Source organism: Eucyclogobius newberryi, unplaced genomic scaffold (assembly GCF_026437365.1).
Source record: "Eucyclogobius newberryi isolate DKJ021-1_F unplaced genomic scaffold, fEucNew1.0.hap1 SCAF_2, whole genome shotgun sequence".
Classification (NCBI taxonomy): domain Eukaryota; kingdom Metazoa; phylum Chordata; class Actinopteri; order Gobiiformes; family Gobiidae; genus Eucyclogobius; species Eucyclogobius newberryi.
The window spans coordinates 1704328-1773308 of record NW_027315834.1 but is presented as its reverse complement, the minus strand read 5'-3'; the positions used below and the strand labels follow the sequence as shown (position 1 = coordinate 1773308).

The following is a 68981-nucleotide window of genomic DNA, read 5'->3' as shown; positions in this document are numbered from 1 at the left end:
GCGCTCTGTGTGTGTGAGGCGCTCTGTGTGAGGCGCTCTGTGTGTGTGAGGCGCTCTGTGTGGAGGCCGCTCTGTGTGTGTGAGCGCTCTGTGTGAGGCGCTCTGTGTGGCTCTGTGAGGCGCTCTGTGTGTGTGAGGCGCTCTGTGTGAGGCGCTCTGTGTGTGTGAGGCGCTCTGTGTGTGTGAGGCGCTCTGGTGTGAGGCGCTCTGTGTGTGTGAGGGCGCTCTGTGTGAGGCGCTCTCTGTGTGAGGCGCTCTGTGTGTGTGAGGCGCTCTGTGTGAGGCACTCTGTGTGTGTGAGGCGCTCTGTGTGTGTGAGGCGCTCTGTGTGAGGCGCTCTGTGTGTGTGAGGCGCTCTGTGTGAGGCGCTCTGTGTGTGTGAGGCGCTCTGGTGTGTGTGAGGCGCTCTGTGTGTGTGAGGCGCTCTGTGTGTGAGGGCGCTCTGGGCTGTGTGTGAGGCGCTCTGTGTGAGGCGCTCTGTGTGTGTGAGGCGCTCGTGTGAGGCGCTCTGTGGTGAGGCGCTCTGTGTGTGTGAGGCGCTCTGTGTGAGGCGCTCTGTGTGTGTGAGGCGCTCTGTGTGTGAGGCGCTCTGTGTGAGGCGCTCTGTGTGTGTGAGGCTGGCGCTCTGTGTGTGTGAGGCGCTCTGTGTGTGTGAGGCGCTCTGTGTGAAGGCGCTCTGTGTGTGTGAGGCGCTCTGTGTGAGGCGCTCTGTGTGTGTGAGGCGCTCTGTGTGTGTGAGGCGCTCTGTGTGTGTGAGGCGCTCTGTGTGAGGCGCTCTGTGTGTGTGAGGCGCTCTGGTGTGAGGCGCTCTGTGTGTGTGAGGCGCTCTGTGTGAGGCGCTCTGTGTGTGTGAGGCGCTCTGTGTGTGAGGCGCTCTGTGTGTGTGAGGCGCTCTGTGGAGGCGCTCTGTGTGTGTGAGGCGCTCTGTGTGTGAGGCGCTCTGTGTGTGTGAGGCGCTCTGTGTGAGGCGCTCTGTGTGTGTGAGGCGCTCTGTGTGTGTGAGGCGCTCTGTGTGAGGCGCTCTGTGTGTGTGAGGCGCTCTGTGTGTGTGAGGCGCTCTGTGTGAGGCGCTCTGTGTGTGTGAGGCGCTCTGTGTGAGGCGCTCTGTGTGTGTGAGGCGCTCTGTGTGTGTGAGGCGCTCTGTGTGTGTGAGGCGCTCTGTGTGTGTGAGGCGCTCTGTGTGAGGCGCTCTGTGTGTGTGAGGCGCTCTGTGTGAGGCGCTCTGTGTGTGTGAGGCGCTCTGTGTGTGTGAGGCGCTCTGTGTGTGAGGCCTCTGTGTGAGGCGCTCTGTGTGTGTGAGGCGCTCTGTGTGAGGCGCTCTGTGTGTGTGAGGCGCTCTGTGTGTGTGAGGCGCTCTGTGTGAGGCGCTCTGTGGTGTGAGGCGCTCTGTGTGTGTGAGGCGCTCTGTGTGTGTGAGGCGCTCTGTGTGAGGCGCTCTGTGTGTGTGAGGCGCTCTGTGTGAGGCGCTCTGTGTGTGTGAGGCGCTCTGTGGTGTGAGGCGCTCTGTGTGTGTGAGGCGCTCTGTGTGAGGCGCTCTGTGTGTGTGAGGCGCTCTGTGTGTGTGAGGCCGCCTCTGTGTGAGGCGCTCTGTGTGTGTGAGGCGCTCTGTGTGTGTGAGGCGCTCTGTGTGAGGCGCTCTGTGTGTGTGAGGCGCTCTGTGTGAGGCGCTCTGTGTGTGTGAGGCGCTCTGTGTGTGTGAGGCGCTCTGTGTGAGGCGCTCTGTGTGTGTGAGGCGCTCTGTGTGAGGCGCTCTGTGTGTGTGAGGCGCTCTGTGTGTGTGAGGCGCTCTGTGTGAGGCGCTCTGTGTGTGAGCTGGTGAGGCGCTCTGTGTGTGTGAGGCGCTCTGTGTGAGGCGCTCTGTGTGTGAGGCGCTCTGTGTGAGGCGCTCTGTGTGTGTGAGGCGCTCTGTGTTGAGGCGCTCTGTGTGTGTGAGGCGCTCTGTGTGTGTGAGGCGCTCTGTGCTGTGTGAGGCGCTCTGTGTGAGGCGCTCTGTGTGTGTGAGGCGCTCTGTGTGTGTGAGGCGCTCTGTGTGTGTGAGGCGCTCTGTGTGAGGCGCTCTGTGTGTGTGAGGCGCTCTGTGTGAGGCGCTCTGTGTGTGTGAGGCGCTCTGTGTGTGTGAGGCGCTCTGTGTGTGAGGCGCTCTGTGTGAGGCGCTCTGTGTGTGTGAGGCGCTCTGTGTGTGAGGCGCTCTGTGTGTGTGAGGCGCTCTGTGTGTGTGAGGCGCTCTGTGTGTGTGAGGCGCTCTGTGTGAGGCGCTCTGTGTGTGTGAGGCGCTCTGTGTGTGTGAGGCGCTCTGTGGTGAGGCGCTCTGTGTGAGGCGCTCTGTGTGTGTGAGGCGCTCTGTGTGTGAGCGCGCTCTGTGTGTGTGAGGCGCTCTGTGTGAGGCGCTCTGTGTGTGTGAGGCGCTCTGTGTGAGGCGCTCTGTGTGTGTGAGGCGCTCTGTGTGGAGGCGCTCTGTGTGAGGGCGCTCTGTGTGAGGCGCTCTGTGTGTGTGAGGCGCTCTGTGTGTGTGAGGCGCTCTGTGTGTGTGAGGCGCTCTGTGTGAGGCGCTCTGTGTGTGTGAGGCGCTCTGTGTGTGTGAGGCGCTCTGTGTGAGGCGCTCTGTGTGTGTGAGGCGCTCTGTGTGTGTGAGGCGCTCTGTGTGAGGCGCTCTGTGTGTGTGAGGCGCTCTGTGTGAGGCGCTCTGTGTGTGTGAGGCGCTCTGTGTGAGGCGCTCTGTGTGTGTGAGGCGCTCTGTGTGTGTGAGGCGCTCTGTGTGTGTGAGGCGCTCTGTGTGTGTGAGGCGCTCTGTGTGAGGCGCTCTGTGTGGGTGAGGCGCTCTGTGTGAGGCGCTCTGTGTGTGTGAGGCGCTCTGTGTGAGGCGCTCTGTGTGTGTGAGGCGCTCTGTGTGAGGCGCTCTGTGTGTGTGAGGCGCTCTGTGTGAGGCGCTCTGTGTGTGAGGCGCTCTGTGTGAGGCGCTCTGTGTGTGTGAGGCGCTCTGTGTGTGTGAGGCGCTCTGTGTGAGGCGCTCTGTGTGAGGCGCTCTGTGTGTGTGAGGCGCTCTGTGTGTGTGAGGCGCTCTGTGAGCCTCTGTGTGTGTGAGGCGCTCTGTGTGAGGCGCTCTGTGTGTGTGAGGCGCTCTGTGTGAGGCGCTCGTGTGTGTGAGGCGCTCTGTGTGAGGCGCTCTGTGTGTGTGAGGCGCTCTGTGTGAGGCGCTCTGTGTGTGTGAGGCGCTCTGTGTGTGAGGCGCTCTGTGTGTGTGAGGCGCTCTGTGTGTGTGAGGCGCTCTGTGTGAGGCGCTCTGTGGGCTGTGTGAGGCGCTCTGTGTGTGTGAGGCGCTCTGTGTGAGGCGCTCTGTGTGTGTGAGGCGCTCTGTGTGAGGCGCTCTGTGTGTGTGAGGCGCTCTGTGCTGTGTGAGGCGCTCTGTGTGAGGCGCTCTGTGTGTGTGAGCGCTCTGTGTGAGGCGCTCTGTGTGTGTGAGGCGCTCTGTGTGTGTGAGGCGCTCTGTGTGAGGCGCTCTGTGTGTGTGAGGCGCTCTGTGTGTGTGAGGCGCTCTGTGTGAGGCGCTCTGTGTGTGTGAGGCGCTCTGTGTGAGGCGCTCTGTGTGTGTGAGGCGCTCTGTGTGAGGCGCTCTGTGTGTGTGAGGCGCTCTGTGTGAGGCGCTCTGTGTGTGTGAGGCGCTCTGTGTGTGTGAGGCGCTCTGTGTGTGTGAGGCGCTCTGTGTGTGAGGCGCTCTGTGTGAGGCGCTCTGTGTGTGTGAGGCGCTCTGTGTGAGGCGCTCTGTGTGAGGCGCTCTGTGTGTGAGGCGCTCTGTGTGTGTGAGGCGCTCTGTGTGAGGCGCTCTGTGTGTGTGAGGCGCTCTGTGTGTGTGAGGCGCTCTGTGTGTGTGAGGCGCTCTGTGTGGTGAGGCGCTCTGTGTGAGGCGCTCTGTGTGTGTGAGGCGCTCTGTGTGAGGCGCTCTGTGTGTGTGAGGCGCTCTGTGTGTGTGAGGCGCTCTGTGTGAGGCCTCTGTGTGAGGCGCTCTGTGTGTGTGAGGCGCTCTGTGTGAGGCGCTCTGTGTGTGTGAGGCGCTCTGTGTGAGGGCTCTGTGTGAGGCGCTCTGTGTGTGTGAGGCGCTCTGTGTGTGTGAGGCGCTCTGTGTGTGTGAGGCGCTCTGTGTGTGTGAGGCGCTCTGTGTGAGGCGCTCTGTGTGAGGCGCTCTGTGTGTGTGAGGCGCTCTGTGTGTGAGGCGCTCTGTGTGTGTGAGGCGCTCTGTGTGAGGCGCTCTGTGTGAGGCGCTCTGTGTGTGTGAGGCGCTCTGTGTGTGTGAGGCGCTCTGTGTGTGTGAGGCGCTCTGTGTGTGTGAGGCGCTCTGTGTGTGAGGCGCTCTGTGTGTGAGGCGCTCTGTGTGTGTGAGGCGCTCTGTGTGTGTGAGGCGCTCTGTGTGTGTGAGGCGCTCTGGTGTGTGAGGCGCTCTGTGTGTGTGAGGCGCTCTGTGTGTGAGGCGCTCTGTGTGTGTGAGGCGCTCTGTGTGTGTGAGGCGCTCTGTGTGTGTGAGGCGCTCTGTGTGAGGCGCTCTGTGTGTGTGAGGCGCTCTGTGTGTGTGAGGCGCTCTGTGTGTGTGGAGGCGCTCTGTGTGAGGCGCTCTGTGTGTGTGAGGCGCTCTGTGTGAGGCGCTCTGTGTGTGTGAGGCGCTCTGTGTGTGTGAGGCGCTCTGTGGGCTCTGTGTGAGGCGCTCTGTGTGAGGCGCTCTGTGTGTGTGAGGCGCTCTGTGTGTGTGAGGCGCTCTGTGTGTGTGAGGCGCTCTGTGTGAGGCGCTCGTGTGTGAGGCGCTCTGTGTGTGTGAGGCGCTCTGTGTGTGTGAGGCGCTCTGTGTGAGGCGCTCTGTGTGTGTGAGGCGCTCTGTGTGTGTGAGGCGCTCTGTGTGAGGCGCTCTGTGTGTGTGAGGCGCTCTGTGTGAGGCGCTCTGTGTGTGTGAGGCGCTCTGTGTGAGGCGACTCTGTGTGTGTGAGGCGCTCTGTGTGTGTGAGGCGCTCTGTGTGTGTGAGGCGCTCTGTGTGTGAGGCGCTCTGTGTGAGGCGCTCTGTGTGTGTGAGGCGCTCTGTGTGAGGCGCTCTGTGTGTGTGAGGCGCTCTGTGTGAGGCGCTCTGTGTGTGTGAGGCGCTCTGTGTGAGGCGCTCTGTGTGTGTGAGGCGCTCTGTGTGAGGCGCTCTGTGTGTGTGAGGCGCTCTGTGTGTGTGAGGCGCTCTGTGTGGGGCTCTGTGTGAGGCGCTCTGTGTGTGTGAGGCGCTCTGTGTGAGGCGCTCTGTGTGTGTGAGGCGCTCTGTGTGTGTGAGGCGCTCTGTGTGAGGCGCTCTGTGTGTGTGAGGCGCTCTGTGTGAGGCGCTCTGTGTGTGTGAGGCGCTCTGTGTGTGTGAGGCGCTCTGTGTGTGAGGCGCTCTGTGTGTGTGAGGCGCTCTGTGTGAGGCGCTCTGTGTGTGTGAGGCGCTCTGTGTGAGGCGCTCTGTGTGTGTGAGGCGCTCTGTGTGTGTGAGGCTCTCTGTGTGAGGCGCTCTGTGTGTGTGAGGCGCTCTGTGTGAGGCGCTCTGTGTGTGTGAGGCGCTCTGTGTGAGGCGCTCTGTGTGTGTGAGGCGCTCTGTGTGTGTGAGGCGCTCTGTGTGAGGCGCTCTGTGTGTGTGAGGCGCTCTGTGTGAGGCGCTCTGTGTGTGTGAGGCGCTCTGTGTGTGAGGCGCTCTGTGTGTGTGAGGCGCTCTGTGTGTGTGAGGCCTCTGTGTGAGGCTCTCTGTGTGTGTGAGGCGCTCTGTGTGAGGCGCTCTGTGTGTGTGAGGCGCTCTGTGTGAGGCGCTCTGTGTGTGTGAGGCGCTCTGTGTGTGTGAGGCGCTCTGTGTGAGGCGCTCTGTGTGTGTGAGGCGCTCTGTGTGAGGCGCTCTGTGTGTGTGAGGCGCTCTGTGTGTGAGGCGCTCTGTGGTGAGGCGCTCTGTGTGTGAGGCCTCTTGTGAGGCGCTCTGTGTGTGTGAGGCGCTCTGTGTGTGTGAGGCGCTCTGTGTGAGGCGCTCTGTGTGTGTGAGGCGCTCTGTGTGTGAGGCGCTCTGTGTGTGTGAGGCGCTCTGTGTGAGGCGCTCTGTGTGTGGGCTCTGTGTGAGGCGCTCTGTGTGTGTGAGGCGCTCTGTGTGGGCGCTCTGTGTGTGTGAGGCGCTCTGTGTGAGGCGCTCTGTGTGTGTGAGGCGCTCTGTGTGTGTGAGGCGCTCTGTGTGTGTGAGGCGCTCTGTGTGAGGCGCTCTGTGTGTGTGAGGCGCTCTGTGTGTGTGAGGCGCTCTGTGTGAGGCGCTCTGTGTGTGTGAGGCGCTCTGTGTGAGGCTCTGTGTGAGGCGCTCTGTGTGTGAGGCGCTCTTGGCCTCTGTGTGTGTGAGGCGCTCTGTGTGTGAGGCGCTCTGTGTGTGTGAGGCGCTTCTGTGTGTGAGGCGCTCTGTGTGAGGCGCTCTGTGTGTGTGAGGCGCTCTGTGTGAGGCGCTCTGTGTGTGTGAGGCGCTCTGTGTGTGTGAGGCGCTCTGTGTGTGAGGCGCTCTGTGTGTGTGAGGCGCTCTGTGTGTGTGAGGCGCTCTGTGTGTGTGAGGCGCTCTGTGTGTGTGAGGCGCTCTGTGTGAGGCGCTCTGTGTGTGTGAGGCGCTCTGTGTGTGTGAGGCGCTCTGTGTGAGGCGCTCTGTGTGTGTGAGGCGCTCTGTGTGAGGCGCTCTGTGTGAGGCGCTCTGTGTGTGTGAGGCGCTCTGTGTGTGTGAGGCGCTCTGTGTGTGTGAGGCGCTCTGTGTGTGTGAGGCGCTCTGTGTGAGGCGCTCTGTGTGTGTGAGGCGCTCTGTGTGAGGCGCTCTGTGTGTGTGAGGCGCTCTGTGTGTGTGAGGCGCTCTGTGTGAGGCGCTCTGTGTGTGTGAGGCGCTCTGTGTGGAGGCGCTCTGTGTGTGTGAGGCGCTCTGTGTGAGGCGCTCTGTGTGTGTGAGGCGCTCTGTGTGAGGCGCTCTGTGTGTGTGAGGCGCTCTGTGTGAGGCGCTCTGTGTGTGTGAGGCGCTCTGTGTGTGTGAGGCGCTCTGTGTGTGTGAGGCGCTCTGTGTGAGGCGCTCTGTGTGTGTGAGGCGCTCTGTGTGTGTGAGGCGCTCTGTTTGTGTGAGGCGCTCTGTGTGAGGCGCTCTGTGTGTGTGAGGCGCTCTGTGTGAGGCGCTCTGTGTGTGTGAGGCGCTCTGTGTGTGTGAGGCGCTCTGTGGCGCTCTGTGTGAGGCGCTCTGTGTGTGTGAGGCGCTCTGTGTGTGTGAGGCGCTCTGTGTGTGTGAGGCGCTCTGTGTGTGTGAGGCGCTCTGTGTGTGTGAGGCGCTCTGTGTGAGGCGCTCTGTGTGAGGCGCTCTGTGTCGTGTGAGGCGCTCTGTGGTGTGAGGCGCTCTGTGTGTGTGAGGCGCTCTGTGTGTGTGAGGCGCTCTGTGGTGAGGCGCTCTGTGTGTGTGAGGCGCTCTGTGTGTGTGAGGCGCTCTGTGTGAGGCGCTCTGTGTGTGTGAGGCGCTCTGTGTGTGTGAGGCGCTCTGTGTGTGTGAGGCGCTCTGTGTGTGTGAGGCGCTCTGTGTGTGTGAGGCGCTCTGTGTGAGGCGCTCTGTGTGTGTGAGGCGCTCTGTGTGTGTGAGGCGCTCTGTGTGTGAGGCGCTCTGTGTGAGGCGCTCTGTGTGTGTGAGGCGCTCTGTGTGTGTGAGGCGCTCTGTGTGTGTGAGGCGCTCTGTGTGTGTGAGGCGCTCTGTGTGTGTGAGGCGCTCTGTGTGAGGCGCTCTGTGTGTGTGAGGCGCTCTGTGTGTGTGAGGCGCTCTGTGTGTGTGAGGCGCTCTGTGTGTGTGAGGCGCTCTGTGTGAGGCGCTCTGTGTGAGGCGCTCTGTGTGTGTGAGGCGCTCTGTGTGTGTGAGGCGCTCTGTGTGAGGCGCTCTGTGTGAGGCGCTCTGTGTGTGTGAGGCGCTCTGTGTGTGTGAGGCGCTCTGTGTGTGTGAGGCGCTCTGTGTGTGTGAGGCGCTCTGTGTGAGGCGCTCTGTGTGTGTGGGCGCTCTGTGTGTGTGAGGCGCTCTGTGTGTGTGAGGCTCTCTGTGTGAGGCCTCTGTGTGTGTGAGGCGCTCTGTGTGTGTGAGGCGCTCTGTGTGTGTGAGGCGCTCTGTGTGTGAGGGCGCTCTGTGTGTGTGAGGCGCTCTGTGTGAGGCGCTCTGTGTGTGTGAGGCGCTCTGTGTGAGGCGCTCTGTGTGTGTGAGGCGCTCTGTGTGAGGCGCTCTGTGTGTGTGAGGCGCTCTGTGTGTGTGAGGCGCTCTGTGTGTGTGAGGCGCTCTGTGTGAGGCGCTCTGTGTGTGTGAGGCGCTCTGTGTGTGTGAGGCGCTCTGTGTGTGTGAGGCGCTCTGTGGTGTGAGGCGCTCTGTGTGTGTGAGGCGCTCTGTGTGAGGCGCTCTGTGTGTGTGAGGCGCTCTGTGTGTGTGAGGCGCTCTGTGTGTGGAGGCGCTCTGTGTGAGGCGCTCTGTGTGTGTGAGGCGCTCTGGTGTGTGAGCGCTCTGTGTGTGTGAGGCGCTCTGGTTGTGAGGCGCTCTGTGTGTGTGAGGCGCTCTGTGTGAGGCGCTCTGTGTGTGTGAGGCGCTCTGTGTGTGTGAGGCGCTCTGTGTGTGTGAGGCGCTCTGTGTGAGGCGCTCTGGTGTGTGAGGCGCTCTGTGTGTGTGAGGCGCTCTGTGTGTGTGTGAGGCGCTCTGTGTGAGGCGCTCTGTGTGTGTGAGGCGCTCTGTGTGAGGCGCTCTGTGTGTGTGAGGCGCTCTGTGTGTGTGAGGCGCTCTGTGTGAGGCGCTCTGTGTGAGGCGCTCTGTGTGTGTGAGGCGCTCTGTGTGTGTGAGGCGCTCTGTGTGTGTGAGGCGCTCTGTGTGTGTGAGGCGCTCTGTGTGTGTGAGGCGCTCTGTGTGTGTGAGGCGCTCTGTGTGAGGCGCTCTGTGTGTGTGAGGCGCTCTGTGTGTGTGAGGCGCTCTGTGTGTGTGAGGCGCTCTGTGTGAGGCGCTCTGTGTGTGTGAGGCGCTCTGTGTGTGTGAGGCGCTCTGTGTGAGGCGCTCTGTGTGTGTGAGGCGCTCTGTGTGAGGCGCTCTGTGTGTGTGAGGCGCTCTGTCGTGAGGCAGCTCTGTGTGTGTGAGGCGCTCTGTGTGTGTGAGGCGCTCTGTGTGTGTGAGGCGCTCTGTGTGTGTGAGGCGCTCTGTGTGAGGCGCTCTGTGTGTGTGAGGCGCTCTGTGTGAGGCGCTCTGTGTGTGTGAGGCGCTCTGTGTGAGGCGCTCTGTGTGTGGAGGCGCTCTGTGTGAGGCGCTCTGTGTGTGTGAGGCGCTCTGTGTGAGGCGCTCTGTGTGTGTGAGGCGCTCTGTGTGTGTGAGGCGCTCTGTGTGAGGCTCTCTGTGTGAGGCGCTCTGTGTGTGTGAGGCGCTCTGTGTGAGGCGCTCTGTGTGTGTGAGGCGCTCTGTGTGTGTGAGGCTCTCTGTGTGAGGCACTCTGTGTGTGTGAGGCGCTCTGTGTGAGGCGCTCTGTGTGTGTGAGGCGCTCTGTGTGTGTGAGGCTCTCTGTGTGAGGCACTCTGTGTGTGTGAGGCGCTCTGTGTGAGGCGCTCTGTGTGTGTGAGGCGCTCTGTGTGTGTGAGGCGCTCTGTGTGTGTGAGGCGCTCTGTGTGTGTGAGGCTCTCTGTGTGAGGCACTCTGTGTGTGTGAGGCGCTCTGTGTGAGGCGCTCTGTGTGTGTGAGGCGCTCTGTGTGAGGCGCTCTGTGTGTGTGAGGCGCTCTGTGTGTGTGAGGCGCTCTGTGTGAGGCGCTCTGTGTGTGTGAGGCGCTCTGTGTGAGGCGCTCTGTGTGTGTGAGGCGCTCTGTGTGTGTGAGGCGCTCTGTGTGTGTGAGGCGCTCTGTGTGTGTGAGGCTCTCTGTGTGAGGCACTCTGTGTGTGTGAGGCGCTCTGTGTGAGGCGCTCTGTGTGTGTGAGGCGCTCTGTGTGAGGCGCTCTGTGTGTGTGAGGCGCTCTGTGTGTGTGAGGCGCTCTGTGTGAGGCACTCTGTGTGTGTGAGGCGCTCTGTGTGAGGCGCTCTGTGTGTGTGAGGCGCTCTGTGTGTGTGAGGCGCTCTGTGTGAGGCGCTCTGTGTGTGTGAGGCGCTCTGTGTGAGGCGCTCTGTGTGTGTGAGGCGCTCTGTGTGTGTGAGGCGCTCTGTGTGAGGCGCTCTGTGTGTGTGAGGCGCTCTGTGTGAGGCGCTCTGTGTGTGTGAGGCGCTCTGTGTGAGGCGCTCTGTGTGTGTGAGGCGCTCTGTGTGAGGCGCTCTGTGTGTGTGAGGCGCTCTGTGTGAGGCGCTCTGTGTGTGTGAGGCGCTCTGTGTGAGGCGCTCTGTGTGTGTGAGGCGCTCTGTGTGTGTGAGGCGCTCTGTGTGTGTGAGGCGCTCTGTGTGAGGCGCTCTGTGTGTGTGAGGCGCTCTGTGTGTGTGAGGCTCTCTGTGTGAGGCACTCTGTGTGTGTGAGGCGCTCTGTGTGAGGCGCTCTGTGTGTGTGAGGCGCTCTGTGTGAGGCGCTCTGTGTGTGTGAGGCGCTCTGTGTGAGGCGCTCTGTGTGTGTGAGGCGCTCTGTGTGTGTGAGGCGCTCTGTGTGAGGCTCTCTGTGTGAGGCGCTCTGTGTGTGTGAGGCGCTCTGTGTGAGGCGCTCTGTGTGTGTGAGGCGCTCTGTGTGTGTGAGGCGCTCTGTGTGTGTGAGGCGCTCTGTGTGTGTGAGGCGCTCTGTGTGTGTGAGGCGCTCTGTGTGTGTGAGGCTCTCTGTGTGAGGCACTCTGTGTGTGTGAGGCGCTCTGTGTGAGGCGCTCTGTGTGTGTGAGGCGCTCTGTGTGTGTGAGGCGCTCTGTGTGAGGCGCTCTGTGTGTGTGAGGCGCTCTGTGTGTGTGAGGCGCTCTGTGTGAGGCACTCTGTGTGTGTGAGGCGCTCTGTGTGTGTGAGGCGCTCTGTGTGTGTGAGGCGCTCTGTGTGTGTGAGGATCTCTGTGTGAGGCGCTCTGTGTGTGTGAGGTGCTCTGTGTGAGGCGCTCTGTGTGTGTGAGGCGCTCTGTGTGTGTGAGGCGCTCTGTGTGAGGCGCTCTGTGTGTGTGAGGCGCTCTGTGTGAGGCGCTCTGTGTGTGTGAGGCGCTCTGTGTGAGGCGCTCTGTGTGTGTGAGGCGCTCTGTGTGAGGCGCTCTGTGTGTGTGAGGCGCTCTGTGTGAGGCGCTCTGTGTGTGTGAGGCGCTCTGTGTGTGTGAGGCGCTCTGTGTGAGGCGCTCTGTGTGAGGCGCTCTGTGTGTGTGAGGCGCTCTGTGTGTGTGAGGCGCTCTGTGTGTGTGAGGCGCTCTGTGTGTGTGAGGCGCTCTGTGTGTGTGAGGCGCTCTGTGTGTGTGAGGCGCTCTGTGTGAGGCGCTCTGTGTGAGGCGCTCTGTGTGTGTGAGGCGCTCTGTGTGTGTGAGGCGCTCTGTGTGTGTGAGGCGCTCTGTGTGAGGCGCTCTGTGTGTGTGAGGCGCTCTGTGTGTGTGAGGCGCTCTGTGTGAGGCGCTCTGTGTGTGTGAGGCGCTCTGTGTGTGTGAGGCGCTCTGTGTGTGTGAGGCGCTCTGTGTGTGTGAGGCGCTCTGTGTGTGTGAGGCGCTCTGTGTGAGGCGCTCTGTGTGTGTGAGGCGCTCTGTGTGTGTGAGGCGCTCTGTGTGAGGCGCTCTGTGTGAGGCGCTCTGTGTGTGTGAGGCGCTCTGTGTGTGTGAGGCGCTCTGTGTGTGTGAGGCGCTCTGTGTGTGTGAGGCGCTCTGTGTGAGGCGCTCTGTGTGAGGCGCTCTGTGTGTGTGAGGCGCTCTGTGTGTGTGAGGCGCTCTGTGTGTGTGAGGCGCTCTGTGTGAGGCGCTCTGTGTGAGGCGCTCTGTGTGTGTGAGGCGCTCTGTGTGTGTGAGGCGCTCTGTGTGTGTGAGGCGCTCTGTGTGTGTGAGGCGCTCTGTGTGAGGCGCTCTGTGTGAGGCGCTCTGTGTGTGTGAGGCGCTCTGTGTGTGTGAGGCGCTCTGTGTGAGGCGCTCTGTGTGTGTGAGGCGCTCTGTGTGTGTGAGGCGCTCTGTGTGAGGCGCTCTGTGTGAGGCGCTCTGTGTGTGTCATACGGAGGTGAGAGACGCTGATCACACTAATAAGAGTCACATGGGGACGTCCTCGTCTGTGTAAATTTCCTGTGAATTGTTGTGTTTGTTTTGCTCTTTATTATTCATTAGAAAAATGTCACTTTGTAAAAGATTTATATTTATTAAAGAAAATGAACATTAACTTTAAAAATAACACATTCTTCAGTTTGATCTGTCGTCATCTTATACATTATTATTATTATATATATATATATATATATATATATATATATATATATATATATATATATATATATATATATATATATATATATATATATATATATATATATATATATATATATATATATATATATATATTTAATTATATATAGATATTATAAAGTTTATGCAAATGACACTTCATAAAACACATTCCTTCTTTACCAATATTTCACCATATTTTCATGGCACATTTCATGCATGATCAAGGGCCCATTAAGGGTCTGATCTGATTGGGGCCTGTTGCCATAGCGATCTGCATGATAGTGATACTACAAACACAAGTGATTCAGACCCTGGTCCAAAATAAAACTCATCATTGTTTTTAGAAATAGTATTTGCTTCAAAAGTTCTTTTCCTTTTCCGTCCTAAAATCCCATCCGAGACTTCTTCTTGAGCTGAGAGGACAGGGACAGGGACTGGGACAGCGACTGTGACAGGGACGGGGACCGGGACTGGCCCTGTGAGGACCAGCTGAAGGCTTCTCTCGTGGACTCGACAGGTTTGGGCCCCGGGGTCTGAAACACACAAAACACAGCATTTCAAATATTTATTTATTTCGTTTAATCTTTGGGTTTAAAGGTCCCACATCAAGACAAATGGACTTTTCAGAGCGTTTCACTTCTTACAGAGCTGCTGGTGCCCCATATTTAGGCAGTGCGCCTGGCACACTTCCTTCCAGTGCTTCCGGTTCCCTCCGACAACACCACGGTGGTTCCTCACATCAACCACTTGGGGGCCCCAGGTTGGTGAGACTGATGGATTTGACTCGACAGTTCCTTGTGTGGGCTCCTCTCCACTTTCTCACTTTGAGAGCGTCCAACATTTCCAGTCCACGGAATGTGGTGGCGGATTTTCTATCCCGCCAGTGTCCACTGCCCGGGGAGTGGACACTGGCAGAGGTCCAGAGCGTCCAGAGACTCACTGTCCCCTCTGGTTTCCCCTGATGGACGGTGCCGGCCCTCTGGGCCCAGAACTCTACTTCATGCATTTCCACCTCTCCCTCGGATTTCCCCGACCCTCTTGAGGGTCCATCAAGGGGGCACAGCCTTCTCCTGGTGGCCAGGGTTTGGTTTCCGCTGCTGCACAGCCTCTGCTGCGGCTCCCGAGACCCCGCCCCCTGGATCCAGGGCATCTTCAGCTCTGGGTGTGGCCGCTTTGGGGCCCGGCAGGGCCCGCTGAGGAGATAGAACACAACCTCCAGTGCACGGGCTCCATCTACACGCCGGTTGTACACAAATCGATGGAAGCTTTTTAATGGTTGGTGCCAGAGGCGGGGTCTGGATCCACTGCAGGTTCCACCATCCTGGAGTTCTTGTAGGAACTCCTGAAACTGGGACAGTCTCCATCGACCCTCGAGTTTATGTGGCTGCAATATCTTGTTGGCCTGACCGTGTTGATGGTGCCTCAGTGGGAAGTGACGGGAACATTTCACTTTTCTTGACGGGGGCGCGCGGCCTCACCCTCATAGACGCCGTGTGGCCCCGCCCCCGTCTTAGGGTTTGTCCCTGGTGTTGGACGCACTACAAACCCCTCTCACCCATCTACATTCTATAGACTCAATGTGGCAGTCCCCAATCCACTAGAGGGGGTCCTGAGACCACACCCCTCCTCCTCGTAAGGTAGGCGTGTCTTATCTCACATTTTGTATTGTCCTATGGGATCCCTCGGGACATTGTTGATATTTGTCATCCACTACTTAGGGCCCCGCCTCTGGAGGTCAGGAGGGATGAAATAGAACAAAAGTTACGGATGTAACTACGGTTCTATGAATACTGGATGACCGCCAGAGCGATCAGTTCCTCAGAATCCATGTTGCTCGCGAGAAGAAAAGGGGCGGGGCTCTCTGTGTCACGTGACTATATAGCTTCACGTGGGTCAGAGAGGTCACAGCGAGGTCACAGCGAGGTCACAGCGAGGTCACAGCGAGGTCACAGCGAGGTCACAGCGAGGTCACAGGTGACTTTGTTGTCATTAGTTTCTCGACCTGTGCATGCGCAAAAGATGATCATTCAGTGCTTAAGCTCCGCCTCTGGCAGTCATCCAGGATTCATAGAACCGTAGTTACATCCGTAACTTTCGTTTTATATCCTACTCTGGGTAAGCCCCGCCCACAGGGCGGGAACTCCTGATAAAGGGCTCTCTACATCCTATTGTAACCCGACTTTGGCTCCCTCCTCACCGAGTGCCCTGGGGTTTCAACACATGATTATAAACGAGCGGAAGGTTGAATATGAAACTGTTTAAAGTTAAAGTTAAAGTTCCTTTAATGAGACGGCCTCAGGGGGCGGGGCTAACTCAAGGACTCGATTCACAGATTGAGAACGACCCTGAGAGTCTCATCTGGCCCTAAGGGACGTGTCAGAGACATGTAGAGGAGGAGGTGCAGTTCAAGAGGAGCACACGTGCAGGGGGTGGAGCACACGCGCAGGAGGTGGAGCAGACGCGCAGGAGGTGGAGCACACGCGCAGGGGGTGGAGCACACTCGCAGGGGGTGGAGCACACTCGCAGGGGGTGGAGCACACTCGCAGGGGGTGGAGCACACTCGCAGGGGGTGGAGCACACTCGCAGGAGGTGGAGCAGACGCGCAGGAGGTGGAGCAGACGCGCAGGAGGTGGAGCACACGCGCAGGGGGTGGAGCACACTCGCAGGGGGTGGAGCACACTCGCAGGAGGTGGAGCAGACGCGCAGGAGGTGGAGCAGACGCGCAGGAGGTGGAGCACACGTGCAGGGGGTGGAGCACACTCGCAGGGGGTGGAGCACACTCGCAGGGGGTGGAGCACACTCGCAGGGGGTGGAGCACACTCGCAGGGGGTGGAGCACACTCGCAGGAGGTGGAGCAGACGCGCAGGAGGTGGAGCAGACGCGCAGGAGGTGGAGCACACGTGCAGGGGGTGGAGCACGCGTGCAGGGGGTGGAGCACACGCGCAGGGGGTGGAGCACACGTGCAGGGGGTGGAGCACACGCGCAGGGGGTGGAGCACACGCGCAGGGGGTGGAGCACACGTGCAGGGGGTGTGGTTTTGAAGATATGCAACAAATGAATATCGACTATTGTTTATTGCAAAACATTGTTTTACAAAAAAGAGCAGATTCTAATTAAAAAGAGTGATTATTATATATTATAATTTGACTTAAAACCTTTAAACCGGCTGCAGTACATGTGAGTGTCCAGCAGGAGGCGCATGGAGCAGTGAACTGTACCTGAAACTGAAGGTGCTGAGGTCTTCTTTCAACGCTGGGGGCCTCTACCAGGGGCCGTGCCAGGACCTCCGTCTCCTCCGAGGCCGCGGGCACCGGGGTGAGCCTCCGCCTCTCTGGAGTGTCTTCAGAGTGTAGCCCCGCCCCTCCTGAGTCTGACCACGCCCAGTCGCTCAGCTCGCTCAGGTCGGACTGGTAGCTGACGGAGGAGGTGAAACTGCCGGACATGGCCAGCAGAGTGAGTCCGCTGGCCCTCTTCACCTCCTTCTCCTTCCTGCGCCTCCTCCTCAGCGCCTGCATCTTCTCCGCTCGGTTGACGCCCAGACGCTCGCTCCACCAGGCGTGCCAGCCCTCCTCGTTGTCCCAGGACGCCGTCAGTCTGCTGCTCAGGTCGTCGCCCCACTCTTTGGGCAGCACATCTTCAGTCAGTGGCACCACCTCCTCGGTGAGGCCGGGCGGAGCGGAGCGCGGGTGCTGGGACGTCCCCGGGTGCTGGGACGTCCCCGGGTGCTGGGACGTCCCCGGGTGCTGGGACGTCCCCGGGTGCTGGGACGTCCCCGGGTGCTGCTGCCGTCTCCTTCTGCTTTTGGGTTGGGACATTTGAAGGTGACATTTCACCATGGCGTGACCAGGTTTCTTCTCGTTGCCGTGGTGATTCCTCGCCAGTCTCTGGAGCCACTGTCTCCAGACGGACAGTGAGTCTGAGCTGAGTGGGGGGCCCCTCTGGCCGCAGACTGAAGGGCCCGTCCCTGCTGACTCCTCCTTCTCCAGGATTTGATAGAAAATGTCTCCAGTTTGTAGAAGTTGGAAAACACAGAAACGTTCTTCAGACGCGACGTTCCTCAAAGAGGCGGCGGCCAAACCTGCAACAGAGTTCATTAATGTCCTCATGTCCACACGAGGGGTTCTGTGTCCACACGAGGGGCTCTGTGTCCACACGAGGGGCTCTGTGTCCACACAAGGGGTTCTATGGTCACACGAGGGGTTCTATGTCCACACGAGGGGCTCTGTGTCCACACGAGGGGTTCTATGTCCACACGAGGGGTTCTATGTCCACACGAGGGGCTCTGTGTCCACACGAGGGGTTCTGTGTCCACACGAGGGGTTCTATGTCCACACGAGGGGCTCTGTGTCCACACGAGGGGTTCTATGTCCACACGAGGGGTTCTATGTCCACACGAGGGGCTCTGTGTCCACACGAGGGGTTCTGTGTCCACACGAGGGGCTCTGTGTCTACACGAGGGGTTCTATGTCCACAAGAGGGGTTCTATGTCCACAAGAGGGGTTCTATGTCCACAAGAGGGGTTCTGTGTCCACACGAGGGGTTCTGTGTCCACACGAGGGGCTCTGTGTCCACACAAGGGGTTCTATGGTCACACGAGGGGTTCTGTGTCCACACGAGGGGTTCTATGGTCACACGAGGGGTTCTGTGTCCACACGAGGGGTTCTATGTCCACACGAGGGGCTCTGTGTCCACACGAGGGGTTCTATGGTCACACGAGGGGTTCTGTGTCCACACGAGGGGTTCTATGGTCACACGAGGGGTTCTGTGTCCACACGAGGGGTTCTATGTCCACAAGAGGGGTTCTATGTCCACAAGAGGGGTTCTATGTCCACAAGAGGGGTTCTATGTCCACAAGAGGGGTTCTGTGTCCACAAGAGGGGTTCTGTGTCCACACGAGGGGCTCTGTGTCCACACGAGGGGCTCTGTGTCCACACGAGGGGCTCTGTGTCCACACGAGGGGTTCTATGGTCACACGAGGGGTTCTGTGTCCACACGAGGGGTTCTATGGTCACACGAGGGGTTCTGTGTCCACACGAGGGGTTCTATGTCCACACGAGGGGTTCTATGTCCACACAAGGGGTTCTATGGTCACACAAGGGGTTCTGTGTCCACACGAGGGGTTCTGTGTCCACACGAGGGGTTCTATGGTCACACGAGGGGTTCTGTGTCCACACGAGGGGTTCTATGTCCACACGAGGGGTTCTGTGTCCACACGAGGGGCTCTGTGTCCACACGAGGGGCTCTGTGTCCACACGAGGGGCTCTGTGTCCACACAAGGGGTTCTATGGTCACACGAGGGGTTCTGTGTCCACACGAGGGGTTCTGTGTCCACACGAGGGGTTCTATGGTCACACGAGGGGTTCTGTGTCCACACGAGGGGTTCTGTGTCCACACGAGGGGTTCTGTGTCCACACGAGGGGTTCTATGTCCACACGAGGGGTTCTGCGTCCACACGAGGGGTTCTGTGTCCACACGAGATGCTTAGATTGAAATTGCTTTAGATTTCAGTAAATATGAGCCGCTAATGCTTCTAATTTAATAAATGATCATCTTCAGTTCTTTACAACAATAACATGGTTTGAAACTGTTGTGCAAATCATTTGGAACGGTGCAATTTAAGTTTTTATTTTTTAATAAAATACTGCAATAACGTAACACTTAACTACTAAATATGATAACTGTCATTTATATTGACGTTCAGACAAAATCAGAGAAAAATGGCATTTACATCATCATTTGAAACGCAGTGTAATTGCATTTGTGAATAATAATATCTGAAGGCCTCATGTGCACCAAATATTCTATATATTTATGCACACTTGTGGTATTAGTATTGGTATTGACTGAAATGTCCCTTGTAAAGTACTTGTAATATACTTGTAAAATACTTGTAAAGTAATTGTAATATACTTGTAATATACTTGTAAGATACTTGTAAAATACTTGTAAAATACAAAGTACTTTACAAGTACTTTACAAGTACTTTGTAATACACTTGTAATACACTTGTAATACACTTGTAATACACTTGTAATATACTTGTAAAATACTTGTAAAATACTTGTAATATACTTGTATGGATACTAAAATGTGTGGCCCCGCCCCTCCCGATACTAAAATGTGTGGCCCCGCCCCTCCCGACACTGTCTGGTCCCCTCGAGTCACATGACTTTATTTCAGTGATGCATGTGAAACATTTATAGTTTATGATAAGCTGCCATGTTGGTTTTGATCCAGACGGATCGTTCAGGTTCCTGACTGGCTAATCCACCTGTCAATCATCTCCATCTGAATTAGTGGAGATGAAATTTTGACCATTCTATACTAGTTTTATACAAGTTTATATACTTTAGTTTCTCTGTGTGGAAGTGTAGTGACCCGAGTGTCACGTGTGGTTAGTCGTACCTGTGGCAAGGTGGGCCAGCCTGTCCTGGGACGCCTTTGTCCTGTGGGGCAGCTGAGTGGACAGGTGCTGTAGACTGTCCCTGGGCCTCAGCAGGGCCTGGACGGGGCCTCGACTCACACAGGCCTCTGCCCTTCCTCCTGAAAACACAACAGACAGTCTCTGTGTGGGAACGCCTCAGGACCCCTTAGAGGACGCACCTGAGTACTACAGTAGAGGACGCACCTGAGTACTACAGTAGAGGACGCACCTGAGTACTACAGTAGAGGACGCACCTGAGTACTACAGTAGAGGACGCACCTGAGTACTACAGTAGAGGACGCACCTGAGTACTACAGTAGAGGACGCACCAGAGTACTACAGTAGAGGACGCACCAGAGTACTACAGTAGAGGACGCACCTGAGTACTACAGTAGAGGACGCACCTGAGTACTACAGTAGAGGACGCACCTGAGTACTACAGTAGAGGACGCACCTGAGTACTACAGTAGAGGACGCACCTGAGTACTACAGTAGAGGACGCACCTGAGTACTACAGTAGAGGACGCACCTGAGTACTACAGTAGAGGACGCACCTGAGTACTACAGTAGAGGACGCACCTGAGTACTACAGTAGAGGACGCACCTGATTACTACAGTAGAGGACGCACCTGAGTACTACAGTAGAGGACGCACCAGAGTACTACAGTAGAGGACGCACCAGAGTACTACAGTAGAGGACGCACCTGAGTACTACAGTAGAGGACGCACCTGAGTACTACAGTAGAGGACGCACCTGATTACTACAGTAGAGGACGCACCAGAGTACTACAGTAGAGGACGCACCTGAGTACTACAGTAGAGGACGCACCTGAGTACTACAGTAGAGGACGCACCTGAGTACTACAGTAGAGGACGCACCTGAGTACTACAGTAGAGGACGCACCTGAGTACTACAGTAGAGGACGCACCTGAGTACTACAGTAGAGGACGCACCTGAGTACTAGAGTAGAGGACGCACCTGAGTACTACAGTAGAGGACGCACCTGAGTACTACAGTAGAGGACGCACCAGAGTACTACAGTAGAGGACGCACCTGAGTACTACAGTAGAGGACGCACCAGAGTACTACAGTAGAGGACGCACCAGAGTACTACAGTAGAGGACGCACCTGAGTACTACAGTAGAGGACGCACCTGAGTACTACAGTAGAGGACGCACCTGAGTACTACAGTAGAGGACGCACCTGAGTACTACAGTAGAGGACGCACCTGAGTACTACAGTAGAGGACGCACCTGAGTACTAGAGTAGAGGACGCACCCGAGTACTACAGTAGAGGACGCACCTGAGTACTACAGTAGAGGACGCACCTGAGTACTACAGTAGAGGACGCACCCGAGTACTACAGTAGAGGACGCACCCGAGTACTGCAGTAGGGGACGCACCTGAGTACTGCAGTAGGGGACGCACCTGAGTACTGCAGTAGGGTCACCTCCTGGGACCTCTGCGAGCCCAGCAGGATCTTGGCGGTTCCTCCAGAGTGAGGAGCAGAGCTGGGCAGGGCGTGGCAGAACACGGGCGGGGCCTCCATCATGTGGTCACACTTGAGCATGGGCACGCAGGGGACGCGCTCATCCATGATGTATGCAGAGTACTGACAGAGCAGAGGTCAAAGGTTACAGACAGAGGTCACACACTGTTATCACAGACACGCCCGACACGCCGTTATCCTGAACCAATCAGAAGCCGCAACGCTGCCCTAAAGTATCTGACTGTGTGTCGAAGTCTAATTAGAGACAAAGCTTCTGCTGATTCTGAGGACATGGAGGGAGACATAATGAGGCTCTCAAACAGCAGGTCCTATTGTCCGCCTAGTGGTGGAGTAAACAACAACAGAACTATCACAATGAAGCCACCAGGAGGCGCAAATATAGCATGTACATAAATACATTGTTGTTGATAAAGTTATATTATTTTTTGTTTGTTTGTGCCTCTTTTATGGAGTAACGATGTGCTCTTTTTTAAATACACTTCTGAAATCCTGGTGGAAACACTGCTGGGGATTGAACACTTTTATTGAGGCCAAAAACAGGTCTTTGTGAGGTCAATCTGACCTTTAAAGTGCATTTAAAGTGCATTTAAAGTGCATTTAATGTTCATTTAAAGTGCATTTAAAGTGCATTTAAAGTTCATTTAAAGTGCATTTAAAGTTAATTTAAAGTTCATTTAAAGTGCATTTAAAGTTAATTTAAAGTTAATTTAAAGTGCATTTAAAGTGCATTTAAAGTTCATTTAAAGTGCATTTAAAGTTAATTTAAAGTTAATTTAAAGTGCATTTAAAGTTCATTTGAAGTGCATTTAAAGTGCATTTAAAGTGCATTTAAAGTTCATTTAAAGTGCATTTAAAGTTAATTTAAAGTTAATTTAAAGTGCATTTAAAGTTCATTTGAAGTGCATTTAAAGTGCATTCAAGGTTAATTCAAAGTGCACATGAGTCATTTCCTCTCACCTTTGAGTTGAAAAACACCTGAACAGGACTTTAAACGCTCGGATTGATCACTGAAAATGTGTGAATTGTGTAACCGTGGTAACCGTGGAAATGTCCTCTATAGAAACACATGCAGCTCCGCCCCAGTGTGATGCAGCTCCGCCCAGTGTGATGCAGCTCCGCCCCAGTGTGATGCAGCTCCGCCCAGTGTGATGCAGCTCCGCCCCAGTGTGATGCGGCTCCGCCCCAGTGTGATGCGGCTCCGCCCCAGTGTGATGCTGCGGCTCCGCCCCAGTGTGATGCGGCTCCGCCCCAGTGTGATGCGGCTCCGCCCCAGTGTGATGCTGCGGCTCCGCCCCAGTGTGATGCAGCTCCGCCCCAGTGTGATGCAGCTCCGCCCCAGTGTGATGCTGCGGCTCCGCCCCAGTGTGATGCGGCTCCGCCCCAGTGTGATGCGGCTCCGCCCCAGTGTGATGCTGCGGCTCCGCCCCAGTGTGATGCTGCGGCTCCGCCCCAGTGTGATGCAGCTCCGCCCAGTGTGATGCAGCTCCGCCCCAGTGTGATGCAGCTCCGCCCAGTGTGATGCAGCTCCGCCCCAGTGTGATGCGGCTCCGCCCCAGTGTGATGCTGCGGCTCCGCCCCAGTGTGATGCTGCGGCTCCGCCCCAGTGTGATGCGGCTCCGCCCCAGTGTGATGCTGCGGCTCCGCCCCAGTGTGATGCTGCGGCTCCGCCCCAGTGTGATGCGGCTCCGCCCCAGTGTGATGCTGCGGCTCCGCCCCAGTGTGATGCTGCGGCTCCGCCCCAGTGTGCTGCGGCTCCGCCCCAGTGTGATGCTGCGGCTCCGCCCCAGTGTGATGCTGCGGCTCCGCCCCAGTGTGATGCAGCTCCGCCCAGTGTGATGCAGCTCCGCCCCAGTGTGATGACATTGTTGATTCATTTCTCCCTGTGGCCCTCAGAGGCAACTGTTGTTGTGATTTTGGGCCTTACAAAAATAAATTGATTTGATTTGATTTGATTTGATGCGGCTCCGCCCCAGTGTGATGCGGCTCCGCCCCAGTGTGATGCGGCTCCGCCCCAGTGTGATGCGGCTCCGCCCCAGTGTGATGTCACAGTAAATCAGTGGATCTCCTGGAGACGCTCGAGGTTTAGATCAGGCTCCAGGAGATGAATGACAGATAATGTAACGTCTTCACACGTGTGGGAGCCTACCTGAGCGCAGACGAGCTGTGCGAGAGCCTACCTGAGCGCAGACGAGCCTACCTGAGCGCAGACGAGCCTACCTGAGCGCAGACGAGCTGTGCGAGAGCCTACCTGAGCGCAGATGAGCCTACCTGAGCGCAGATGAGCCTACCTGAGCGCAGACGAGCCGTGCGAGAGCCTACCTGGGCGCAGACCGTGCGCACGAGCCTACCCAAGTACAGACGAGGCGCGCGTGCGGGCCTACCTGAGTGCAGACGAGGGCGTGCGCGCGAGCCTACCCGAGTGCAGACGAGGGCGTGTGCGCGAGCCTACCCGGGTGCAGACGAGGCGCGCGTGCAGGTCTACCTGAGTGCAGACGAGGGCGTGCGCGCGAGCCTACCTGAGTGCAGACGAGGTGGTGGAAGGTGTGCACTGGGCTCAGGTAGTGGCAGAGCAGAAGGCGCTCTCCGCTGCGACACTCTGCAGCGCGGCTGATGCGGAACAGGGTGTGGCAGGACGAGGACGGCTGCACCTGCAAAAACACCACACGGGATGCAAACTGTCCCATCAAACTGTCCCATCAAACTGTCCCATCAAACTGTCCCATCAAACTGTCCCATCAAACAGTCCCATCAAGCTGTCCCATCAACTGTCCCATCAAACTGTCCCATCAACTGTCCCATCAAACTGTCCCATCAAACTGTCCCATCAACTGTCCCATCAAACTGTCCCATCAGCTGTCCCATCAAACTGTCCCATCAAACTGTCCCATCAACTGTCCCATCAACTGTCCCATCAAACTGTCCCATCAAACAGTCCCATCAAGCTGTCCCATCAACTGTCCCATCAAACTGTCCCATCAACTGTCCCATCAAACTGTCCCATCAACTGTCCCATCAAACTGTCCCATCAGCTGTCCCATCAAACTGTCCCATCAACTGTCCCATCAAACTGTCCCATCAACTGTCCCATCAAACTGTCCTAGCAACTGTCCCATCAACTGTACCATCAAACTGTCCCATCAAACTGTCCCTTCAACTGTCCCATCAACTGTCCCATCAACCTGTCCCATCAAACTGTCCCATCAACTGTCCCATCAAACTGTCCTAGCAACTGTCCCATCAACTGTACCATCAAACTGTACCATCAAACTGTCCTAGCAACTGTCCCATCAAACTGTCCCATCAAACTGTCCCATCAAACTGTCCCATCAACTGTCCCATCAACTGTCCCATCAAACTGTCCCATCAAACTGTCCCATCAAGCTGTCCCATCAACTGTCCCATCAAACTGTCCCATCAACTGTCCCATCAACTGTCCCATCAAACTGTCCCATCAACTGTCCCATCAAACTGTCCCATCAGCTGTCCCATCAAACTGTCCCATCAACTGTCCCATCAAACTGTCCCATCAACTGTCCCATCAAACTGTCCTAGCAACTGTCCCATCAACTGTACCATCAAACTGTCCCATCAAACTGTCCCTTCAACTGTCCCTTCAACTGTCCCATCAAACTGTCCCATCAACCTGTCCCATCAAACTGTCCCATCAACTGTCCCATCAACTGTCCCATCAAACTGTCCTAGCAACTGTCCCATCAACTGTACCATCAAACTGTACCATCAAACTGTCCTAGCAACTGTCCCATCAAACTGTCCCATCAAACTGTCCCATCAAACTGTCCCATCAACTGTCCCATCAACTGTCCCATCAAACTGTCCCATCAAACTGTCCCATCAAGCTGTCCCATCAAACTGTCCCATCAAACTGTCCCATCAACTGTCCCATCAACTGTCCCATCAAACTGTCCCATCAACTGTCCCATCAAACTGTCCCATCAGCTGTCCCATCAAACTGTCCCATCAACTGTCCCATCAAACTGTCCCATCAACTGTCCCATCAAACTGTCCTAGCAACTGTCCCATCAACTGTACCATCAAACTGTCCCATCAAACTGTCCCTTCAACTGTCCCTTCAACTGTCCCATCAAACTGTCCCATCAACTGTCCCATCAACCTGTCCCATCAAACTGTCCCATCAACTGTCCCATCAAACTGTCCTAGCAACTGTCCCATCAACTGTACCATCAAACTGTACCATCAAACTGTCCTAGCAACTGTCCCATCAAACTGTCCCATCAAACTGTCCCATCAAACTGTCCCATCAACTGTCCCATCAAACTGTCCCATCAACTGTCCCATCAACTGTCCCATCAAACCCTCTTTAAGGACTATTGAAATGAGTGTAATCCCCGTCAGACGTCTCACCCTGATGTCTGTAAGCTCCGCCCCCGTCCTGTCAGCATAAAGTATCACTCTGGGGTGAGCGGAGAACTGGCACCATCGCCATGACGACTGGCTGTTGAAGTACAGGTTGGAGTCCTCTGTGCGCACCTGCTGCTTCCTGCACACCAAACATGAGTGAAACACAGCCCTGGAGCTGAAGCAAGAGCAGGACGCTGATCGTACCCGTGTCCCAGGCTCCACAGGAAGGCCGCTCCGCTCTCATTGACCACCAGCAGTTCCCCTACAACATGAGGACTGACACACACAAACACACACAGAGACACACACAGAGAGACACGCACAGAGAGACACGCATAGAGAGACACACACAGAGAGACACGCACAGAGAGACACGCACAGAGAGACACGCACAGAGAGACACGCGCAGAGAGACACGCGCAGAGAGACACGGGCAGAGAGACACGGGCAGAGACACACGCGCAGAGACACACGCGCAGAGACACACACAGAGAGAGAGACACACACACACACACACACAGAGACACACGCACACACACACACACGCACAGAGACACACGCACAGAGTCACACGCACAGAGACAGACACAGAGAGAGATACATACACACAGAGACACACGCGCAGGGGAACACGCGCAGAGACACACACACACACACAGAGACACACACACAGAGAGACACACGCACACGCACAGAGACACACGCACAGTCACACGCACAGAGAGAGAGACACACACACACAGAGACACACGCGCAGAGAAACACGCGCAGAGACACACACACACACACAGAGACACACACACACACACACAGAGAGACACACACACACACACAGACACACACACACGCACACGCACAGAGACACACACACACACACACACACACACAGAGACACACACACGCACACGCACAGAGACACACACACACACACGCACAGAGACACACGCACAGAGACACACGCACAGAGACACACACACACACGCAGAGACACACACACGCACAGAGACACACACACACACGCACAGAGACACACACACGCACAGAGACACACACACACGCAGAGACACACACACGCACAGAGACACACACACACACACACACACAGAGAGACACACACAGACACATACACACACACAGAGAGAGACACACACACACATACAGAGAGAGACACACGCACAGACACACGCACAGAGAGACACACACACACATGCACAGAGACACACACACACACACACACAGAGACATACACACAGAGACACACACACACAGAGTCACACACACACAGAGACACACACACATTGTTATTGGCTTTTAAACATACTCTTGAACCTTTACTTTGGCATTATAGGGTTTTTAACATAAAAAAGGTCTAAAATGGCCTCAAACAGAATTAAAAGTGTGACTGAAGCTAAAGCAGCTCCAGGTGTGTTCTGTGTTCTAACATGATGTGTCCTTTACCTGAGGCTGGTGCAGCTGAGGGCCTCTGCAGAAGACAGGGCCTGCAGCAGGTGAGGCCCCTGTGCTGAGGTCACACTCCAGACGCCACAGTGGTACAGAGAACGCACCGCCACACAACCTGACACACACACAGAGCGCACAACGTGAACAAACATGTGACATACAGAGAACGCACCGCCACACAACCTGACACACACACAGAGCGCACAACGTGAACAAACATGTGACATACAGAGAACGCACCGCCACACAACCTGACACACACACAGAGCGCACAACGTGAACAAACATGTGACATACAGAGAACGCACCGCCACACAACCTGACACACACACAGAGCGCACAACGTGAACAAACATGTGACATACAGAGAACGCACCGCCACACAACCTGACACACACACAGAGCGCACAACGTAAACAAACATGTGACATATGGAGAACACACCGCCACACAACCTGACACACACACAGAGCGCACAACGTAAACAAACATGTGACATACAGAGAACGCACCCCCACACAACCTGACACACACACACAGAGCGCACAACGTAAACAAACATGTGACATACAGAGAACGCACCGCCACACAACCTGACACACACACAGAGCGCACAACGTGAACAAACATGTGACATACAGAGAACGCACCGCCACACAACCTGACACACACACAGAGCGCACAACGTGAACAAACATGTGACATACAGAGAACGCACCGCCACACAACCTGACACACACACAGAGCGCACAACGTGAACAAACATGTGACATACAGAGAACGCACCGCCACACAACCTGACACACACACAGAGCGCACAACGTAAACAAACATGTGACATATGGAGAACACACCGCCACACAACCTGACACACACACAGAGCGCACAACGTAAACAAACATGTGACATACAGAGAACGCACCCCCACACAACCTGACACACACACACAGAGCGCACAACGTAAACAAACATGTGACATACAGAGAACGCACCGCCACACAACCTGACACACACACAGAGCGCACAACGTGAACAAACATGTGACATACAGAGAACGCACCGCCACACAACCTGACACACACACAGAGCGCACAACGTAAACAAACATGTGACATATGGAGAACACACCGCCACACAACCTGACACACACACAGAGCGCACAACGTGAACAAACATGTGACATACAGAGAACGCACCGCCACACAACCTGACACACACACAGAGCGCACAACGTAAACAAACATGTGACATATGGAGAACACACCGCCACACAACCTGACACACACAGAGCGCACAACGTAAACAAACATGTGACATACAGAGAACGCACCGCCACACAACCTGACACACACACAGAGCGCACAACGTAAACAAACATGTGACATACAGAGAACGCACCGCCACACAACCTGACACACACACAGAGCGCACAACGTAAACAAACATGTGACATACAGAGAACGCACCGCCACACAACCTGACACACACACAGAGCGCACAACGTAAACAAACATGTGACATATGGAGAACGCACCGCCACACAACCTGACACACACACAGAGCGCACAACGTAAACAAATATGTGACATATGGAGAACGCACCGCCACACAACCTGACACACACACAGAGCGCACAACGTAAACAAACATGTGACATATGGAGAACACACCGCCACACAACCTGACACACACACAGAGCGCACAACGTGAACAAACATGTGACATATGGAGAACGCACCGCCACACAACCTGACACACACACAGAGCGCACAACGTGAACAAACATGTGACTTACAGAGAACGCAACAGTCATCCAGGCCCCACAGAGGGCGAGGTGTCTAATGAGGAGTGAGGAGCCTTCAGTGAGGAGTGAGGAGAGAGGGGTGAGGAGCCTTCAGTGAGGAGTGAGGAGTGAGGAGAGAGGAGTGAGGAGCCTTCAGTGAGGAGTGAGGAGCCTTCAGTGAGGAGTGAGGAGCCTTCAGTGAGGAGCCTTCAGTGAGCAGTGAGGAGCCTTCAGTGAGGAGTGAGGAGTGAGGAGCCTTCAGTGAGGAGTGAGGAGAGAGGAGTGAGGAGCCTTCAGTGAGGAGTGAGGAGAGAGGAGTGAGGAGCCTTCAGTGAGGAGTGAGGAGAGAGGAGTGAGGAGCCTTCAGTGAGGAGTGAGGAGTGAGGAGTGAGGAGTGAGGAGCCTTCAGTGAGGAGTGAGGAGGTAGGAGGCTTCAGAAGGAGACTTACTGTGTCCACACACAGACTCAGAGCTGATCTGGTGGGCGGGGCCTTTGAGGATGAAGCTGCTCACTTCATCTGAGCAGAGCACGGCCCGAGGTGTGAGCGCCACCTGCTGGAAGCCTGAGGCAGTGTCAAGGACCACGCCCACCACGTCGACCACGCCCATCACTTTAAAACGCACAAACCACTGAGCATGTGCAGAGGAGAGAAGCTCTAACTGAGCATGTGCAGAGGAGAGAAGCTCTAACTGAGCATGTGCAGAGGAGAGAAGCTCTAACTGAGCATGTGCAGAAGAGAGAAGCTCTAACTGAGCATGTGCAGAGGAGAGAAGCTCTAACTGAGCATGTGCAGAGGAGAGAAGCTCTAACTGAGCATGTGCAGAGAAGAGAAGCTCTAACTGAGCATGTGCAGAGGAGAGAAGCTCTAACTGAGCATGTGCAGAGGAGAGAAGCTCTAACTGAGCATGTGCAGAGGAGAGAAGCTCTAACTGAGCATGTGCAGAGGAGAGAAGCTCTAACTGAGCATGTGCAGAGAAGAGAAGCTCTAACTGAGCATGTGCAGAAGAGAGAAGCTCTAACTGAGCATGTGCAGAGGAGAGAAGCTCTAACTGAGCATGTGCAGAGGAGAGAAGCTCTAACTGAGCATGTGCAGAGGAGAGAAGCTCTAACTGAGCATGTGCAGAGGAGAGAAGCTCTAACTGAGCATGTGCAGAAGAGAGAAGCTCTAACTGAGCATGTGCAGAGGAGAGAAGCTCTAACTGAGCATGTGCAGAGGAGAGAAGCTCTAACTGAGCATGTGCAGAGAAGAGAAGCTCTAACTGAGCATGTGCAGAAGAGAGAAGCTCTAACTGAGCATGTGCAGAGGAGAGAAGCTCTAACTGAGCATGTGCAGAGGAGAGAAGCTCTAACTGAGCATGTGCAGAGGAGAGAAGCTCTAACTGAGCATGTGCAGAAGAGAGAAGCTCTAACTGAGCATGTGCAGAGGAGAGAAGCTCTAACTGAGCATGTGCAGAGGAGAGAAGCTCTAACTGAGCATGTGCAGAGAAGAGAAGCTCTAACTGAGCATGTGCAGAAGAGAGAAGCTCTAACTGAGCATGTGCAGAGGAGAGAAGCTCTAACTGAGCATGTGCAGAGGAGAGAAGCTCTAACTGAGCATGTGCAGAGAAGAGAAGCTCTAACTGAGCATGTGCAGAAGAGAGAAGCTCTAACTGAGCATGTGCAGAGGAGAGAAGCTCTAACTGAGCATGTGCAGAGGAGAGAAGCTCTAACTGAGCATGTGCAGAGGAGAGAAGCTCTAACTGAGCATGTGCAGAGGAGAGAAGCTCTAACTGAGCATGTGCAGAAGAGAGAAGCTCTAACTGAGCATGTGCAGAGGAGAGAAGCTCTAACTGAGCATGTGCAGAGGAGAGAAGCTCTAACTGAGCATGTGCAGAGAAGAGAAGCTCTAACTGAGCATGTGCAGAAGAGAGAAGCTCTAACTGAGCATGTGCAGAGGAGAGAAGCTCTAACTGAGCATGTGCAGAGGAGAGAAGCTCTAACTGAGCATGTGCAGAGGAGAGAAGCTCTAACTGAGCATGTGCAGAGGAGAGAAGCTCTAACTGAGCATGTGCAGAAGAGAGAAGCTCTAACTGAGCATGTGCAGAGGAGAGAAGCTCTAACTGAGCATGTGCAGAGGAGAGAAGCTCTAACTGAGCATGTGCAGAGAAGAGAAGCTCTAACTGAGCATGTGCAGAAGAGAGAAGCTCTAACTGAGCATGTGCAGAGGAGAGAAGCTCTAACTGAGCATGTGCAGAGGAGAGAAGCTCTAACTGAGCATGTGCAGAGGAGAGAAGCTCTAACTGAGCATGTGCAGAGGAGAGAAGTGAAGCACAGGGATTTGTAAAGTTGTAAATGTTGAAAATGTGAGTTAGTTCTACTTTATGTCTTGCGTAAAGTAAAGGATACACAGTTTGTCCGCTCTATTGGAGGAGTAGACCAGACACCCGGACAGAGGCCCCTCCGATGCCCCGGGGGCCAAAGGGATGAAGTCCAGGGCCCCTCCGGTATTGGCCTCGCAGAACGCAGCGTCTCGCTTCTGCTGACTGAGCTCCTCGTGCAGCAGTGACCCGAGCAGCTCCACCGGGACGAGATGCAGAGTGTCAGAGAGCAGGCGGCTGCAGGCGTCCAGGTGAGCTGAGCGGGTGCTCAGGGTGCAGCTGGAGGGGCAGGGCACAGGGTTAGGGTGGAGGGGACACAGGGTTAGAGTGGAGGGGACACAGGGTTAGGGTGGAGGGGACACAGGGTTAGGGTGGAGGGGACACAGGGTTAGGGTGGAGGGGACACAGGGTTAGGGTGGAGGGGACACAGGGTTAGGGTGACACAGGGTTAGAGTGGAGGGGACACAGGGTTAGAGTGGAGGGGACACAGGGTTAGGGTGGAGGGGACACAGGGTTAGGGTGGAGGGGACACAGGGTTAGGGTGGAGGGGACACAGGGTTAGGGTGGAGGGGACACAGGGTTAGGGTGACACAGGGTTAGAGTGGAGGGGACACAGGGTTAGGGTGGAGGGGACACAGGGTTAGGGTGACACAGGGTTAGAGTGGAGGGGACACAGGGTTAGGGTGGAGGGGACACAGGGTTAGGGTGGAGGGGACACAGGGTTAGAGTGGAGGGGACACAGGGTAAGGGTGGAGGGGACACAGGGTTAGAGTGGAGGGGACACAGGGTTAGAGTGGAGGGGACACAGGGTTAGGGTGGAGGGGACACAGGGTTAGGGTGGAGGGGACACAGGGTTAGAGTGGAGGGGACACAGGGTTAGGGTGGAGGGGACACAGGGTTAGGGTGACACAGGGTTAGAGTGGAGGGGACACAGGGTTAGGGTGGAGGGGACACAGGGTTAGGGTGGAGGGGACACAGGGTTAGAGTGGAGGGGACACAGGGTTAGGGTGGAGGGGACACAGGGTTAGGGTGGAGGGGACACAGGGTTAGGGTGGAGCGGGTTTAAAGGGGACGTTCCATCATGTCCACAGATACTCACTCTTTGGACCGGAGCTTGTCCATGAAGTCGCTCTCACACATGTTGATCTGTAACACACGAGTTTAACACGACTATGAGCCACGAGCTCCCAGGAGCACGTCCTCTGTGGCCCTCAGTCTGTGGCCCCTCAGTCTGTGGCCCCTCAGTCTGTGGCCCCTCAGTCTGTGGCCCCTCAGTCTGTGGCCCTTCAGTCTGTGGCCCTTCAGTCTGTGGCCCTTCAGTCTGTGGCCCCTCGGTCTGTGGCCCCTCGGTCTGTGGCCCCTCGGTCTGTGGCCCCTCGGTCTGTGGCCCCTCGGTCTGTGGCCCTTCGGTCTGTGGCCCTCGGTCTGTGGCCCTCGGTCTGTGGCCCTCGGTCTGTGGCCCTCGGTCTGTGGCCCCTCAGTCTGTGGCCCCTCAGTCTGTGGCCACTCAGTCTGTGGCCCTCGGTCTGTGGCCCTCGGTCTGTGGCCCTCAGTCTGTGGCCACTCAGTCTGTGGCCACTCAGTCTGTGGCCCTCGGTCTGTGGCCCTCAGTCTGTGGCCCCTCAGTCTGTGGCCCCTCAGTCTGTGGCCCCTCAGTCTGTGGCCCCTCAGTCTGTGCCCCTCAGTCTGTGGCCCCTCAGTCTGTGGCCCCTCAGTCTGTGGCCCCTCAGTCTGTGGCCCCTCAGTCTGTGCCCCTCAGTCTGTGGCCCCTCAGTCTGTGCCCCTCAGTCTGTGGCCCCTCAGTCTGTGGCCCTCAGTCTGTGGCCCCTCAGTCTGTGGCCCCTCAGTCTGTGCCCCTCAGTCTGTGGCCCCTCAGTCTGTGGCCCTCAGTCTGTGGCCACTCAGTCTGTGGCCCTCGGTCTGTGGCCCTCGGTGACACGTTTCTTACCTTCTGAGCTTCTTTTCTAAACGTCATAGTTTGTCCCAGGACGTTGGCCATGGGACAGAAGGCGTCTGCAGAGTGGTCCACCAAGAAATTCTGCAACTGAAACTAAACATTAATGTGGGCTCATGTCTGACACGGGAGCGCGGGGGACGTGGGCGTAGGACTTACGTTGGCGTAGGACTTACGTGGGTGTAAGACATGGACGTAGGACATGGGCGTAGGACTTACATGGGCGTAGGACTTGGGCGTAGGACATGGGCGTAGGACATGGGAGTAGGACATGGGAGTAGGACATGGGAGTAGGACATGGGAGTAGAACATGGGCGTAGGACATGGGCGTAGGACATGGGAGTAGGACATGGGAGTAGGACATGGGCGTAGGACTTACGTGGTCACTGAAGTCCAGAGGATCGGCAGGTGTTGAAGACCAAAATAAATCTGAAAATCATAAACATCATCTTCAATCTAAAGGTGCAGCGACAGGAGGGACATTTTATTCTAAAATAAAGAGAACAACTATTTTAAAATGTGTAGAACCAGTTACAGCATAATCTGTCCTAAATATGTCCTCCTCAGACACTCCTCCTCCTCAGACACTCCTCCTCCTCAGACCCTCCTCCTCCTCAGACCCTCCTCCTCCTCAGACACTCCTCCTCCTCAGACCCTCCTCCTCCTCAGACACTCCTCCTCCTCAGACCCTCCTCCTCCTCAGACACTCCTCCTCCTCCTCAGACACTCCTCCTCCTCAGACCCTCCTCCTCCTCAGACACTCCTCCTCCTCAGACCCTCCTCCTCCTCAGACACTCCTCCTCCTCAGACCCTCCTCCTCCTCAGACACTCCTCCTCCTCAGACACTCCTCCTCAGACACTCCTCCTCCTCAGACCCTCCTCCTCAGACACTCCTCCTCCTCAGACCCTCCTCCTCCTCAGACACTCCTCCTCCTCAGACCCTCCTCCTCCTCAGACACTCCTCCTCCTCAGACACTCCTCCTCAGACACTCCTCCTCCTCAGACCCTCCTCCTCAGACACTCCTCCTCCTCAGACCCTCCTCCTCCTCAGACACTCCTCCTCCTCAGACACTCCTCCTCAGACACTCCTCCTCCTCAGACCCTCCTCCTCCTCAGACCCTCCTCCTCCTCAGACACTCCTCCTCCTCAGACACTCCTCCTCCTCAGACCCTCCTCCTCCTCAGACACTCCTCCTCCTCAGACCCTCCTCCTCCTCAGACGCTCCTCCTCATCAGACGCTCCTCCTCCTCAGACACTCCTCCTCCTCAGACACTCCTCCTCCTCAGACCCTCCTCCTCCTCAGACCCTCCTCCTCCTCAGACCCTCCTCCTCCTCAGACACTCCTCCTCCTCAGACACTCCTCCTCCTCAGACACTCCTCCTCCTCCTCAGACACTCCTCCTCCTCAGACCCTCCTCCTCCTCAGACCCTCCTCCTCCTCAGACACTCCTCCTCCTCAGACACTCCTCCTCCTCCTCAGACCCTCCTCCTCCTCAGACACTCCTCCTCCTCAGACACTCCTCCTCCTCAGACACTCCTCCTCCTCAGACCCTCCTCCTCCTCAGACACTCCTCCTCCTCAGACCCTCCTCCTCCTCAGACACTCCTCCTCCTCAGACACTCCTCCTCCTCCTCAGACCCTCCTCCTCCTCAGACCCTCCTCCTCCTCAGACCCTCCTCCTCCTCAGACACTCCTCCTCCTCCTCAGACCCTCCTCCTCCTCCTCAGACCCTCCTCCTCCTCAGACCCTCCTCAGACCCTCCTCCTCCTCAGACCCTCCTCCTCCTCAGACACTCCTCCTCCTCAGACACTCCTCCTCCTCCTCAGACACTCCTCCTCCTCCTCAGACCCTCCTCCTCCTCCTCAGACCCTCCTCCTCCTCAGACACTCCTCCTCCTCCTCCTCAGACCCTCCTCCTCCTCAGACCCTCCTCCTCCTCAGACACTCCTCCTCAGACACTCCTCCTCCTCAGACCCTCCTCCTCCTCAGACCCTCCTCCTCCTCAGACACTCCTCCTCCTCAGACACTCCTCCTCCTCAGACACTCCTCCTCCTCAGACCCTCCTCCTCCTCAGACACTCCTCAGACACTCCTCCTCCTCAGACACTCCTCAGACCCTCCTCCTCCTCAGACCCTCCTCCTCCTCAGACACTCCTCCTCCTCCTCAGACCCTCCTCCTCCTCAGACCCTCCTCCTCCTCAGACCCTCCTCCTCCTCAGACACTCCTCCTCCTCAGACCCTCCTCCTCCTCAGACCCTCCTCCTCCTCAGACACTCCTCCTCCTCAGACACTCCTCCTCCTCAGACACTCCTCCTCCTCAGACACTCCTCCTCCTCAGACACTCCTCCTCCTCAGACCCTCCTCCTCCTCAGACCCTCCTCCTCCTCAGACCCTCCTCCTCCTCAGACACTCCTCCTCCTCAGACACTCCTCCTCCTCAGACCCTCCTCCTCCTCAGACACTCCTCAGACACTCCTCCTCCTCAGACACTCCTCAGACCCTCCTCCTCCTCAGACCCTCCTCCTCCTCAGACCCTCCTCAGACACTCCTCCTCCTCAGACCCTCCTCAGACCCTCCTCCTCCTCAGACACTCCTCAGACACTCCTCCTCCTCAGACACTCCTCCTCCTCAGACACTCCTCCTCCTCAGACACTCCTCCTCCTCAGACACTCCTCCTCCTCAGACCCTCCTCCTCCTCAGACACTCCTCCTCCTCAGACACTCCTCCTCCTCAGACACTCCTCCTCCTCCTCAGACCCTCCTCCTCCTCAGACCCTCCTCCTCCTCAGACACTCCTCCTCCTCCTCAGACCCTCCTCCTCCTCCTCAGACCCTCCTCCTCCTTCTCAGACCCTCCTCCTCCTCAGACCCTCCTCCTCCTCAGACCCTCCTCCTCCTCAGACACTCCTCCTCCTCAGACACTCCTCCTCCTCCTCAGACCCTCCTCCTCCTCCTCAGACCCTCCTCCTCCTCAGACACTCCTCCTCCTCCTCAGACCCTCCTCCTCCTCAGACCCTCCTCCTCCTCAGACACTCCTCCTCCTCAGACCCTCCTCCTCCTCAGACACTCCTCCTCCTCAGACACTCCTCCTCCTCAGACACTCCTCCTCCTCAGACACTCCTCCTCCTCAGACACTCCTCCTCCTCAGACACTCCTCCTCAGACACTCCTCCTCCTCAGACACTCCTCCTCCTCAGACCCTCCTCCTCCTCAGACCCTCCTCCTCCTCAGACCCTCCTCCTCCTCAGACACTCCTCCTCCTCAGACACTCCTCCTCCTCAGACACTCCTCCTCCTCAGACCCTCCTCCTCCTCAGACACTCCTCCTCCTCAGACACTCCTCCTCCTCAGACACTCCTCCTCCTCAGACACTCCTCAGACACTCCTCCTCCTCAGACACTCCTCAGACCCTCCTCCTCCTCAGACCCTCCTCCTCCTCAGACCCTCCTCAGACACTCCTCCTCCTCAGACCCTCCTCAGACCCTCCTCCTCCTCAGACACTCCTCAGACACTCCTCCTCCTCAGACACTCCTCAGACACTCCTCCTCCTCAGACACTCCTCCTCCTCAGACCCTCCTCCTCCTCAGACACTCCTCAGACCCTCCTCCTCCTCAGACACTCCTCCTCCTCAGACCCTCCTCCTCCTCAGACACTCCTCCTCCTCCTCAGACACTCCTCCTCCTCCTCAGACACTCCTCCTCCTCAGACACTCCTCCTCCTCAGACACTCCTCCTCCTCAGACACTCCTCCTCCTCAGACCTTCCTCCTCCTCAGACCCTCCTCCTCCTCAGACACTCCTCCTCCTCAGACCCTCCTCCTCCTCCTCAGACCCTCCTCCTCCTCAGACCTTCCTCCTCCTCAGACTCCTCCTCCTCCTCAGACTCCTCCTCCTCTCTCCTCCTCCTCAGTCTCCTCTCTCCTCCTCCTCAGTCTCCTCCCTCCTCCTCCTCGGACCCTCCTCAGACTCCTCCTCAGACTCCTCCTGCTCCTCCTGCTCCTCCTCAGACTCCTCCTGCTCCTCCTCAGACTCCTCCTCCTCAGACAGAGTTAACTCTTTCGTTACCAAAGGCGGTGGTTTTGGACTGAACTGATATTACTCGATGTCGTGAATATTGGTCGATATCGGTGCCCCGCCCTCCTTGCCCCGCCCTCCTTGCCCCGCCCTCCTTGCGCCGCCCTCCTTGCCCCGCCCTCCTTGCCCCGCCCTCCTTCATTCTGATCTTTACTCCCAGAAGCACTCACTGTGTTTGGGCGGGAGCAGCGGCACCGGGACAGGCTCCGTGTGGCTCCAAGTCTCTCCAGCTGCAGCGTGCTGGGACAGGAAGCTCTGTAGGACAAAGACACACAACATGAAGCTCTGTAGGACAAAGACACACAACATGAAGCTCTACAGGACAAAGACACACAACATGAAGCTCTACAGGACAAAGACACACAACATGAAGCTCTACGGGACAAAGACACACAACATGAAGCTCTACGGGACAAAGACACACAACATGAAGCTCTACAGGACAAAGACACACAACATGAAGCTCTACAGGACAAAGACACACAACATGAAGCTCTACAGGACAAAGACACACAACATGAAGCTCTACAGGACAAAGACACACAACATGAAGCTCTACAGGACAAAGACACACAACATGAAGCTCTACGGGACAAAGACACACAACATGAAGCTCTACAGGACAAAGACACACAACATGAAGCTCTACAGGACAAAGACACACAACATGAAGCTCTACAGGACAAAGACACACAACATGAAGCTCTACGGGACAAAGACACACAACATGAAGCTCTACAGGACAAAGACACACAACATGAAGCTCTACGGGACAAAGACACACAACATGAAGCTCTACAGGACAAAGACACACAACATGAAGCTCTACGGGACAAAGACACACAACATGAAGCTCTACGGGACAGACACACACACACACACACACACACACACTTATATTTAGAGTTGTATGTGATATGATTTGTTATTTACTCCAGTGCGACTTATATATGTTTTATCTTCTGTGTTGTGCTGTTCTTTTGGCTGGTGCGACTTATACAGCAGTGGAAGTAAAAGAGCTGAATATTGCCCTTGTTTTTTGGGATAATTGACTTATTCCAGAAGTATGACCCACAGGTCACCATGGTGACATGGTCACATTGAATCTTCACCACGGGATACGCCACAAAGTGACGTCATAAGTGAAGTGACGTCACAAAGTGAGAATAGCGGCGCTGCAGATCTGAGTGTTTTACCCGTGTTCCGTCGGGTCGGACCCGGCTGTAGCTTCCCCAGGAGCCGGCGCAGTGTCCCAGACCCGTCACCGGGGGCCCGGTGTTGTAGAAGCCCGGGAACAGAACCGAGGGAAACTCACGGTCCATGAGCGCGGCCGCGGACCCGGTGCGAGTCCCGGTGCAGACCCGGTGCGGGACCCGGTGCAGACCCGGTGCGGGACCCGGTGCGGGACCCGGTGCAGACCCGGTGCAGACCCGGTGCAGACCCGGTGCAGACCGGGACAGTCAGAGCCGCTCAGCTGCTTCATCCATTCAATTCATTTTTGTAACGCCCAAAACCACAACTTTCCTCTGACAGTGAAAAGCAGATTAAACTATGTCCCAGAGTCCTCCGTGTCCTCTGTCCTCGGTGCTGTCTTGTGTCCTGTGTCCTCGGTCCTCTGTCCACGAGCTGGACCCACGTGAGAGTTACTTCCGAAACATCAGTCACGCGGCACGTTTCCGCTGTAGAATGGGCGGAGCTATATCCGGAACAGGAAATGTAAAGCTGCGCATGCGCGAACCGGAAGTCTCCTCAAAAGATATATTATATATATATAGATTTATTATATATATATATATAATATATATATTATATATAATATATATATTATATATAATATATATATTATATATAATATATATATTATATATAATATATATATTATATATATATATATATAATATATATATATATATATATATTATATATATTATATATATATATTATATATATATATATATATATAATATATATATATAATATATATATATATTATATATATATATATAATATATATTATATATATATATATATATATAATATATATATATACGTATATACATCTATAAACGTATAAATATATAAACAGTCTATAATTATAATATAATATATTATGTATAAATATAATGATATAATAAATAATATAATAAATATATATTTATTTTTCCCCTTCATTCCTTATTAAGAAATGAGAGTTTTTGTTTATAAGAGGTTTTGTTTATATTAGTTCTTCTATTAAGAGTGTTTTTTAAACTTCCTGTAAGTTATCTGTCCTTTTATCTGTATCTACTGCGTTGCAACAATGAAATTTCCCTATGTGTGGACAATAAAGGAATATCTTATCTTATCTAAACGTATAAACGTATAAATGTATAATATAAATGAAATAGTTGTGATGATTGTTGAGGGTGAATGACCTCGCGATGACCAGTGAAACCTCAAAGGAAGTGACCGCAGTAACGTGGAATGTGTAAAAATGACACATAAGCGTAGAAACAGAAAACCCTTTTATCCACATTTGACGTTTCACCAGAACGTTTCACCAGAACGTTTCACCAGAACGTTTCACCAGAACGTTTCACCAGAACGTTTCAACATGTTTAACACTTTAAAAGTGGCACATTTGATTAAAAAAATAAAGCTTAAGTGCATTCAATATTTGGTCAACATAATACTTTTATAATAGTGCCATAATATAAACACTTTGACTGCCCAGTGCAGGGGCAGGGCCATGACAGGGCTATGACAGGACAGGGCCATGACAGGGCTATGACAGGACAGGGCCATGACAGGGCGAGGGAGTGGGACAGGGCGAGGGAGTGGGAGAGGACGAGGGAGTGGGACAGGACGAGGGAGTGGGACAGGACGAGGGAGTGGGAGAGGACGAGGGAGTGGGACAGGGCGAGGGAGTGGGACAGTGGGACAGGACGAGGGAGTGGGACAGGACGAGGGAGTGGGACAGGACGAGGGAGTGGGACAGGACGAGGGAGTGGGACAGGGCGAGGGAGTGGGACAGGACGAGGGAGTGGGACAGGGCGAGGGAGTGGGACAGGACGAGGGAGTGGGACAGGACGAGGGAGTGGGACAGGGCGAGGGAGTGGGACAGGACGAGGGAGTGGGACAGGACGAGGGAGTGGGACAGGACGAGGGAGTGGGACAGGACGAGGGAGTGGGACAGGGCGAGGGAGTGGGACAGGACGAGGGAGTGGGACAGGGCGAGGGAGTGGGACAGGACGAGGGAGTGGGACAGGACGAGGGAGTGGGACAGGGCGAGGGAGTGGGACAGGGCGAGGGAGTGGGACAGGGCGAGGGAGTGGGACAGGGCGAGGGAGTGGGACAGGACGAGGGAGTGGGAGAGGACGAGGGAGTGGGAGAGGACGAGGGAGTGGGACAGGACGAGGGAGTGGGACAGGACGAGGGAGTGGGAGAGGACGAGGGAGTGGGACAGGATGAGGGAGTGGGACAGTTGGACAGGGCGAGGGAGTGGGACAGGACGAGGGAGTGGGACAGGACGAGGGAGTGGGACAGGACGAGGGAGTGGGACAGGACGAGGGAGTGGGACAGGGCGAGGGAGTGGGACAGGGCGAGGGAGTGGGACAGGACGAGGGAGTGGGACAGGGCGAGGGAGTGGGACAGGACGAGGGAGTGGGACAGGACGAGGGAGTGGGACAGGGCGAGGGAGTGGGACAGGGCGAGGGAGTGGGACAGGGCGAGGGAGTGGGACAGGACGAGGGAGTGGGACAGGGCGAGGGAGTGGGACAGGGCGAGGGAGTGGGACAGGACAAGGGAGTGGGACAGGGCGAGGGAGTGGGACAGAGCGAGGGAGTGGGACAGGACGAGGGAGTGGGACAGGGCGAGGGAGTGGGACAGGGCGAGGGAGTGGGACAGGACGAGGGAGTGGGACAGGGCGAGGGAGTGGGACAGGGCGAGGGAGTGGGACAGGACGAGGGAGTGGGACAGGGCGAGGGAGTGGGACAGGGCGAGGGAGTGGGACAGGGCGAGGGAGTAGACACGGATTTGGGTAAAGGATCCAGTAACAATTCAGAATCAGAAAAAGTCTCCTTTGTCCTATACTGCTGAACTCAGTGCGGGTCACTGTGGGTCAGTGCGGGTCACTGTGGACTGAGATAATCCCAGGCCTGTGCCCATAGAGGGGTGAAACTTGGGGAGCAGTCTTTGGGGGTCTCTGCATTGATGCCTGCCTCTGGTTTGGAGCACAGGTACAGCCCTGAGGAACATCTTCAGATGGCCCACTCAGCCCTGAGGAACATCTTCAGATGGCCCACTCAGCCCTGACCTTCAGCAGGGCCTTTTGTTTGAGATATGCCAGAGAGCTGGTCCTCTTCACTTTGGCCTCTCCAGCCGCCGGGCGCTCGCGGGAGGCCGAGGAGAAGTGGTGCCGTCTGCGGCGCTTCTGTGACTGTTGACGGGTCTGGGGTGCAGCCAACATCTGCGACACTCCTCTCTGCCCCAGGGCAGCTCTAGCAGGCGCTCCCAGCAGCTGAAAGAGGTCCAGTGGTGCTTCCTGAGGCAGGTAGGACCAGGCTTTCTTACCCGCTGCATCTCGCACATTCACACTGGCTCCAAACTTGTTGACCAGCAGCCGAATGATGTTCTTGTGGTTGTGGATGGCTGCAATGTGCAGAGGAGTGTAGCCACAGGAGGACTGAGTGTTGGTGTCAAACTCCAGGCCCACCTTCTCCACACCGTACCTGGGACAGCAGAGGACAGAGGAATGTCTCACAGCAGCAGGCAGAGGAGTCTCCAGTCTGTGAGGACAGTTCTCACCAGAGCGTGTTGAGGACGCGATGGTCTCCGTGCTTCGCAATCCAGTGCAGAACGGTGAAGCCAGAGATGAAGTCTCTCCTCTGCAGCAGAGACGGGTCTTCTCTGAACAGGGAGTAGACGTCAGGCCAGGTCCCAGCAGCAGCTTTCACCAGCCACAGGTGCTCTCGCTCCTCCAGAGGCAGCTGGCTCTGCACAAGAGTGTACAAGGAGTGTGCAGGGAGTGCGCAGGGAGTGCGCAAGGAGTGTGCAAGGAGTGCGCAGGGAGTGTGCAGGGAGTGCGCAGGGAGTATGCAAGGAGTGTGCAAGGAGTGTACAAGGAGTGTGCAAGGAGTGTGCAAGGAGTGTGCAAGGAGTGTGGAGGAGTGTGTGTGTCTGCTGTCCTGTTACCCGTCTGCTGTCCTGTTACCCGTCTGCTGTCCTGTTACCCGTCTGCTGTTCTGTTACCCGTCTGCTGCCCTGTTACCCGTCTGCTGTTCTGTTACCCGTCTGCTGTCCTGTTACCCGTCTGCTGCCCTGTTACCCGTCTTCTGCTGTCGCGTTACCCGTCTGCTGTCGCGTTACCCGTCTGCTGTCGCGTTACCCGTCTGCTGTCCTGTTACCCGTCTGCTGTCGCGTTACCCGTCTGCTGTCGCGTTACCCGTCTGCTGTCCTGTTACCCGTCTGCTGTCGCGTTACCCGTCTGCTGTCCTGTTACCCGTCTGCTGTCCTGTTACCCGTCTGCTGTCGCGTTACCCGTCTGCTGTCGCGTTACCCGTCTGCTGTCGCGTTACCCGTCTGCTGTCGCGTTACCCGTCTGCTGTCGCGTTACCCGTCTGCTGTCGCGTTACCCGTCTGCTGTCGCGTTACCCGTCTGCTGTCGCGTTACCCGTCTGCTGTCGCGTTACCCGTCTGCTGTCCTGTTGCCTGTCTGCTGTCGCGTTACCCGTCTGCTGTCGCGTTACCCGTCTGCTGTCCTGTTACCCGTCTGCTGTCGCGTTACCCGTCTGCTGTCCTGTTACCCGTCTGCTGTCCTGTTACCTGTCTGCTGTGCCCGTCCTGATGATGCGTGCTCGGGACACTCTTCGTGTCCCTCTGTGTGTCCCGGTCAGTGAGGTCGGCCAGGCTGTGACAGCGAGGAGGCGTGGAGCAGGACGAGAGGGAGGACGAGGACATGTGTCCCAGGCTCAGAGAAGACGAGATGAGGTGCAGCCGGTGGAGACGAGCCGCCTCGCTTCCCCCCAGGACTACAACAGGACACACCAGGATACACCAGGACACACCAGGACACAACAGGACATAAAAGGACACAACAGGACACAACAGCACATAAAAGGACACAAAAGGACACAACAGGACACACCAGGACACACCAGGACATAAAAGGACACAACAGGACACAACAGCACATAAAAGGACATAAAAGGACACAACAGGACACAACAGCACATAAAAGGACACAAAAGGACACAACAGCACATAAAAGGACATAAAAGGACAGAACAGGACACAACAGGACACACCAGGACACACCAGGACATAAAAGGACACAACAGCACACAAAAAGGACACAAAAGGACACACCAGGACACACCAGGACACAACAGCACATAAAAGGACACAAAAGGACACAAAAGGACACAACAGGACACACCAGGACACACCAGGACATAAAAGGACACAACAGGACACAACAGCACATAAAAGGACACAAAAGGACACAACAGGACACACCAGGACACACCAGGACATAAAAGGACACAACAGGACACAACAGCACATAAAAGGACACAAAAGGACACAACAGCACATAAAAGGACATAAAAGGACAGAACAGGACACAACAGCACACAAAAAGGACACAAAAGGACACACCAGGACACACCAGGACACAACAGCACATAAAAGGACACAAAAGGACACAAAAGGACACAACAGGACACACCAGGACACACCAGGACATAAAAGGACACAACAGGACACAACAGCACATAAAAGGACATAAAAGGACACAACAGGACACAACAGCACATAAAAGGACACAACAGCACATAAAAGGACATAAAAGGACATAACAGGACACAACAGCACACAAAAGGACACAAAAGGACACACCAGGACACACCAGGACACACCAGGACACACCAGGACACCACAGGACACCACAGGACACAACAGGACACAACAGGACACAACAGCACATAAAAGGACACAACAGGACACACCAGGACATAAAAGGACACAAAAGGACACAACAGGACACAACAGCACATAAAAGGACATAAAAGGACACAACAGGACACAACAGCACATAAAAGGACAGAACAGGACACAAAAGGACACAACAGGACACAACAGCACATAAAAGGATACAAAAGGACACAACAGGACACCGAGATTAGGATTTATTTCTTCCATAATTGCGGAGCTCTATTTGAAATTCTGAACCGTTTTATCCACATGTCATAACATGTGACATGTCACATGTTATGATGTATGTATGTCACATGTGACATGCATACATCATACATGTGTCATACATGTATGTCACATGTATGACACATGTATGTCACATGTGTCATACATACATGTGACAAGTGACATGTCACATGTATGATACATGTGACATCATACATGTATGATACATGTGACATCATACATGTATGTCACATGTATCATACATGTATGTCACATGTATGATGTATGTATGTCACATGTATCATACATACATGTGACAAGTGACATGTCACATGTATGATACATGTGACATCATACATGTATGATACATGTATCATACATGTATGATGTCACATGTGTCACATGTATGATACATGTGACATCATACATGTATGATACATGTATCATACATGTATGTCACATGTATGACACATGTGACATATGACATACATACATCATACATGTGTCATACATGTGACATGTTGTACGTCATGTAATGTCCCTGATGTCTCTGCACCTCGGTGGTCCTCCTCGTCCATGATCTGGTCCAGATCTGCTCCCACGCTCAGACACATGCGGCTCCTCAGATTACTGCTGCGTCGTTGGACAACAGAGGGGCGGAGCCGAGCTGGCGGAGGGGTGGAGCCATCACTAGTCCCCTCCTTGTCATCATAAAGACCCCCTGTGACAGATGTTTACAAGTGAAGACCCCTGTATGTCCATCTGCCGTCCCTCCACACCTGTCCCCTGTATGTCCATCTGCAGTTTGTCCACACCGGTCCCCTGTATGTCCATCTGCAGTTTGTCCACACATGTCCCCTGTAGAAAACATTCCCGTTCTTGCGTGTTCAAGATACTCTGGACACGCTCTGGACACGCTCTGGACACGCTCTGGACACGCTCTGGACACGCTCTGGACACGCTCCAGCTGGTTTTGTAACTTTTTTAACATAGATTTGTTTGTCTTAAGTTTCTTATTTTATGTTTAAAGTATAAATACTGCAGGTGTATATAAGTACTGCAGCAATAGAAGTACAACATGAGAGTAGAAAAGACATTTAACCATCTAAACAATTGTGGTCTTTGTGATTTAATCATCAAACAGCTGAACTCACCTGTGTGCAGCTCCTCACAGCTGCTCCAGGGCGCCACCTGTGGACGCTGCTCCGCCCTGCAGCCTGATCCCTGCAGGTCAAACACACAACTGAAGGTCAAACACACAACAGAAGGTCACAAACACACAACAGAAGGTCACAAACGCACAACAGAAGGTCACAAACGCACAACTGAAGGTCACAAACGCACAACTGAAGGTCACAAACGCACAACTGAAGGTCACAAATGCACAACAGAAGGTCACAAACGCACAACAGAAGGTCAAAAACACAACAGAAGGTGACAAACACACAACTGAAGGTCACAAACACACAACTGAAGGTCACAAACGCACAACTGAAGGTCACAAACACACAACTGAAGGTCACAAACGCACAACTGAAGGTCACAAACGCACAACAGAAGGTCACAAATGCACAACAGAAGGTCAAACACACAACAGAAGGTCACAAACGCACAACAGAAGGTCAAACACACAACAGAAGGTCAAAAACGCACAACAGAAGGTCAAAAACACACAACAGAAGGTCACAAACGCACAACAGAAGGTCAAACACACAACAGAAGGTCACAAACACACAACTGAAGGTCACAAACACACAACTGAAGGTCACAAACACACAACTGAAAGTCACAAACGCACAACAGAAGGTCACAAACACACAACAGAAGGTCACAAACACACAACAGAAGGTCACAAACACACAACAGAAGGTCAAACACACAACAGAAGGTCAAACACACAACAGAAGATCACAAACACACAACAGAAGGTCACAAACACACAACAGAAGGTCACAAACACACAACAGAAGGTCACAAACGCACAACAGAAGGTCAAACACACAACAGAAGGTCACAAACACACAACTGAAGGTCACAAACACACAACTGAAGGTCACAAACACACAACTGAAAGTCACAAACGCACAACAGAAGGTCACAAACACACAACAGAAGGTCACAAACGCACAACAGAAGGTCACAAACGCACAACAGAAGGTCACAAACACACAACAGAAGGTCACAAACGCACAACAGAAGGTCAAACACACAACAGAAGGTCAAACACACAACAGAAGGTCACAAACACACAACAGAAGGTCACAAACGCACAACAGAAGGTCAAACACACAAAAGAAGGTCAAACACACAACAGGTTGGTTCCTCAAGCCCCCCTGGTCCTGCTGTCTTTTTAAAGGACTTTAGTGACTTTTTATCTTCTATTATAAAGCTGGAAAATGTTTTAATTCTTGGGGATTAAAACCTCTTCTGCCTCAGAGTCCAGCCCGTCCGGGCCGTGGTGTCTGAAGTGTAGTACCGGCACAAACCTGGAGGTGGCGCACAGTGAGGGGGGAGGAGCTTCTTCTGGATGGAGCCTCTGGGTCTGATCCACGTCTGGGACTTGGGTCCAGATCTTGGATGTGGATCAGAGGGACGGTCCTCTCTGGAGACACCTGAGGACACAGCTGTGGTGAGGGACATGTGGACGTCTGAACAGCTGCAAGGTTTGTCGTGTCCCCCCATCGCTCTCTCCGTCTTTACATTATTCATATTTGTAACAGTTTTGAATACCTTTAACTGCTGTAATAAAGCATAAACCAAGACTTAAACGTCTCAAAATGATTAAGGCTTTGCTCTTTGCTGGTTACCATGTGACCCATGGTTGTTGTATGGGTCACATGTTATGAACACATGTGTATGTAACACATGTGTAACACGTGTATCACATGTGTAACATGTAACAAACATGTTACACATGTGTAACACGTGTAACATGTAACACACGTGTAACACATGTGTAACACGTAACACACGTTACACAGGTGTATTACATGTTACATGTTACACGTGTGTGTAAAATGTGTGTGTAAAATGTGTGTGTAACATGTGTGTGTAACATGTGTGTGTAACATGTTATACATGCGTGTGTATCATGTGTGTGTATCATGTTACACATGTGTGTGTAAAATGTGTGCATAACATGTGTGTAGCATGTGTGTGTAGCATGTGTGTGTAGCATGTGTGTAGCATGTGTGTGTAACATGTGTGTGTAACATGTGTGTGTAACATGTGTGTAACATGTGTCTGTAACATGTGTGTAACGTGTGTGTGTGTGTAACATGTGTGTGTAGCATATGTGTGTAAAACATGTTACACATGTGTGTAAAACATGTTACACATGTGTGTAAAACATGTTACACATGTATGTGTAACATGTGCGTGTAACATGTGTGTGTAACGTGTGTGTGTGTAACATGTGTGTAACGTGTGTGTGTGTGTGTAACATGTGAGTGTTACATGTGTGTGTAACATGTGAGTGTTACATGTGTAAAACATGTTACACATGTGTGTGTAACGTGTGTGTAAAACATGTTACACATGTGTGTAACATGTGTGTGTAACGTGTGTGTAACGTGTGTGTAACATGTGTGTGTTACGTGTGTGTAACATGTGTGTGTAACATGTGTGTGTAACGTGTGTGTAACATGTGTGTGTAACGTGTGTGTAACATGTGTGTGCAACGTGTGTGTAACATGTGTGTAACATGTGTGTGTAACATGTGTGTAACATGTGTGTGTAACATGTGTGTAACATGTGTGTGTAACGTGTGTGTGTAACATGTGTGTAACATGTGTGTGTAACGTGTGTGTAACATGTGTGTAACGTGTGTGTGTAACATGTGTGTGTAACATGTGTGTGTAACATGTGTGTGTAACATGTGTGTAACATGTGTGTGTAACGTGTGTGTAACGTGTGTGTAACGTGTGTGTAACGTGTGTGTAACATGTGTGTAACGTGTATGTGTAACGTGTGTAACGTGTGTGTGTAACATGTGTGTAACATGTGTGTAACGTGTGTGTAACATGTGTGTAACATGTGTGTAACATGTGTGTAACGTGTATGTGTAACATGTGTGTGTAACATGTGTGTAACATGTGTGTAACATGTGTGTAACATGTGTGTAACATGTGTGTAACGTGTATGTGTAACGTGTATGTGTAACATGTGTGTGTAACATGTGTGTAACATGTGTGTAACATGTGTGTAACATGTGTGTGTAACGTGTGTGTAACATGTGTGTAACATGTGTGTGTAACATGTGTGTGTAACGTGTGTGTAACGTGTGTGTAACGTGTGTGTAACGTGTGTGTAACATGTGTGTAACATGTGTGTAACATGTGTGTAACATGTGTGTAACGTGTGTGTGTAACATGTGTGTAACATGTGTGTAACATGTGTGTAACATGTGTGTAACGTGTGTGTAACATGTGTGTAACATGTGTGTAACGTGTATGTGTAACATGTGTGTGTAACATGTGTGTGTAACATGTGTGTGTAACATGTGTGTAACATGTGTGTAACGTGTATGTGTAACATGTGTGTGTAACATGTGTGTAACATGTGTGTAACATGTGTGTAACATGTGTGTAACATGTGTGTGTAACGTGTGTGTAACATGTGTGTAACATGTGTGTAACATGTGTGTGTAACATGTGTGTGTAACATGTGTGTAACGTGTGTGTAACGTGTGTGTAACGTGTGTGTAACGTGTGTGTAACATGTGTGTAACATGTGTGTAACATGTGTATAACATGTGTGTAACGTGTATGTGTAACGTGTGTAACGTGTGTGTGTAACATGTGTGTAACATGTGTGTAACATGTGTGTAACATGTGTGTAACGTGTGTGTAACATGTGTGTAACATGTGTGTAACATGTGTGTAACGTGTATGTGTAACGTGTATGTGTAACGTGTATGTGTAACATGTGTGTGTAACATGTGTGTAACATGTGTGTAACATGTGTGTAACATGTGTGTAACATGTGTGTAACGTGTATGTGTAACGTGTGTGTGTAACATGTGTGTAACATGTGTGTAACATGTGTGTAACGTGTATTTGTAACATGTGTGTAACATGTGTGTAACATGTGTGTAACGTGTATGTGTAACATGTGTGTGTAACATGTGTGTGTAACATGTGTGTAACATGTGTGTAACATGTGTGTAACGTGTATGTGTAACATGTGTGTGTAACATGTGTGTGTAACATGTGTGTAACATGTGTGTAACGTGTATGTGTAACATGTGTGTAACATGTGTGTAACATGTGTGTAAAGTGTGTGTGTAACATGTGTGTAACATGTGTGTAACATGTGTGTAACGTGTATGTGTAACATGTGTGTAACATGTGTGTAACATGTGTGTAAAGTGTATGTGTAACATGTGTGTAACATGTGTGTAACATGTGTGTAACATGTGTGTAACATGTGTGTAAAGTGTATGTGTAACATGTGTGTAACATGTGTGTAACATGTGTGTAACATGTGTGTACACAGCCTTTTTGAAGATGACAGAATAATAGATCCAAACGTCTGTATTTTACAGAAACGTGCTTAGAACACCAAGGATCGGGGCGTGGCCTTTCACCTCTGGCCTGGATGAATATGGCCCTTGGAGGGCCCCTGGCCTAAGGAAACAACATCATTTGAACTAGAGCCACTGCTGCCCCCCTGTGGCACCTTGGGTTCCGTGGAGTCCCATCCAAGCACGACCCGGCCCCGCCCGGTTTAGCTGAGAGCGGGCGTGGCACTGATGAGCAGCTGTTATAGACGTTCAGACAGAGAAAGAGAATCACAAAGAGAGAGAAAAGCCCTTCAGGTGCAGATCGGGCCCTCGGGGGCCGACTGAGGGAGACACACACCAAACATACAAACTATAACAGACAAAGTGTTTTGCTCAAGAGCACCACAGTAGCGCACATTAAAAAGGCGTGTCACTCACCCACCTTCCCCGTCTCTTACAATGTGCTGTGTGTGTGAGTTGTCAGTCTGCCCCAGGGCAGCTGTGGCTTTGAGCGGGACACGCCTGTAACAAACATTACAAGGTCAAAGCGTCACCTTCTGGGGCCAAACAGCAGGTGGCGCTCTCAGGCCGGTCACGTGACGCTCGTCCAGGCGGATCTGGACCGGCGCCGTGTCCAGAGCCGGTGTGGACTGGGACATGACCCGGCGCTGCATCCCCGTCTCGTCCCGTCCCGCTGCCAACTCGAACAGAGAGGCCCTCCTCCCCGGGGCCGCCTCCTCCTCCTCCTCCTCCTCATCTTCCACGGACACGGCGCTCCTGTAGCTCTGACGGAGGCGAGCTTTACGTGGTGCTCCGCCCACAACCCGCTCCACCGGTCTGACCCACGCCTCTCCCTGTCCGGGCACGTCAGGAGCAAGAGAGGAGCCAGGAGGCGCTGAGGAGGAGGAGCCAAGAGGAGCAGAGGAGGAGCCAGGAGGAGAGGAGGAGGAGCCAAGAGGAGCGGAGGAGGAGCCAAGAGGAGCAGAGGAGGAGCCAGGAGGAGAGGAGGAGGAGCCAAGAGGAGCAGAGGAGGAGCCAAGAGGAGCAGAGGAGGAGCCAGGAGGAGAGGAGGAGGAGCCAAGAGGAGCGGAGGAGGAGCCAAGAGGAGCAGAGGAGGAGCCAAGAGGAGCAGAGGAGGAGCCAGGAGGAGCGGAGGAGGAGCCAAGAGGAGCGGAGGAGGAGCCAGGAGGAGCGGAGGAGGAGCCAAGAGGAGCAGAGGAGGAGCCAAGAGGAGCGGAGGAGGAGCCAAGAGGAGCAGAGGAGGAGCCAGGAGGAGAGGAGGAGGAGCCAAGAGGAGCGGAGGAGGAGCCAAGAGGAGCAGAGGAGGAGCCAAGAGGAGCAGAGGAGGAGCCAGGAGGAGAGGAGGAGGAGCCAAGAGGAGCGGAGGAGGAGCCAAGAGGAGCAGAGGAGGAGCCAAGAGGAGCAGAGGAGGAGCCAAGAGGAGCGGAGGAGGAGCCAAGAGGAGCAGAGGAGGAGCCAAGAGGAGCAGAGGAGGAGCCAAGAGGAGAGGAGGAGGAGCCAAGAGAAGCGGAGGAGGAGCCAAGAGGACAGACCGGGGCCGGTGATTGTTCTCTGCGGGGTTCTAGAGTTCCGGGAGGGAGTCCCGTGCGTCCCCGCGGCGGGGCGGGGTCAGGTATGAGGGCCCCAGGAGAAGCTCCACACACAGGGCTCTGCTTCAGGTTGGGCCCCACGCTGCTGTTACTGTTGTGGAGGATGATCCCGGCCGCGGGGAGAACCCCGGGCCCCACCGGGGGCCCGACCGGGACGGCCCCGGGCTCCGGGCGCTTGTTGTTGTGATGTTTGTCCGCATTCCAGAGCTGACTGACGTGCACATGCCCCGGGGCAGAGACGCCAGGAGACGCCCGTCTGCCAGCACCGGGGCCAGCTCCGGGGCCAGCACCGGGGCCAGCACCGGGGCCAGCACCGGTGCCGTAGCCGCGGAACTTTCGCTGCAGCACTACGTGACTGACGCCGTCCTCCTGTTTGACCCGCGCCACGGAGTTGACAAACCTCTTGAACATGTCGCGGTTCCGGGCCTGGTCCGCGCGCTCCCGGAGGAAGGGCCGGAAGTGGAGCAGCAGCTCCGCGTTGGTCACGGAGCCTCCACGGCTCCGGAGAAAGCGGAGCACGGCGTCCTGCGTGAGCTCCTCCGCCATAGCGCTGCCGGGGGCCAGGGGCCAAAGTCCGGGAGCTGGCTCCTGGGTAGCTCCGCCCACCGCAGGTATCAGCCTTCACCTGACGTGATGACGTAGTGAATCACGTGACTGCCGCAGCCAGCGTGACGTCATTGGGAAGTTGTCTGAATAACGGTTGTTTTCAGATTCATGAGTAAAACCACGAGGGGCCACGGTGGGGTCCATAGAGGGGTCCATAGAGGGGTCCATGGGGGGGTCCATGGGGGGTCCATGGGGGGGTCCATAGGGGGCCCCCACGGGGGGCAGGAAAATCCAACAATGGAAAAGTGTGAAGTCTGATTTGACTCCAATCAAGAATAATCACGTTAGAGCTAAACTCAGAGCTACAAACGTGGAGCTGTACTTCCTGTTCATTGGCCAATCAAATCCATCCTCAGAGTCCAGATCCAAATGAGCATCTGTGTCCATAGCAACAGAACGACTCTAACCTCACACAACCACCACACAACAACCACACAACCACCACACAACAACCACACACACCACACAACAACCACCACACAACCACCACACAACAACCACACAACCACCACACAACAACCACACAACCACCACACAACAACCACACAACAACCACACAACCACCACACAACAACCACACAACAACCACACAACCACCACATAACAACCTTACGACAACCACAAAACCACCACACAACCACCACACAACCACTACACAACCACCACACAACCGCCACACAACAACCACACAACCACCACACAACCACCACACAACCTCCACACAACAACCACACAACCACTACACAACCACCACACAACCGCCACACAACAACCACACAACCACCACACAACCACCGCACAACAACCACACAACAACCATACGACAACCACAAAACCACCACACAACCACCACATAACCTCCACACAACCACCACACAACCACGGCACAACAACCACACAACCACCACACAACCACCACACAACAACCTTACGACAACCACACGATAAACACACAACCACCACACAACCACCACACGACAACCACAAAACCACCACACACACACCAAACAACAACCACACACACACACCACACAACAACCACACACACCACATAAACAACCACACAACAACCACACAACCACCACACAACAACCACACAACCACCACACACACCACACAACAACCAAACAACAACCACAGACACACCACAAAACAACCACACACACCACACAACCTCCACACAACAACCACACACACACCACACAACAACCACACACACACCACACAACAACCACACACACCACACAACAACCACACAACAACCACACACACCACACACACCACACAACAACCACCACACAACCACCACACAACAACCACATAACCACAACACAACAACCACACAACCACCACACAACAACCACACACACCACAGAACAACAACCACACAACCACCACACAACAACCTTATGACAACCACACAATAAACACACAACCACCACACAACCACCACACGACATCCACAAAACCACCACACAACCACCACACAACCACCACACAACAACCACAAAACACAACAACCACACAACCACCACAAAACCACCACACAACCACCACACGACAACCACACAACCACCACACAACAACCACACAACAACCACACAACAACCACACAACCACCACACGACAACCACAAAACCACCACACAACCACCACACAACCTCCACACAACAACCACACAACCACCACACAACCACCACACAACAACCACACAACCACCGCACAACAACCACACAACAACCACCACACAACAACCACACAACCACCACAACAACCACACAACCACCACACGACAACCACACAACAACCACCACACAACCACTGCACAACAACCACACGACAACCACATGACAACCACAAAACCACCACACAACCTCCACACAACAACCACACAACAACCACACAACAACCACCACCACACAACAACCACACAACCACCACACAACAACCACACGACAACCACAAAACCACCACACAACCACCACACAACAACCACACAACCACCATACAACAACCACACAACAACCACCACACAACAACCACACAACCACCACACAACAACCTTACGACAACCACACACACCACACAACAACCACACAACAACCACACAACCACCACACACACCACACAACAACAACCACCACACAACAACCACACAACCACCACACACACCACACAACAACCAAACAACAACCACACACACCACACAACAACCAAACAACAACCACAGACACACCACAAAACAACCACACACACCACACAACCTCCACACAACAACCACACACACACCACACAACAACCACACACACACCACACAACAACCACACAACAACCACACAACCACCACACAACAACCACACAACCACCACACAACCACCACACAACCACCACACAACCACCACACACACCACACAACAACCACCACACAACCACACAACAACCACATAACCACAACACAACAACCACACAACCACCACACAACCACCACACGACATCCACAAAACCACCACACAACCACCACACAACCTCCACACAACAACCACACAACCACCACACAACCACCACACGACAACCACAAAACCACCACACAACCACCAAACAACAACCACACACACACACACACACCACACAACAACCACACAACAACCACACAACCACCACACACACCACACAACAACAACCACCACACAACAACCACACAACAACCAAACAACAACCACACACACCACACAACAACCACACAACAACCACACAACAACCACACACACCACACAACAACCAAACAACAACCACAAAACAACCACAAAACAACCACACACACCACACAACCTCCACACAACAACCACACACACACCACACAACAATCACACACACCACACAACAACCACACACACACCACACAACAACCACACACACCACACAACAACCACACAACCACCACACAACAACCACACAACCACCACAAAACCACCACACACACCACACAACAACCACCACACAACCACCACACAACAACCACATAACCACAACACAACAACCACACAACCACCACACAACAACCACATAACCACAACACAACAACCACACAACCACCACATAACAACCACACAACAACCACACAGAACAACAACCACACAACCTCCACACAACAACCACACAACCACCATACAACAACCACACAACAACCACCACACAACAACCACACAACAACCTTACGACAACCACACAACCACCACACAACAACCACCACACGACAACCACAAAACCACCACACAACCACCAAACAACAACCACACACACACACACCACACAACAACCACACTCACCACACAACAACCACACAACAACCACACACACCACACAACAACCACACAACCACCACACACACCACACAACAACAACCACCACACAACAACCACACAAACCACACAACAACCAAACAACAACCACACACACCACACAACAACCAAACAACAACCACAGACACACCACAAAACAACCACACACACCACACAACCTCCACACAACAACCACACACACACCACACAACAACCACACACACACCACACAACAACCACACAACCACCACACACACCACACAACAACAACCACCACACAACAACCACACAAACCACACAACAACCAAACAACAACCACACACACCACACAACAACCAAACAACAACCACAGACACACCACAAAACAACCACACACACCACACAACCTCCACACAACAACCACACACACACCACACAACAACCACACACACACCACACAACAACCACACAACCACCACACAACCACCACACAACAACCACAAAACACAACAACCACCACACAACCACCACACAACAACCACACAACAACCACATAACCACCACACAACCACCACACAACCACCACACAACCACCACACACACCACACAACAACCACCACACAACCACACAACAACCACATAACCACAACACAACAACCACACAACCACCACACGACATCCACAAAACCACCACACAACCACCACACAACCTCCACACAACAACCACACAACCACCACACAACCACCACACGACAACCACAAAACCACCACACAACCACCAAACAACCACACACACACACACACACCACACAACAACCACACAACAACCACACAACCACCACACACACCACACAACAACAACCACCACACAACAACCACACAACCACCACACACACCACACAACAACCAAACAACAACCACACACACCACACAACAACCACACAACAACCACACAACAACCACACACACCACACAACAACCAAACAACAACCACAGACACACCACAAAACAACCACAAAACAACCACACAACCTCCACACAACAACCACACACACACCACACAACAACCACACACACCACACAACAACCACACAACAACCACACAACCACCACACAACAACCACACAACCACCACAAAACCACCACACACACCACACAACAACCACCACACAACCACCACACAACAACCACATAACCACAACACAACAACCACACAACCACCACACAACAACCACACAACCACCACATAACAACCACACAACAACCACACAGAACAACAACCACACAACCTCCACACAACAACCACACAACCACCATACAACAACCACACAACAACCACCACACAACAACCACACAACCACCACACAACAACCTTACGACAACCACACAACCACCACACAACAACCACCACACGACAACCACAAAACCACCACACAACCACCAAACAACAACCACACACACACACACCACACAACAACCACACACACCACACAACAACCACACAACAACCACACAACCACCACAAAACCACCACACACACCACACAACAACCACCACACAACCACCACACAACAACCACATAACCACAACACAACAACCACACAACCACCACATAACAACCACACAACAACCACACAGAACAACAACCAGACAACCACCACACAACAACCACACAACAACCTTATGACAACCACACAATAAACACACAACCACCACACGACATCCACAAAACCACCACACAACCACCACACAACTTCCACACAACAACCACACAACCACCACACAACAACCACAAAACACAACAACCACCACACAACAACCACACAACCACCACACAACAACCACACAACCACCACAAAACCACCACACAACCACGGCACAACAACCACCACACAACAACCACACGACAACCACACGACAACCACAAAACCACCACACAACCACCACACAACCTCCACACAACAACCACACAACCACCACACAACCACGGCACAACAACCACCACACAACCACCGCACAACAACCACACGACAACCACACGACAACCACAAAACCACCACACAACCACCACACAACCTCCACACAACCACCACACAACCACCACACAACCACGGCACAACAACCACCACACAACCACCGCACAACAACCACACGACAACCACACGACAACCACAAAACCACCACACAACAACCACACAACCACCACACAACAACAACACAACCACCACACAACCACGGCACAACAACCACCGCACAACAACCACACGACAACCACACGACAACCACAAAACCACCACACAACCACCACACAACCTCCACACAACAACCACACACACACCACACAACAATCACACACACCACACAACAACCACACACACACCACACAACAACCACACACACCACACAACAACCACACAACCACCACACAACAACCACACAACCACCACACACACCACACAACAACCACCACACAACCACCACACAACAACCACATAACCACAACACAACAACCACACAACCACCACACAACAACCACATAACCACAACACAACAACCACACAACCACCACATAACAACCACACAACAACCACACAGAACAACAACCACACAACCTCCACACAACAACCACACAACCACCATACAACAACCACACAACAACCACCACACAACAACCACACAACAACCTTACGACAACCACACAACCACCACACAACAACCACCACACGACAACCACAAAACCACCACACAACCACCAAACAACAACCACACACACACACACCACACAACAACCACACTCACCACACAACAACCACACAACAACCACACACACCACACAACAACCACACAACCACCACACACACCACACAACAACAACCACCACACAACAACCACACAAACCACACAACAACCAAACAACAACCACACACACCACACAACAACCAAACAACAACCAGACACACCACAAAACAACCACACACACCACACAACCTCCACACAACAACCACACACACACCACACAACAACCACACACACACCACACAACAACCACACAACCACCACACACACCACACAACAACAACCACCACACAACAACCACACAAACCACACAACAACCAAACAACAACCACACACACCACACAACAACCAAACAACAACCACAGACACACCACAAAACAACCACACACACCACACAACCTCCACACAACAACCACACACACACCACACAACAACCACACACACACCACACAACAACCACACAACCACCACACAACCACCACACAACAACCACAAAACACAACAACCACCACACAACCACCACACAACAACCACACAACAACCACATAACCACCACACAACCACCACACAACCACCACACAACCACCACACACACCACACAACAACCACCACACAACCACACAACAACCACATAACCACAACACAACAACCACACAACCACCACACGACATCCACAAAACCACCACACAACCACCACACAACCTCCACACAACAACCACACAACCACCACACAACCACCACACGACAACCACAAAACCACCACACAACCACCAAACAACCACACACACACACACACACCACACAACAACCACACAACAACCACACAACCACCACACACACCACACAACAACAACCACCACACAACAACCACACAACCACCACACACACCACACAACAACCAAACAACAACCACACACACCACACAACAACCACACAACAACCACACAACAACCACACACACCACACAACAACCAAACAACAACCACAGACACACCACAAAACAACCACAAAACAACCACACAACCTCCACACAACAACCACACACACACCACACAACAATCACACACACCACACAACAACCACACACACACCACACAACAACCACACACACCACACAACAACCACACAACAACCACACAACCACCACACAACAACCACACAACCACCACAAAACCACCACACACACCACACAACAACCACCACACAACCACCACACAACAACCACATAACCACAACACAACAACCACACAACCACCACACAACAACCACATAACCACAACACAACAACCACACAACCACCACATAACAACCACACAACAACCACACAGAACAACAACCACACAACCTCCACACAACAACCACACAACCACCATACAACAACCACACAACAACCACCACACAACAACCACACAACCACCACACAACAACCTTACGACAACCACACAACCACCACACAACAACCACCACACGACAACCACAAAACCACCACACAACCACCAAACAACAACCACACACACACACACCACACAACAACCACACACACCACACAACAACCACACAACAACCACACAACCACCACAAAACCACCACACACACCACACAACAACCACCACACAACCACCACACAACAACCACATAACCACAACACAACCACCACATAACAACCACACAACAACCACACAGAACAACAACCAGACAACCACCACACAACAACCACACAACAACCTTATGACAACCACACAATAAACACACAACCACCACACGACATCCACAAAACCACCACACAACCACCACACAACTTCCACACAACAACCACACAACCACCACACAACAACCACAAAACACAACAACCACCACACAACAACCACACAACCACCACACAACAACCACACAACCACCACAAAACCACCACACAACCACGGCACAACAACCACCACACAACAACCACACGACAACCACACGACAACCACAAAACCACCACACAACCACCACACAACCTCCACACAACAACCACACAACCACCACACAACCACGGCACAACAACCACCACACAACCACCGCACAACAACCACACGACAACCACACGACAACCACAAAACCACCACACAACCACCACACAACCTCCACACAACCACCACACAACCACCACACAACCACGGCACAACAACCACCACACAACCACCGCACAACAACCACACGACAACCACACGACAACCACAAAACCACCACACAACAACCACACAACCACCACACAACAACAACACAACCACCACAAAACCACCACACAACCACGGCACAACAACCACCGCACAACAACCACACGACAACCACACGACAACCACAAAACCACCACACAACCACCACACAACCTCCACACAACCACCACACAACCACCACACAACCACGGCACAACAACCACCACACAACCACCGCACAACAACCACACGACAACCACACGACAACCACAAAACCACCACACAACAACCACACAACCACCACACAACAACAACACAACCACCACAAAACCACCACACAACCACGGCACAACAACCACCGCACAACAACCACACGACAACCACACGACAACCACAAAACCACCACACAACCACCACACAACCTCCACACAACAACCACACAACCACCACACAACAACCACACAACAACCACCACACAACAACCACACAACGGCCACACAACCACCACCACACAACAACCACACAACCACCATACAACAACCACCACACAACCACCACACGACAACCACAAAACCACCACACAACCACCACACAACAACCACACAACCACCACACAACAACCACACAGCAACACCCACACAACAACCACCACCACACAACAACACAACAACCACCACACAACAACCACACAACCACCACACAACAACCGCACAACAACCACACAACCACCACACAACAACCACACAACAACCACCACACAACAACCATGCAACCACCGCAAAACAACCACACAACAACCACACAACAACCACAGCGGTAAATACAGGCCGACTTTATAATTAGTGTTTAAACATTTTATTCATGTTTCATTTGGTCGTATTGCTCAGTGTTATAAAGGTGAATAAAGTGTTATAAAGGTGAATAAAGTGTTATAAAGGTAAATAAAGTGTTATAAAGGTGAATAAAGTGAATATAAAGGTGAATAAAGTGTTATAAAGGTGAATAAAGTGAATATAAAGGTGAATAAAGTGTTATAAAGGTGAATATAAAGGTGAATAAAGTGAATAAAGTGTTATAAAGGTGAATATAAAGGTGAATAAAGTGAATATAAAGGTGAATAAAGTGTTATAAAGGTGAATAAAGTGAATATAAAGGTGAATAAAGTGTTATAAAGGTGAATAAAGTGTTATAAAGGTGAATATAAAGGTGAATAAAGTGTTATAAAGGTGAATATAAAGGTGAATAAAGTGTTATAAAGGTGAATATAAAGGTGAATAAAGTGTTATAAAGTGAATATAAAGGTGAATAAAGTGAATATAAAGGTGAATAAAGTGTTATAAAGGTGAATATAAAGGTGAATAAAGTGAATATAAAGGTGAATAAAGTGTTATAAAGGTGAATAAAGTGTTATAAAGGTGAATATAAAGGTGAATAAAGTGAATATAAAGGTGAATAAAGTGTTATAAAGGTGAATATAAAGGTGAATAAAGTGAATATAAAGGTGAATAAAGTGTTATAAAGGTGAATATAAAGGTGAATATAAAGGTGAATAAAGTGAATATAAAGGTGAATAAAGTGAATATAAAGGTGAATAAAGTGTTATAAAGGTGAATAAAGTGAATATGAAGGTGAATAAAGTGTGAGGTTAAACTTGTGATTAAAGTGTTTCTTTTGACAAACATCGTGAAGAAATGAAACATAAATGTAACATAAAACATCAAAGGCAGTGATCGTGTCTCGTCATGAGTCACAGGGACGTCACCGTGACCGGGCAGTCCAGGGGCCCGGGCACCACACGGGCGTGCCATGCAGGCGGGGCCTGCGAGTGCGAGAGGAGGCGAAAGGGCGTGGTCAGAGCCAGGCCCACGCGGCTCCACCCCCGAGCCTGCGTCACCTCCAGGGGCACGGTGTCCAGGAGGAGGCTGAGCTGCTCCTGGCTCCGCTGGATCAGCTCGTCCAGGCGGCGGAGGGCGATGAGCCGGGCCGGCGTGGCGCCCACCAGGTGGCGGTAGAGCTGCAGCTGCGGGCGCTGCAGGCGGCGGCGGAGGAACGCGTGGACCGTGCGCTGCCGCTGCTCCAGGTGCTCCCTGAGCTCCAGGGCGTCTTGGGTCTGACGCAGAAGAACGCTCCGTTTGTGAACGAGAGAGTCCTGAAACACATGGAACAAGATGTGATCCCTTAACCGTCCAGGAGGGGGCGCACGTTAAAGAGGCTGTTGTAGAGTGAGGGGAGGTTGTGTCTGAGATGAAGGTCTCATGAGGCTGTTGTAGAGTGAGGGGAGGTTGTGTCTCAGGTGAAGGTCTCATGAGGCTGTTGTAGAGTGAGGGGAGGTTGTGTCTGAGATGAAGGTCTCATGAGGCTGTTGTAGAGTGAGGGGAGGTTGTGTCTGAGATGAAGGTCTCATGAGGCTGTTGTAGAGTGAGGGGAGGTTGTTTCTCAGATTATCAGACTTATTCAAACAAGGGGTTTCTTTCTTAGTAAAAGTGCCCGCTTAACTCCTCTTTACGGATGCTTTGGGACCTTGGGGGCCCATCTTCTGGTCTTGAACACGGACCTTGGTGGATTGTTTGACCGCATCTATTTTTGGGGTTGAATGAGCCTCACACGAGTCTCTTTTTTGGGTCCTCTCTCTGATCTAAACCTGCACCAATCAGGAAACAGTGCTATAGCAGCCCAGGGGCGGAGCTACCACATTATGACACTAACCTTTACAGGTCAGTGAGGGATGCAGTAGCTCTACTGCGACACGTGCAGCTCCATACGCGCTCATTGCACTGGTCATTTTTCTTTAAATTGTGAATATTCAGACCAACTATATTTTATTTGTAAATTCAGATCTTTTAGATTCTGGGTGTAGATCTGGTCCGTCTGTGACTGGGCCGTCCCATGGCAGCTCTGGCTTTATGTTGAGGCTCTGCTGAAGCTCCGCCCCAGTCCAAGTCCCAGCCTGTATTTGTCTATATAGTCAGAATACTTGAGCAGGTGAAGTAAACCTTTGGACTACTGCAAACAGTCAAAATACAGTGTAGCTCTAATTTCCCCGATACATTTCATAAGAGTTTAATGACAGTGGTACCCAGAGCTCAGTGCTGCCCTCTGCAGGCTTCTGTCTGCACAGCGAGTCCAGCGAGCGCTCCACTCGGGCCAAGCGTCCGCACAAGGACAGCAACAGGTTCACCACCCGCTCCAGGTCACCTGCAGCACACAGACCACTGTATGTACCACACAGACCACTGTATGTACCACACAGACCACTGTATGTACCACACGGACCACTGTAGGTACCACACAGACCACTGTAGGTACCACACGGACCACTGTAGGTACCACACAGACCACTGTATGTACCACACAGACCACTGTATGTACCACACGGACCACTGTAGGTACCACACAGACCACTGTATGTACCACACGGACCACTGTATGTACCACACGGACCACTGTATGTACCACACGGACCACTGTATGTACCACACGGACCACTGTATGTACCACACGGACCACTGTATGTACCACACAGACCACTGTATGTACCACACACACCACACACTGTATGTACCACACAGACCACTGTATGTACCACACAGACCACTGTATGTACCACACGGACCACTGTATGTACCACACAGACCACTGTAGGTACCACACAGACCACTGTATGTACCACACGGACCACTGTATGTACCACACAGACCACACACTGTATGTACCACACAGACCACTGTATGTACCACACACACCACACACTGTATGTACCACACAGACCACACACTGTATGTACCACACACACCACACACTGTATGTACCACACACACCACACACTGTATGTACCACACAGACCACACACTGTATGTACCACACACACCACACACTGTATGTACCACACACACCACACACTGTATGTACCACACACAGACAAGGCCACAAAGGACCACATGAGGATATCGTTTTTTCGGTTGTTTCCGCACCAATGAAGAGGCGGTACTTGTCCGTGTGGGCGTGGTCACAGCGCTCCTGCACCCAGGCGTCCACTCGCAGTCCCAGCTCCGTGTGGCCCTTCATGTCATCACTCAGCTCCGCCTTCTCCCGCTCTAAACGCTCTGTGCTGCTCCTCAAAGCTTCACACAGCTCCACCTAGAGGGCGCCACAGCCTCGGTTACACAAGGTCATGGAAAGTGCTGCTTCTGGAGCGGTTTGTACCTTCATGGAGATGAGGCCATGCTTCTGCTCCACACTGGGCTCCGAGCTCACGTCTCCGGGCCCCGGGCTCCTAACACATAACACACAGCGTCAGCGTCGCATTTTGCAAAATCCACTTTCATGAGGGTCAAAAGCTGTTATAAACCTGGTGACAACAGTGTTTCCTCATTATGTTTCCTCATTATGTTTCCTCATTATGTTTCCTCAATATGTTTCCTCATTATGTTTCCTCATTATGTTTCCTCATTATGTTTCCTCAATATGTTTCCTCATTATGTTTCCTCATTATGTTTCCTCAATATGTTTCCTCATTATGTTTTCTCATTATGTTTCCTCATTATGTTTCCTCAATATGTTTCCTCATTATGTTTCCTCATTATGTTTCCTCATTATGTTTCCTCATTATGTTTCCTCAATATGTTTCCTCATTATGTTTCCTCAATATGTTTCCTCATTATGTTTCCTCATTATGTTTCCTCAATATGTTTCCTCATTATGTTTCCTCAATATGTTTCCTCATTATGTTTCCTCATTATGTTTCCTCAATATGTTTCCTCAATATGTTTCCTCATTATGTTTCCTCATTATGTTTCCTCAATATGTTTCCTCATTATGTTTCCTCATTATGTTTCCTCATTATGTTTCCTCATTATGTTTCCTCAATATGTTTCCTCAATATGTTTCCTCATTATGTTTCCTCATTATGTTTCCTCAATATGTTTCCTCATTATGTTTCCTCATTATGTTTCCTCATTATGTTTCCTCATTATGTTTCCTCATTATGTTTCCTCATTATGTTTCCTCAATATGTTTCCTCATTATGTTTCCTCATTATGTTTCCTCATTATGTTTCCTCATTATGTTTCCTCAATATGTTTCCTCATTATGTTTCCTCATTATGTTTCCTCATTATGTTTCCTAATTATGTTTCCTCATTATGTTTCCTCAATATGTTTCCTCATTATGTTTCCTCATTATGTTTCCTCATTATGTTTCCTCAATATGTTTCCTCAATATGTTTCCTCATTATGTTTCCTCAATATGTTTCCTCATTATGTTTCCTCATTATGTTTCCTCATTATGTTTCCTCATTATGTTTCCTCATTATGTTTCCTCATTATGTTTCCTCATTATGTTTCCTCATTATGTTTCCTCATTATGTTTCCTCAATATGTTTCCTCATTATGTTTCCTCATTATGTTTCCTCAATATGTTTCCTCAATATGTTTCCTCATTATGTTTCCTCATTATGTTTCCTCAATATGTTTCCTCATTATGTTTCCTCATTATGTTTCCTCATTATGTTTCCTCATTATGTTTCCTCAATATGTTTCCTCATTATGTTTCCTCATTATGTTTCCTCAATATGTTTCCTCATTATGTTTCCTCATTATGTTTCCTCATTATGTTTCCTCATTATGTTTCCTCATTATGTTTCCTCATTATGTTTCCTCAATATGTTTCCTCATTATGTTTCCTCATTATGTTTCCTCATTATGTTTCCTCATTATGTTTCCTCATTATGTTTCCTCATTATGTTTCCTCATTATGTTTCCTCAATATGTTTCCTCATTATGTTTCTTCATTATGTTTCCTCATTATGTTTCCTCAAGTTTTGATTTGTCTTCAACATTAAAGAAAAGGGCGTGTCTCCAGAGCCGCGCGGCCGAAACTGCCATGTTATTTTGTGCCGCGGCTCCTGAAACTGCTGCGCTATTTGACCGCACCGGGTTAAGGTCAGGGTTAGAGTCAGGGTTAGGGTTAGGGTCTGGGTCAGGGTCAGGGTCAGGGTCAGGGTTAGGGTCTGGGTCTGGGTCAGGGTCAGGGTCAGGGTCAGGGTTAGGGTCAGGGTTAGGGTCTGGGTCTGGGTCTGGGTCTGGGTCAGGGTCAGGGTCAGGGTCAGGGTTAGGGTCAGGGTTAGGGTCTGGGTCTGGGTCAGGGTCTGGGTTAGGGTCAGGGTTAAGGTCAGGGTTAGCCATGAGGCTATATGGCAGTGCCGCGGTTCCTGAAACTGCTGGGCCATTTGACCGCGCCGCGGCTCTGCAGCCAAGGCCTAAAGAAAAATAAAACAGATACCGGGCTTATCACTGTAAAGAGGCGGGACTTATCACTGACTGTAAAGAGGCGGGGCTTATCACTGACTGTAAAGAGGCGGGGCTTATCACTGTAAAGAGGCGGGGCTTATCACTGTGAAGAGGCGGGACTTATCACTGACTGTAAAGAGGCGGGGCTTATCACTGACTGTAAAGAGGCGGGGCTTATCACTGTAAAGAGGCGGGGCTTATCACTGACTGTAAAGAGGCGGGGCTTATCACTGACTGTAAAGAGGCGGGGCTTATCACTGACTGTAAAGAGGCGGGGCTTATCACTGACTGTAAAGAGGCGGGGCTTCTCCGTGGTGCAGTTTCATTATTGCAGTTGTATTGAATGTGAAGTGACTTATGTTTTAGTTCAAGACTTAGAACATGTTTCCATAAAGACCACATGGTTTTCTGTGGATTATGATAATACAGGAGAAGAACATCTCCTCAAACATGCAAGAATCACTTTGAATACGAGATGGGAAACAGTTTGAACACGGTTAAACGCTCTTAAACATCACTTTCTACGTGACAGTTCTGGTTCTACAGGGTGAAAGTACCTGTAGTTGTACCAGTCGTCCTGCAGGCAGCGCCCTCGGAGCTTTTGTGACAACTTTCCGAAGAGTTGGCTGTTTGGAAAAATCTCCAGCAGAACGTCGAGGGTGGATTTACCCCAGGTGTCCACCAGGGGCAGCAGAGCGCCATCACGTCCAACCTGAACAACAAGACCATAAGAGAAGAAAACAAGTGTCGCAGCAGAAAAGTCCAACAGCAGAACGCGGGACATGGTGGAACCAGAACCCTGTGGAACCAGAACCCTGTGGAACCAGAACCATGTGGAGACAAAGCGGTTCATGATGTAGCGAGGTCTGACGGCCACGAGGAGGCGCTGCAGATGCACAGGGAATGTTCAGTTTGTCGCCATCTGGTGGTCACAGATGGACAGATTCTTTTCCCACTTCCTGCCAGTGGGAGAGGGACAGGATGTGGACCTACTCCAGATAAACGGTTCTTCATCTGTCTGAAGAACTGGTTCTCCTCCTGAAGAACCGGTTCTCCTCCTTAAGAACCGGTTCTCCTCCTGAAGAACCGGTTCTCCTCCTGAAGAACCGGTTCTCCTCCTGAAGAACCAGTTCTCCTCCTGAAGAACTGGTTCTCCACCTTGCAGAATGGCCAAACTAAGATAGATTGAACGTCATAACGTCATACGACATGGACACTGTGTCCTGCAGAAGTTCTCTGACCACTCTGCCATCATGGGACTCATCACAGACGATGATGTGGAGGACAGAGGACTGGAGCAGGACTTTGTGGAACCACCTCCTCATCAACGCGGGGAAGACCAAGGAGAGGCCACGCCCCCCTCACCAGGGACGGGACATTGAGAGAGTGACTCATACAAGGACCTGGTGTTTCATCTGAACCACAAACTGGACTCATAACACAGACTGAACAGGAAGAGCCAGAGTCGGCCTAAGGAGACTAAGGAGACTCAGGTCTTTTGGAGTGACAGGGCCGCTCCTGACAGGGCCGCTCCTGACAGGGCCACTCCTGAAGACCTTCTCCTCCTCTGTGGTGCATCAGCTCCTGTAGGTGTGGTCATCACAGAGGGAGAGGAAGAAGCTGGACAAAGCTCCGTCCTGGGCTGTCCTCTGGACTCGGTGCAGGAGGTGGGGGACAGAAGGGTCCTGGCTAAACTCACATCTATGCTGGACCATGAGTGTCGCCCCCTGCAGGACACTCTGTCCCCTGCAGGACACTCTGTCCCCTCTGGAGAGCAGCTGCAGTGACTGATCCACCCTCGCTGTTGAAGGAGACGTTTCACACTCTTTCCTTCTGCTGCTGTCACACTTTAGAACAAAAACTGTTGGTCCTGAACACAATACTGACTTAACCATGTGCAATTACTGTCGTGATTCATGTGCAATGGTATTTATGTATTTATTTATTATTTATTTGTATCTTTATTATTTCCCCTCCGTCCCTTGTTGGGAAATGGGAGGTTTTGTTTATAATAGATCTTCTACTGAGAGTGTTTTTCAGTCTTCCTATAAGTGATCTGTTCTTTTCTTCTGTATCTTCCTGTGTTGCAACAATGAAATTTCCCCATGTGGGACAATAAAGGATGATCTTATCTTATAAACACTCACCAGGCTCTGAGCCAGCTCCTGGACCCTCAGCTCCTCTGGGGTCTGAAGCCGCACGGGCACCGGCTCATAGTCCAGCACCAGGCTGTCCTCCTGGGCCTGATCCGGGCTGGACGCAGGGGGACAGGACGCTGGGGGACAGGGCGCTGGGGGACAGGGCGCTGGGGGACAGGGCGCTGGGGGACAGGGCGCTGGGGGACTGCTGCTGGAGCGAGGAGACACAAAAGGACAAATGAGAAGACGCCCTCTGATACTGTCAGAATGTAGCGGCTGCTCAGTGGCTCTTGTGGCTTCTTGATGCAGATGCCCTGCCACATGTGAGGGCCCCCGTCTTCTTCAGTCTTTCAAACACCTTCATAAGGGACTTTCCAAAACAGCGGCCATGACCACGCCCATTACTGCAAGTCGCCAATGTGCACGAGTGAAAGTGCACGAGTGACTGTGCACGAGTGAAAGTGCACGAGTGACTGTGCACGAGTGAAAGTGCACGAGTGACTGTGCACGAGTGAAAGTGCACGAGTGACTGTGCACGAGTGAAAGTGCACGAGTGAAAGTGCACGAGTGACTGTGCACGAGTGAAAGTGCACGAGTGACTGTGCACGAGTGAAAGTGCACGAGTGAAAGTGCACGAGTGAAAGTGCACGAGTGACTGTGCATTGTATTTGTCGTAAAACATAAATAGCCTAAAATATAAACAGTCTAAAACATAAATAGCTAAAACATAAATAGTCTTAAACATAAATAGTCTTAAACATAAATACTCTTAAACATAAATAGTCTTAAACATAAATAGTCTTAAACATAAATAGTCTTAAACATAAATAGTCGAAAACATAAATAGCTAAAACATAAATAGCTAAAACATAAATAGTCGAAAACATTCTTACCCGTTTCCGCGGTCAGCGCGACACACTGTGCTGACCCTGTCCTCACGTTCTATTGGTCGGTTTTCTTTCGACGTCTGATGTTTCAGGTCAGATCCACCAATGGCGCTCTGTTGGTCACTGCTGACCACACCCGTCTCAGTCGGAGTCCTTTTGACCGGTCCGGCTGTGTCGTGACCAGCTGTGGGCGGCGAGT

The 68981-nt window shown here is 52.8% G+C and overlaps 3 protein-coding genes across 3 annotated transcripts in view; all 3 read right to left on the bottom strand.

Annotated features, from left to right (window-relative positions):
* Positions 1-12637: 12637 nt before the first annotated feature.
* Positions 12638-37906, bottom strand: taf1c (TATA-box binding protein associated factor, RNA polymerase I subunit C). The gene is made up of 15 exons (XM_072454666.1): positions 37461-37906; positions 36435-36519; positions 32580-32629; positions 32195-32290; positions 31346-31392; positions 30275-30525; positions 28338-28451; positions 26103-26220; positions 24849-24920; positions 24648-24783; positions 22781-22912; positions 20183-20366; positions 18735-18872; positions 15548-16407; positions 12638-12862 (listed from the first exon to the last, which is right to left on the bottom strand). Exons 1-15 carry the CDS (start codon positions 37584-37586, stop codon positions 12713-12715), a joined length of 2559 nt encoding a protein of 852 aa, XP_072310767.1. The 5' UTR covers positions 37587-37906; the 3' UTR covers positions 12638-12712.
* Positions 37907-40199: 2293 nt separating this feature from the next.
* LOC140367897 (uncharacterized) lies at positions 40200-51181 on the bottom strand. Its single transcript, XM_072454663.1, has 7 exons — positions 49501-51181; positions 45930-46055; positions 44598-44667; positions 44000-44164; positions 42067-42272; positions 41050-41237; positions 40200-40973 (listed from the first exon to the last, which is right to left on the bottom strand). The coding sequence occupies exons 1-7, from the start codon at positions 51100-51102 to the stop codon at positions 40535-40537; spliced, it is 2796 nt and encodes a 931-aa protein (XP_072310764.1). The 5' UTR covers positions 51103-51181; the 3' UTR covers positions 40200-40534.
* Positions 51182-61217: 10036 nt separating this feature from the next.
* The window catches only part of shroom3 (shroom family member 3), a 47233-nt gene continuing 39469 nt past the window's right edge, over positions 61218-68981 (bottom strand). Inside the window, exons 13-19 of the mRNA XM_072455278.1 lie at positions 68789-68981; positions 67905-68106; positions 66315-66469; positions 63674-63743; positions 63442-63607; positions 62547-62665; positions 61218-61619 (exon numbers count right to left, since the gene is read on the bottom strand). The exon at positions 68789-68981 is cut by the window's right edge and continues 384 nt beyond it. Coding sequence (XP_072311379.1) covers positions 61218-61619; positions 62547-62665; positions 63442-63607; positions 63674-63743; positions 66315-66469; positions 67905-68106; positions 68789-68981 — 1307 coding nt within the window. The remainder of the gene's footprint in view (positions 61620-62546; positions 62666-63441; positions 63608-63673; positions 63744-66314; positions 66470-67904; positions 68107-68788) is intronic.

Excerpts from the sequence above, each read along its gene's own strand:
- taf1c (XM_072454666.1), bottom strand. The coding sequence starts at position 37,586 with ATGGACCGTGAGTTTCCCTCGGTTCTGTTCCCGGGCTTCTACAACACC. Across the intron at positions 24,784-24,848 it reads CTGTGGAGCCTGGGACACGG|GAAGCAGCAGGTGCGCACAG; the intron begins GTACGATCAGCG and ends TTTGGTGTGCAG. Across the intron at positions 22,913-24,647 it reads CGGAGCTTACAGACATCAGG|GTGCAGCCGTCCTCGTCCTG; the intron begins GTGAGACGTCTG and ends GTGTTTTTGCAG.
- LOC140367897 (XM_072454663.1), bottom strand. The coding sequence starts at position 51,102 with ATGGCGGAGGAGCTCACGCAGGACGCCGTGCTCCGCTTTCTCCGGAGC. Across the intron at positions 44,668-45,929 it reads TCACTGTGCGCCACCTCCAG|GGATCAGGCTGCAGGGCGGA; the intron begins GTTTGTGCCGGT and ends TTTGACCTGCAG. Across the intron at positions 40,974-41,049 it reads CGCGTCCTCAACACGCTCTG|GTACGGTGTGGAGAAGGTGG; the intron begins GTGAGAACTGTC and ends CTGCTGTCCCAG.